At 34.6% G+C, this 72089-nt stretch overlaps 2 protein-coding genes across 2 annotated transcripts; both read right to left on the reverse strand.

The window, feature by feature from the left end:
• Positions 1–34274: 34274 nt before the first annotated feature.
• LOC149577331 (ankyrin repeat-containing protein NPR4-like) lies at positions 34275–35543 on the reverse strand. Its single transcript, XM_089830900.1, has 2 exons — positions 35395–35543; positions 34275–35288 (listed from the first exon to the last, which is right to left on the reverse strand). The coding sequence occupies exon 2, from the start codon at positions 35286–35288 to the stop codon at positions 34413–34415; it is 876 nt and encodes a 291-aa protein (XP_089687026.1). The 5' UTR covers positions 35395–35543; the 3' UTR covers positions 34275–34412.
• Positions 35543–42842, reverse strand: LOC149577332 (uncharacterized). The gene is made up of 4 exons (XM_089830992.1): positions 42355–42842; positions 42127–42265; positions 35938–35976; positions 35543–35853 (listed from the first exon to the last, which is right to left on the reverse strand). The coding sequence occupies exons 1-4, from the start codon at positions 42355–42357 to the stop codon at positions 35543–35545; spliced, it is 492 nt and encodes a 163-aa protein (XP_089687118.1). The 5' UTR covers positions 42358–42842.
• Positions 42843–72089: the final 29247 nt, after the last annotated feature.

Here is a 72089-nt window from a genome sequence, read left to right on the forward strand (position 1 = left end):
CTCCTTGGTATGAGGTGGCCACGGACGATGGACGGTCTTCGCGATTGAGACAAGGGTGTCACTAGGGTTTACCCACCAATTTGAAGCTAATGAAACTAATGATTTGATGTCAAGATCCATGATTTCAAAGTTACGCTATGGTGCACCTATGAACTGAGGCACACTGCAAGTTTTGGCATCGAGTGAGATAGTTCTGTCGAATCCAAACAGAATGTGATCTCTCAAAAATGAGATAGGTTATTTTAGACCTTGACATCACCATCCTATAGCATTCAAAATTTCATCACATTCAACATTTCATAAATATCGCTCATGAGCTTCGAGTTACGACTCTTAGAAGATCAACCTCAAAATGCAGTTAAAGCACCTTGGAGACTCCTCAGTACAGGGTGGTCATGAATGATGGAGGGTCTTCATGGCTAGAACAAGAGTGTCACTAGCATTCACCCACCCATCTAGAGGTAATGGTTCCAACAATTCAATGCCAAGATCAGCGGTTTCAAAGTTATGTTGTGGTGCACCTATGAACTGAGGTACACTGTGAGTTTTGGCATCGAGTAAGATTGTTGTGCCGAATCTAAATAGAATGTGATATTTCAAAAATGAGATAGGTTATTTTAGGCCTCAACATCACCATCTTGTAGCATTTTATGTTTTATCGATAGCCCTCACGAGCTTCGAGTTATGACCCTCAAAATATCGACCTCAAAACATACTTAGAGCACCTTGGAGACTCCTTAGTACAGGGTGGCTGTGAACGATGGAGGGTCTCTATGGCTGAGACAAGGGTGTCACTAGAGTTTACCCACCCATCCAAAGCTAATGGTACTGACAATTCAATGCCAAGATCAGTGGTTTCAAAGTTATGTTGTGGTGTACTTATGAACTAAGGCACATTGCAAGTTTTGGCATCGAGAAAGATGGTTGTGCCAAATCCAAATGGAATGTGATCTCTCAAAAATGAGATAGGTTATTTTAGACCTCAAAATTAACAACTTCTAGAATTCAACATTTCATCGATAGCCTTAATGAGCTTCAAGTTACAACCCTTAGAATATTAACCTCAAAACGCACTTAGAGCACCTTGGAGACTCATAAGTATGGGCCGGCCGCAAATGATGGAGGGTCACCACAGCTAGGACAAGGGTGTCACTAGGGTTCACCCACCCATCCAGAGCTAATGGCACTAATGATTCAATGCCAAGATCAATGGTTTCAAATTTACGCTGTGGTGCACCTATGAACTGAGGCACATTGTGAGTTTTGGCATTGAGTGAGATCGCTATGCTGAATGCAAATAGAATGTGATCTCTCAAAAATGAGATAGGTTATTTTAGGCCTTAACATCATTACCATATAGAATTTGACATTTCATTGATAGCCCTCACGAGCTCCAAGTTACGACCCTTGAAAGATTGACCTCAAAATGCACATAGAGCACCTTGGAGACTCCTCAGTATGGGGTGGATATGGATGATGGATGGTCTCCATGACTAGGACAAGGGTGTCACTAGGGTTCACCCACCCATCTAGAGCTAATGGCACTGCCAATTTCATGCCAAGATTAGTAGTTTAAAAGTTACGTTGTGGTGCACCTATGAACTGAGGCACGCTATGAGTTTTGGCATTGAGCAAGATCGATGTGTTGAATCTAAATAGAATGTGGTCTCTCAAAAATGAGATAATTTTAGGCCTCAGCATCATTGTCTTGTGGAATTTTACATTTCATCAATAGCTCTCACAAGCTTTGAGTTATGACCCTCGGAAGATCGACCTTGAAATGCACTTAGAGCACCTTGGAGACTCCTCGGTACAAGGCTACTGCGAATGATGGATGGTCTCTGTGGCTGAAATAAGGGTGTCACTAGGGTTAGTATTAAAAGAAAAAACATTATTTTTTACCTCTCTCAAGTTTTTGGCATTTGGCACAATGCAAGTTTGGTGTTAATATGTATTAAAATCATCATTTTTAAGGTCCCACCACATAAATTGTATTAAGTAAAATCATCTTAGTTTCTTACATTAAATAAAAAAGTTTTCATTTACAATACATCAAGTGTTTCACCATTATTACATCAATACACAACTACCACAAATTGTAGTGTCAAAAATTTTAGTGTCAATAAAAGTATTGTCAAAAATCGTAGTGTCAAAAATAGAAAAGATTTTTCTTCATTTTGCTCCTTATTTAGCTTTTTATCTTCATGCATGGCTACTCTTTATGATGTACCTACATTAAAATATCATAAAAAATATTAGTAACTTATTGTATTAAACAAGATAATTATCAGTTCACTAAATTAGTATGAAGAAAATAACATAATAAGTAAATAGACCTAGTTGAGTGTTCCAATAGGGTCCTCTCTCTATTTTAGGGTCCCCAATAGGGCTTCATGATCAACATTAGTAGTAGTAAAAAGTTCTTTTAATTTTGGTCTTCCTTGATGCTTCAACAACTTTACATTTGTTGCTATAATAAGATGTGAATATATGAGAATTATTTTGTGCTTTCGATAGTCTTTGAATGTAGGAATTTCATTCCTTCTAAGCATGTATGTCCATAGCCATGTTCCAGTGCCAACAACTAAACTAGTAGGATATGTGAATCCATCATCATCTATGATCAGTTGTGCACGCTTTTGTTTACCTCTTATATAGCATGCTAACCAATAATTAGATTTCTCATCACTCCCCTATGGTGCAACTAGTGCAAAGACATGTCTTGATTGAAGAAGATCTAATAGATAGTTATGCTCAAGTGAACTTTCCATGTCATCATTTATGATAGAGGGTATGATAGACAATGGAGTAAGATAATGTGAAGCCCATGTGTCCACCCACTCACTCAACTCACAGTGATCCCAATCACACTGAAAACAACTAGGACAAAAGCAAGCTAGTCTTCTTGTCCAAATGGTCCATGTACTAGAATCAGAGCTCTGGAATGAAAGCATTTTTGATGAGTCTCTCACTGTAGCACAATCTGATCAATCACCTATGGACCCTTCCACAACCAACCAAAAGAACTTGCATAATACTGAATCAAGAGTCCCCCCTATGATAATGCTAAACTAAACCAATCAATAATGCTACTAGCATCAAGAAGCCTTGCTCTTGAAATCTTCAATTGCTCCTTAACTAGAGCTCTCTTCACACATGCCCTTGGTCCATCATGTTTCCCTTTCCTATGGCCAGACTCAAAAAAACTCTAACTATGAGGCACCCCCTCTCTATAAGCATCCTACACAACCAATAAAACATGCAAGCATTCTTGAATTGACCTATACAATTATTTGACCAAATGATATGTCTATCCATAGAAATTGCATGCTCTTGTGAGAAATCAAAATAATTCTGGAAACAATTTTGCACAAACTCATGAGAGTGAGATCTATCATCACTCATAAAAATGATACTCTCTAATAATCTTCTGATTATCTTTTTCACTATCAAGGGCATGTCTATATGTTATGTGGACAAAAATGGTAATCTAAATGAAGTTGTAATATTGAGATTGTGTCTCATTTTGAGGTTTCAATGTGTAGTTCTCAGCAAAGTCAACAACTGATATAATAGTGCCAATGGGAAAAGTCTCCTTACACATTCTAAATTATTGATCCAACCACTGAGACTTGTGACTATGTCTTGCAAAATTTTAGAAAATATTTGTCTTGAAATCTGAAAAAAAAACTAGCCACACTAATTTATTTTGCAACCAATTCACATCTATAGCCCTCACCCCCACTCTTCAATGTGTATTTCATTGTTTCATATACCTTTTTTAAAACTTTTTTCTTTCCAATATCTTGTTTGCACCCTTCATAGAAACATGTATCAAACTTGGATAAGCCACCACATTCTGAACACTTCTCATTTAAGCAAGAATTTCTATAAAAGAAACAACCATCAACTCTATGACATAAAAAATTGATCTAGCAAGTCTTTTGATAATTTTGGAAGCCCACTAGCACCACAATTCTCCAACATTTCTTTACTATGCAAAGTAGAATAGATGGCGCATAATAGTTCATGGTGCATAGATAACTTAACATGATATTTGCAACAACATGTATTTCAAAATTTAAGTGGCACACAATAAAATGGATTCAAAGATTCAAAATCCCTTTGTATATGTGAAGACTTAAATGACTCTCTCTAAATTGTTTAAAAAACATAGTTTGACTTACCTCCAAATAATGTTTAGGATGTGGTGTGCAATCTCTAATGCCAATCCTCAACTTTAACATGTCTTTAGCATTGGGTGATACTCTTGAGCTAGAGAGCCAAAATTGTGTAACTTCTTCCTTCACATCATTGGATAGCTTCTTATCAAAACGTGGAAGTCTCCCACCAAAAGCCCATATTTCATTTTGAAGAGGATCATCAATTCTCTCTCATTTACTAAGTGCTCTTTTAAAAGTAGTATGATTTAAGTTCAATTCAATACAATTTTCTCTCATATATCTACCCTTTCTCAAATGATGACTTATCAAAGAGGTTGTAGTAACCCTTCGAGCAGCTCTCTTATCCTTCTCCCTACTATTTTTCCCAATGCTATTGAGAGCACTAAAAAGATTCTTCATAATAATAGTATTTCTTTCCAATTTTTTATTGACATGAATCTTCAATTTGGAATGCATAGGTCTCATCTTTTGCATCTTTTATAACTGCATAAAAAGTTGACATTGCTCCACCACTATCTTGTTACCAAAAAATATCTTATGTAGTCTTGAAGCCCATAACCAAATGGTTCTTTCTGTTTTTTCTCTTCCAAATTAGTAATAATTATTTCATCAATTTCAATTATCCATTTTGGTGTTCTAGAACCTTCATGTCGATTATAATTAGGAGATATGTAAGCTTCTTGTGCATTGTCATGTTTGGCATGGTCAATCATACAATTTACATTATGACCTAGTAGCATTTCATCCTCCAAATTTTCATTCTCTAAATTTTCAATCGCAGCATTATCATTATCAATGGGTACATTTTCATTCCCCAACTACACATATTCATTATCTAACTCTATGATTTCACCTTCAACCAATTCATCATCCACTTGACTCACATTTAACATACCTTGTCTTTTCTTTCGGTGATTTACCTTCTCTGTTTCCTTATATGCCATAATGTCTTCATTAGATACCTTCCTTTTTAGAATTTAGCCTTTCAATGACTACTGCTCCCCATTCAGATGACTATATCGAACACCTAATGATATATTATCAAACCTTTGTCGATCATTTCGGCCCCAAAATGTTAGTTTCTCAAAACCCTTAAAAATGGCCCACAAAAAGATATGTTGTCAGGTCTGCAGTGATAGGAAATATTTTGGGAAAATCATGCCATTTTAATTGGGTATTCGATCTAAGATCGTATACCTAATAATAAATCGAATATTCGATTTCATATCGGATATCTGATATTGATGCCAATATTTTGGAGGGAATTATGGGCAACATCTGATGATTAATATTATATAGGATTATTATTATGTATTATATATTACTATGACCTATGATTATGACCTATTATTATTACTAATATATGTGATTATTATTATTATTATCTATAAATATAATATATATATATATATGAAATTATTATATTATATTATTATTATTGTTACTATTATTATTAAATATAATAATGTAATATATGTTATTATTACTGCTATAATCTATAAATATAATATATATATATATATATATATATTAATACATATATGATTATTATATTATATTATTATTAAATATAATAACATAATATATGTTATTATTATTATTATTAAATATAACAACATCTATTATTATTGTTGTTATTATTATTATGACCTATGATCCATTTGGTTGGTTCTCCAATGCATCGAGAGGGGTCATAGGTTAACCTATGACCTCTCTTGATGGATTTCATGACAACGTATGTCCCTAGGGGTCCTAGGGCCCCTAGGGACACATTTGGTTGGTTCCAATGCATCGAGAGGAGTCATAGGTTAACCTATGACCCCTCTCAATGCATTTCATGACAACATAAATCACTAGGGACCCTAGGGGCCCTAGGGATGCATGTGGTTGGTTCTAATACATTGAGAGGGGTCATAGGTTTTAACCTATGACCCCTCAAAATGTATTTTATGACCATGTATGTCCCTAGGGGCCCTAGGACCCCTAGGGACACATTTGGTTGGTTACAATACATCAAGAGGGGTCACTGGTTAACCTATGACCCCTATCAATGCATTTCATTACAACCTATGTCCCTAGGGGTCCTAGGGACCCTATAAGGACACATCTGGTTCGTTCCAATGTGTCGAGAGGGGTCATAGGTTAACCTATAACCCCTCTTGATGTGTTTCATGACAATGTATGTCCCTAGGGGTCCTAGGACCTCTAGAGATGCATGTCATTGGTTCCAATATGTCGCTCAATCTATTTCATGACAATGTATGTCCCTAGGGGCCCTAGGACTTCTAGGGACACATTTGGTTGGTTCTAATGTGTCAAGAGGGGTCATTGGTTAACCTATGACCCCTATCAATGCATTTTATGACAACCTATATCCCTAGTGGTCCTATAGCCCCTAGGGATGCATTTGGTTAATTCCAATGTGTCGAGAGGGGTCATAGGTTAACCTATGACCCATCTCAATGTATTTCATGACAACGTATATTCCTAGGGGCCCTAGGACCACTAGGGATGCATATGGTTGGTTCCAATGCATTGAGAGGGGTCATAGGTTAACCTATGACCCCTCTCGATGTATTTCATGACAACATATGTCCCTAGGGTCCCTAGGATCCCTAGCGATGCATGTCGTTGGTTCCAATATATCGAGAAGGGTCATAGGTTAACCTATGAACCCTCTTGACCCTATTTCATGACAATGTATGTCCCTAGGGCCCTAGGACTCCTAGGGACACATTTTTTTGGTTCCAATGCATTGAGAGGGGTCATTGGTTAACCTATGACCCCTATTGATGCATTTCATGACAACCTATGTCCCTAGGGGTCCTAGGGCCCCTAGGGACGCATTTGGTTGGTTCCAATGTGCTGAGAGGGGTCATAGGTTAACCTATGACCCCTCTCGATGCATTTCATGACAACGTATGTCCTTAGGGGCCCTATGACATGTAGAGATGCATTTGGTTAGTTCTAATGTATCGACACATTTCATGACAATGTATGTCCCTATGACCCCTAGGGATGTATTTGGTTGGTTCTAATGCGTCGAGATGGGTCATAGGTTAACCTATGACCCCTCTCGACGCATATCATGACAACATATTGTTGTGGTTCCACAACGCATGCCCCATTTGATTAGGAAATGGGGACGCCCCTGGTTTTTTAGATTCACATTAATTCTAAGGCCCTAAGTCCATGTCCGAATGTTGAAGAGTCAGAAAAGTAAAAAAGTGAAAAATCAAAAAATCAAAAAAATTAAAAAAATCAAAAAATTGATAAAAAAATAAAAATTAATAAAATAAAAATTGCACACCCATGTACCTCACATGCTATGTAGGGACGCACGAACCTTGGTGATGCACCAGTGCACACCTACGCAAGTGTGCACCACTGCACCCCAACAGTGGACGGGGCTATATAAACCCTGACCCCCCCTCATTTTCCTCACCTTGCATTTGGTTTTAGTGATCTCCTTGCCTTCTTGTGCCCTTCACACTTCACACTCTCTATGGTTTTTCTTTGGCTCTGCACCTACACTAAGGTGCACAAAACACATAAAATGCATGAACCCAAAGCCACGTGCACCTTGCCACTACACACCATGTCACACACACCTCACTACTACACACCACACAATGTGAACCTTGCTATCGTGCACCACATAATCATGCACCACACCGCACCCACCTTGCTACCTTCACAAAACCCCTAGTGTAAACTCCAACACCTTGGCATGCAAGAACAAAGAGGGTGCACTGTTGCACACCCACTTTGGTGTGCAACTGTGTACCCCATGTCTAAACACATAATGCAAAACCCTTACAAATTGAAATAATACCAAAATGAGGTTCACACCTTATGTTTTCTTTTAAAGTTTCCATTTTAAAAAGAAAAAAGGATAGGTGTTTTCATACGCTTAATTTTTTCGATTCTACTAAATGTTATCTTGTCGTAATTTTGTAGTTTTAATTGTGAACTAATGGATGTTTTTCTTTAATCATGAAAATATAATGGCATCTTCATCTAGTGAGAAAATGGCACCCAAGCCCATGGTTTTCAAGTTCCAAGGGGTCCCGTCCAAGTCAAGATTCCAAGATGACTATGCAGAAATTAAGGATACTAATTTAGGACACATAGACTTGGGAGAATTTTTGAGAATCTACAACAAGCCTACATAGAGATTAGTTTTTTTATCTTCTTTGATTCTATCAAGGTTAGTGAGCACAACTTCACACCCAACATCAGTACAATCAATGAAGTTAATCATGACACTGGCACAACACTTTGTTCCGAAGGAAAGGGTAGTAAAAAGTGTGATAGAAGAAGTTTTGCTTGACCTCTGACCTAACAACATTGAAAGGGTCTTTCATCTCTTGAGGGAGGATCAGTTCATAAGACTCTCTTATGAGGCAGTCAAAAGGTGGTATAGGGAGCACTTGAAAGAGGCAACATAAATCATTCAATCATCTTACCTCATTGAGAAGACTTCTCTAGGGAGGATAACAGGAAAGGTGGACATGAAAAGGGGATACATGAAGGAGGATATTGGCTATTCTATTATTCTTCTGAGTAGGGTCATGGGTCTACCAGCACTTGGACACATGAATGTTTTCATGGTGAATTTTATTGAGGCTATCAATACAGCAAAGATGCCACTTGACTAGGCCACAACATTGAGTGAGAACTTGTGTGAACAATTGGGGGTAGTCAAGGACAAGAAGAAGTTTTATATAACCTCATACATGGTATATTTGCTAGTGGAAAGGGCCACAAATTATCCTAGACTCTACAAAAGAGGCAACAGGTAGGATCCCAATGCATGGCCTTACATTGTCTACTCTCAACTGGTGAGGAAGAAGCTCTCAATACAAAGCAAAGAGTATAGAATAGTAAATGATGTGTTCATATTTGCAATCATTTGATTCATAGAGGGAGACTATGTGAAGAGGTTATCTGATGATGCAATAGTGCAAATAATAGCTCTTGGGGCCTACTACATCTAGTTTAAGACATTCACATATCTACAAGTAGCTGGTGCCACTGTTAACCAGAAGAAGCTCCCTAGATATCTAAGTGATAAATTGGTGTTATTAGAGATTGAATGGTAGATTGAATCTACATATGATAGGATAATTAAATAATGAAGACCATGTTGGACATGGCCCCTGGTCATAGGACCATATCAACTGAAGCGAAAGCAAGATATTTTGTATTTCAAATGGGAGTGGGAACATTATCCCCTTGAGGTTTACAACTCTCCCTGACCATATTTTGATAACATTGGCAAAGTTGAAAGTCGAGCTGATAGGGAATTCCACCATGAAGAGGCCATTGAAGACTACTAGATGAATGCAAAAAATGACTATGATGTTCATATTAGGGACTATTGTAGGCTGACTTTGTATTTGGTAGAGAAGGCTCTCAAAATAAGCATTTCAGAGGAGATCCTGCAACAAGATTTTGGAGAGCTACTAGACCCTCTGTTCAACTCAGAAAAAATCAAGGAAAGGCCCATAATGAATGCCGAGGTTGACAGGAAGGAGGGCAATGATATTAATCATTAGGCAAGGCATGTGATTAGGATGACAAAGGATTGGATCAAGAAACCCTTTCAGTTTGATCAAATACCTGAAACTGTGATATTTCATGCGCAAGCCCACCTAGAGAAAGGTAGAAGAAAGAAAGTTACAATTCCTACCTTTGTGGCCTAGTCTCCTATCAAGCCAAAAATAGTATACCAACTTGATAGCCCAGTTGGATACTATCACCCTCCAGAGAGGAAAGGAAAGGGGAAAAGAAAGAGGACCTCTCCTCAATAGGCTAAAATAGAAGAAGCTCAAGTGCAACCACCTCCCCAATAGTAGGAAGAAAATGTACAAGGGTTAGAGGATACTAAACCTGCACAAGAAATTCAATAGGTCTCCATTCTTCCTCCATAAATAGAGCCAACATCCCCTTCTACCTCCACAAAACATAAAGGGATTAAGATTTGTATGAAGAAGAGGAAAAGGGTGACTAAAAGAATGGTTCCCTACCCATATGTCCCTAAAACTATGCTAGAGGGAGAAGAAGAGGAAGAAGAGGAAGATGAAGAGGAAGATGTGCCTTTACAGGGAAGAGCATGGCTAGCTAGAGCCATAGAAAAATAGAGGAGAAGAAGTCCCACAATAACATCACCATCTTCCCCAAAGGAACCCTTGGAAGTCTCTTCTTTAGAAGATGAGGTACAACAATGGGTGGATGTGTAGAGTGAAGAGGGTGATGACATATTTAAAATGTTAGATTTTGATTTCATGCCTATGGGGACAAAATTGGTTAGGGACAAGATCAAGGATACCCCTACAAGTGAACCTAAATAAGAAGACTAGATGCAAATGCTGCTAGAGTCACAGGGTCCTAATCTTACTCCCCCATCTCCACCACAAGTCACAATGGTAGATAAAGGCTTAGTTACTCTTGCACCCAAAAGTTTAGAAGAAGAATAGGTTCAGAAGGAACCTTCACAAGAGGAGGTGCCATGAAAAATGGTGATCAATGAAGTGTCAAATGAGGGACAAATGATAGAATATTCTCAACTAGCCTCCCAAGACACTAAGGTGCAAACTGCAGGGTCTATAGAGATAGAGGCCACAGAAAAAAAGACCTCAAAAAGGGAAACAACTTTGAGCAGGAGTGATAAGGGAAAAGAGGTAGCAGAACATACTCCTTTATCCTTGAGAGGCAAGTCTTTAGCTGAGCATATTTTGAGATGACTTAGGAAAGAAATGATGAGGAGCATGAAGCCACAATTCTGTGCTAATGAGGAAGATATTTTTGAGTTGGCTAAGATCTTAAACAAACTTGAGTTTCCATTACATGAAGCAAGACCATTGGCATTTTTCAACAATACACAGGATCAAGATATGTTCACACAAGTGGTTGTTCCTCTTGATGATACAACTGTAGAAAGCCTCAATCTTCAAGATTATCAAATAAAAGAGTTTATGCTTGGAAAGCCCACATAGGATACAACTAGATTAATGGTAACCATGGGGATCAAAGAATTTTTTAGGAACATGGAACAGGAAGAGGTCAAACTTCAAACACTTTGAAGGAAAAATCAAATCCTAAGAGGATATCTAACTGAAGTTGTTGGTCCTCTAGATCTCGAGCAGCTCGAGGAGACGTTGAACACTATACTCAGAGAAGGGGGAGCTATGCATGTAGATCCATTTTTTGAAGCCTATCAATGGTGGTGGGAAATTTTTGAAGAGAATGAAATTGTGACAATCCTGGGGAACTTGAACTTACTGAATGCTACACACGAGAATGTGAATAAAATGGTGGTAATTTTGAAGCAGGATTTCAGCATAATAGATGAAGTAAGGGCATGGAGTAAGGACTTAAAATTTTTGCAAACAATAAAGGGGCAAAGGTACAAGATTTTGGTAGATGTATATATAGTAGAGGAATTAGATTTGCTTGGTGAATGGATAGAAAAGATTGCTAACAGTAATAAAGTAATGGAAACATTACATGCAGAGATCCATAAGCTCAAGTCCAAGCCTAAGAGCGAATTTTGGAAGCAGAGATGCATTACAACAATGCATGTTTAGATATTTTTGAAGATGAGGAATGAGAGTAGTTCTTGCCTATAGAGGAAGTAGTGGAGAGTTTTAAGAACATTTTTGAGTACATTGCTAATGATGAAGACATATGGCAGGCTTTCAGAACTAAAGAAGCCTTATTAGAATTGGATACCAAACTCGAGGATTTTGTTGAGACTCAAATTGAGGTAGAAAATTACAAACAAAAAGTCAAGGATAAATATGAGGCTCTATATTTATTGGATGTGGCCAAAATTATTGAGATTATAAAGAAATTCAAGGGAAAACATCCAGACATAGCTTTAGGATCAAGGGGAACAAAACCTAGAAACCAAAATTTCAATTTTGACACTCAGTAAAATTTTGAGATTTTTGGCCGTGCTGAGGTCCATAGGTGTGCAAGTCCGCAGGTGCACATTTCTAGAGGTGCACCGACAATTAATTGCTAGTTCTAAAATAGAGCTTTCCATGCATCAAAAATGCATTTTGATGGTAGTTTAACTATGATAGGCACCTAGTGAAGGATCAACTTCCATTTTTAGCACTTCCAAACAATTCCACTTCCACTAAAGGCTTTCTCATTCTTTTGCCTCTCATAATTTTTTGTTTTTTAACATGTAAAGGCTCATGCATCCAATTAATGAATAAAAAAAGGATGGAGTCTTACTTAGCACTAGTAAGATTGTTAGTTTGTATAAAATTAGTTTGTTTTACTAAATAAAAAGCATTTTATTGCATGAAGATATCTCTTACTCTCAACACAAATTGAGAAGATGATTTCGTATAAATACTCCATTGTAATATGTGATTGGGGCCACCATTATTTTGAAATAAATTTATTCTTTTGGTGCTCGCATTTGGAGTGTAGTGATTCTTGCCTAAATGTGTCATATTTTTGTGAATTTTGTTCATAGAATTATGATTGAGCCAAAGGTTTATTGCTTTGTTTCTAGTTCTGTGATCTTTTAGTTTTGATGTTTGCTACAATTTTGATGAATTTTGCCGATGTATCTAGCTCAAGAAGAAGTCATCGAATTGCGTCTGCATAACTCTCTATCTCACATGAGCGCACTTTTTGTGGCCTTGTGATTGGATGAAGGGTGAAATATCATATGATTAGTAAGTTTCTCACTGACGATTGCATCAGTGGAATTGAGGAAGCATTGCTCCTACTTTAATTAGTTACCCACCAATTTCTTTGAAAGCTTAAATCATAGATGTGTTGTTTTCTATAGCTTATATCTGTTAGAATTTTATTTTCATGTTATTTGCTTTAAAGTTCTTTGTTATTTTTTTTATTAATCCCATTGTTAGAATAGGACTTGATACTAATTGCATTGTTAGATTGCATTCATAAAAAACATAAAAAAAATTGTGTGTTTTATTTTGAAGTGGAGTGTAGATTCTTCATCTCATCCAAGATCAAAATGAACTAGCAAAGGCCTCCTTGTGAACAATCACATTTATCTTCAACTGAATGGATTCTAGTAGGTCGCAAGATCACCCAGAACCTTGGAGTTGATCCTCAGATTAGCTTTTCAAGAGAGGAGTTCACAAGAATTCCTGCCATTTAGCATCCTGCATAATGACAACTCAACACGTATATCCCTAGGGGCCTAGGACCCTTAAGGACACATTTGGTTGGTCCTAATGCATTGAGAGGGGACATAGGTTAACTTATGACCCCTCTCGATGCATTTCATGACAACGTATGTCTTTAGGGGCCCTAGGAACCCTAGGGATGCATTTGGTTGGTTCCAATGCATCAAGAGGGAACATAGGTTAACCTGTGACCCCTCTCAATGCATTTCATGACAATGTATGTCCCTAGGGGACCTAGGAACCCTAGGGATGCATTTTCTTGGTTTCAATGCGTCGAGAGGGGTCATTGGTTAACCTATGACCCCTATCAATGCATTTCATGACAACCTATGTCCCTAGGGGTCCTAGGGCCCCTAAGGATGCATTTGGTTGGTTCTAATGTGTCAAGAGGGATCATAAGTTAACCTATGACCCATCTCAATGCATTTCATGACAACGTATGGTTGGTTCTAATGCATTGATAGGGTTCATAGGTCAATCGATGACCACTATCAACACATTTCATGACAACGTATGTCCCTAGGGGCCCTAGGACCCCTAGGGATGCATTTGGTTGGTTCTAATGCATCGAGAGGGGTCATAGGTTGACCTATGACCCCTCTTGAAGAATTTCATGATAGAGGACCCCTAGGGATGTATTTGGTTGGTCTTAATGCATTGAGAGGGGTCATAGGTTAACCTATCACCCCTCTCAATGCATTCATTACAATGTATGTCCCTAAGGGCCCTAGCACCCCTAGGGATGCATTTGGTTTGTTTCAATGTGTTGAGAACTCTCAACACATTTCCTAATAATGTATGTCCCTAGGGGCCCTAGGACCACTAGGGATGCATTTGGTTGATTCTAATGCATCGAGAGGGGTCATAGGTTAACCTATGACCCCTATGGATGCATTTCATGACAACGTATGTCCCTAGGGCCCCTAGGGACACATTTGGTTGGTTTCAATGCATCGAGAGGGGTCATGGGTTAACCTATGACCCCTTCTAATGCATTTCATGACAATGTATGACCCTTGGGCCCCTAGGGACACATTTGGTTGGTTCTAATGCATCAAGAGGGGTCATAGGTTAACCTATGACCCTTCTTGATGCATTTCATGACAACGTATGTCCCTAGGGGCCCTAGGACCCCTAGCAATGCATTTGATTGGTTCTAATGCATCGAGAGGGGTCATAGGTTAACCTATGACCCCTCTAAATGCATTTCATGACAACGTATGTCCCTAGGGGATCTAGGACCCCTAATGACACATTTGGTTGGTCCTAATGTGTCAAGACGGATCATAGGTTAACCTATGACCCCTCTCAATGCATTTCATGACAACGTATGTCCTAAAAGGCCTCTAGGGAGGCATTTGGTGTGTTCTAATGCATCAAGAGGGGTCATAGGTTAACCTATGACCCCTATTAATGCATTTCATGACAAGGTATTTCCCTAGGGCCCCTAGGGATGCATTTGGTTGGTTCCAATGCATTGAGAGGGGTCATAGGTTAACCTATGACCCCTCTCGATGCATTTCATGATAGCATATGCCCCTAGGGACCCTATGACCCCTAAGAAAGGATGTGGTTGGTTCTAATGCATCGAGAGAGGTCATAGGTTAACCTATGATCCCTCGCAATGTATTTCATGACAACGTATGTCTCTAGGGGCCCTAGGGCCCCTAGAGATGCATTTGGTTGGTTCTAATGTGTCAAGAGGGGTCATAGGTTAACCTATGACCCCTATTGTCATGTTTCATGACAATGTATGTCCCTAGGGGCCCTAGGACCCCTAGGGATGCAATTATCTGGTTCTAATGCATCGAGAGGGGTCATTGGTTAACTTATGACCTCTCTAAATGTATTTCTTGACAACATATGTCCCTAGGGGCCCTAGGACCCCTAGGGACACATTTGGTTGGTCCTAATGCATCATGAGGGATAATATGTTAACCTATGACCCTTCTAGATACATTTCATGACAACATATGTACCTAGAGGCCCAAGGCCCCTAGGGACACATTTAGTTGGTTTTAATGCATTGAGAGGGGTCATAGGTTAACCTATGATGCCTATCACCACATTTCATGTCAGCATATGTCCGTAGGGGCCCTAGGACCCCTAAGGATGCATTTGGTTGGTTCTAATGCACTAAGAACCTATGACCTCTCTCAAAGATTTTAATGACAACATATGTCCCTAGGGGCCCTAGGACCCGTAGGGACACATTTGGTTGGGTCCAATGTGTCAGGAGGGGTTATAGTTTAACCTATGACCACTATCGACACATTTCATGACAACATATGTCCCTAGGGGCCCATTTGGAATGTGTCAAAAGGGGTCATAGGTTAACCTATGAACCCTTTTGATGCATTTTATGACAATATTATATTAAATAATAATATAATACTGTATATTTTAATATAATAATAATATATTATTAGATTATATAACTATAATAATCATATATGTTACTAGATTGTAGATTTAATAATAATAATAACCATATTTATTATTATATATAATAATAATCATATGATATTAATATATATATTTAATAATAATATTTATCATATATATTACTATATTATATTTAGTTATAATAATAATAATTATATTTATAACTTTATTATATTTAATAATAATAATCATAATCATATGTAATAACAATATTAATGTCCACACTTTCCCCAAATATATTTCCTTTTAGAACCCTCTATAGTTTCCCTCTCAAATTTCCCTCCATATTTGCAATTGGAAAACTCATAGTAATTGGATACCCGATTTGAGTTCAGGTATCTGATTATGCTCAGTATTTACCAAGCCGATTTGGTCAACCAAAAAACTATGTTTGAGAAGGGTTTCACTAACACTTAGACTTTGGGTAGCGATTTGACAATGTTATTTTCATCAAAATTGAATTAAACAAAAAGGGTTTTTTTATAACACTCTTGAGATTCCATCGATATAATTACTGTCAAATTCTGAATTTTATAAGTATTTATTAGTTAATTTTCAATGAAGATGATTGTAAAGTATTGATTGACATACTAATTGAAAAATAGCTATAACATTCAAATGGTATAACATTTTTTAAATCTAAAAGTTTTGTCACATTCTATGCTTCACCTAGTATAAAGAAAAAAAATTGGTAAAGTTTTCAATGAGTTAAGGTGGTCAGATACAGAAGTTTTTTTCGAAAAAGTTTTAGTAAAAAAATCATATTTCATTATTTATTTGGAATAAAAATAATCAAAAATATGCATCACATCTGCGCATGAGTCTACTTTTTATATCTATAATTATATTAAAAAATATTATCATTTGATTTTGATTAAGGTGGTCAAACATACACTTACTTTTTATTTTCACCCTGAAATTGTTGTAGTATTGCATTAAAATCCAAACTTTTGACCAATCAAACATTTTTTTCAATAGATAAGGCCTAGTAGTTTAGAAACTAAATTCAATTTCCTAAAGATTATTTTCTTAACACTTTTTGATATAAAGTCCAGAACCACTTTAAAATCATGTGTCAAGTTAACATAACCATGATTTGTTGGCTTTTCACTGCCACTTAAGGCCATAGTTTGGTTGACCATGATCCTATACATACCTTGTACTGAATGTTTTAATAGAGTTCTAACAAGGTTTATCCTCTAATAAGGAATATTTATATTAGTACATCATCTTGAGGGTACCATCCCCACTGCAATTTTCCCTTTGATCAAGGGTTTCCCTAGTTAACATATGTAGTGTTAATTGTGTATGAGTATCTTGTTATGGTTTTAGTTTATATTACTCATATAGTTAAGTTTTTTTAAGGTTGATAATTGTGATATTAGTTGGATAATTGATTCACCCCCCTCCCCCCTCTCAGTTATATCAGTGGACTATATATTCTAATAATTAAAATGAAATACTTATCTCTAATGTAGTTCTCTATGCCAATAGGCCCACAAAGGTTTGCATGAGCCAACTCCAAGACTTCTTCAAAATGACAGTTCTTGCTTTTGAAACTTGTCTTTCCCATCTTTCCAATTTGACAATTTTTGCAATCGCCCATTTCAAGTTTCCTCAAACTAGGAATACCTCTTACTCTTTTGATTTTGCTTATCTTGATTAGGTTATCAAAATTTACATGGCACAACCTTTTATGCCATAACCAACTTTCTTCTACTTGAGCAATAAAAAATGAACTTTCACTTAGATCTAGGTAGAATAGATTACCTTTTGTTTGATTACCAGACCCAACTAGATTTTCTTTTCCATCTAGCAACTTGGCCTTCCCATTCATGAATTCTACCTTGAATCCAATGTTTTTCAACTATGCCACACTTAGTAGATTATGCTTCATTCCTTCAACCCAATAAGAATTGTCACATCTAAGTTCATTAGTTATTGAAATACAACCTTTTCCTTTAATACAACAAGGCTCACTATTTCCAAATTTGAAACTCTCACCAACATAGTGCTATGGTAGAGCTTCAATGACTTCAAGATCAATGTCTAACTATTTTCTTCTTCACTTTCAGATTGTTTTCCTTTAGATTTTGTAACTTTCTTCTCAAGTGAGAGCTTAGCTTCAACTACAAACTCAATGCTTTTGGAGTTAGGAACATAGTTGTCATAGTTATCCAATTCAAAAGGTGTCAATATTTCCATTAGTGCATTTAAAGTTATGTCATTCTTGGGATCACATATCATTTCCTGAATAGTTGATACTCTAATTTCATAGGTAGGAAGAAGAGTTCTTAGTACCTTGCTAACCATTGTGACATCATCAATTTTCCCTCTAGAGGCTTTGATTGCACTGACACTTGCTTTGATTCTTTCATTATATTTTTCAATGTTTTCATCGTCTCTCATCTTCATTTGATCAAACTGACCTCTTAAGCTTTCTACCTTAGTTATCCTCACATTATCATCACCTCAATAGATATCTTTCAGCTTGACCCACATTTCATGAGCAGATTCACAATATCTGACTTCATCAAATTCAGTATAATTAAGAGTACATACAATGTAAATCATCATATTGTTATGACTCTTTGTTCTAGCAATCTCTTCCATAGTCAAAGTTCTAGTAGGAGCCTTGTACTTGGTGTTCAAATATTTTAGACTTGAGTCACTACCAGTAGCCAAAAGTAGCTTCATAAGTTCCTGTCATCTCGTGAAGTTGTCATTGTTCAACTTGGGAATCTCTCTCGTGTAAGACATCTTGATCTTTAGCTTAGGTCCTTGAAACCTTCTCTGCAAGCACCAAAAGCTTTGATACCAATTGTTGGAAATATAAGAGTAACTGAGAGGGGAGAGGTGAATTAGTAACTACAAAAACAAACCTCAGATCCCTTAGATGTCAATATTAATCAAAACATAAACTCTAATGAAATTGAATTACTATTGTCACTCGGTTAACACACAGGCACTTAGTTAAAACTAACAATTTGTTGGAACTTGGCAAGCACTGTAATATCAATTGTAACTTGGTAAATATTGAATATGTAAATCTTAAGATGTTAAGTGTGATTAACCTTAATAAACTTAGTTTATTACACATGAAAGAAATAGGATGAACATAAGAGACACAAAGATTTGATGTGCAAACCCAATTTGGGAAAACCACTAGTTGCAACTAGTTACTATTTTTTCACTCTTTTGAAGTGAGCCCTATTAGGATCCAACCTTGCTAAAGGTTATAAAATACACTATTAGGTGTGACCCTATTAGATGATTTAATCACCTTGTTAGGAGTGACCTTGTTAGAGGTCTTTAGACACTTCAATCTATAAATGTCACCTTGTTAGAGGATTTACAAATAATTGTTAGGCTAACTCTATTAAGAGATTTGATTCACTGCTACAATGGTTAGAGAGTAAAAATGAAATGACCTAATTGGTGATGCAACTATATTTACTTATTTAGATCTCAATTTTGACTTGAATACTTAATCCTTCCTAATCAGATTAATCCTTGTAGTCCAACAAGGATATTTTTCTTATCCTTCCAATTTGCTTCCTCTAAGCATTTTCTTATCTTCCACACATTCAATCCTCAACTTAACCTTATACTTATATCATATACATTGTTAGGTTGGCTTCAATACAACTTAAAACAATTAATAAATTCATCTCCTCAGTCAGCTAGAACCAACAAAAAAATCCATTAAACTCAATATGCCTAAACAAGAAAATTCTTTGTTAGTCAACCTAGCTTGGTAGAAACTAACTCAGAAATGATTTTCCTGTGTTAACCAAGTGAACTTGGTTTACATTGCAACTCCATAAACTTTCTTTGGTAACTAAGTGACCTTGGTTAACATTGGTTCCATCCAACTTTCCTTTGTTAATAAAGTGAGCTTGGTTAACATTGAACCTCTATGAACTTGTCGTTGGTGCCTAAGCGAACTCGGTACACAATGTCTTCTAAACTTGGTAAACACTGGAATGCTCAACAGAATAGGAAACTATCTTCATCACCTAAGTGAGCTCAACAGACACTGACTAGTAAAGATATGACATTTTGTGTAACATCAAAGATAATATACAATTGAACAATTGTTTTCAACAATTAAGTCATAAGATAAGTTGATGTGTCATAGATTAAACCAAATTATCACTACATATTTGTGTGGTTTTATAGCCCATTGTTCACTAACTCAAATTCTAAAAAAATTAGGAAATAGAAAAATGTTAAAAAAAGGGAAGTCAAAATGAGTTAGTTAAAAGTTAAATCATGGTATAAGTTTCAATTAATAAATTCTTCACAAATATATATTCTTTCCCTTCCCCTCTCCATTTTCTTATAGCTATCCTTGGTGTCCAAGTTCTAGTACTAAATGGTCTTTTTATTGGAGGGTTTTGAAATTTTAAATTGCATGCAATGAGTATGGTTAGTAGTTTAAGCATTATTTCCATGAAAATGGTCAGAAAGGAGGTAAATATTTCTTGAATTGGTGTTTTTCTTTCTCAAAGGATGATCTTGATCAATTGGTATTATGGTTTTGATTGATTATTGTTCTAATTTTGATCTATTGTTGTTCCCATGTATTCTATATGTGTGTGTATTTTGGTGAGGATTCTCAAGGATTTGAGGTAGAGGGGCGTAGATCATTTTGAAATGTGAAAATGTGAGGAGTTTCATTAAATTAATTTGTAAAACATCAAAATTTAATAAACAGACTCTGAATAATAAATCTTAACATAATTATATAAATGTAAGACTCTTTAACTTTGAGTTGATAAAACCTTTTCAAAGTTTTTCTTATGTACTATGATGAAAAAATGAAATACATGTAATAATAATAATAAAGATTCTTTCATTGAAAATTTTATTTAACTCTTTGTGTGATGTCCATGGACAATCAGTGCCTCACCAATCCAGAAAATTGTGGCTTCAATTTTAATCTTCTACCTTAACTTTGTGACATTAAGACATTGATTTCAAGAGACACTAGATTATTAAGATCATGTAGTGAATGTGGTTGCACTACCTTTAATATCAATAAATGATGTAGTTTAGCTCATCTATAAAGAAAAATCCATGTGTTCATGAGGTGTAGAGGGACTATAAGGGTGCAAAGAAGCTCATCAGATACATTTCACACATCGCACAGAATAGAGACAACTAGCATAGTGGTAAACATATTCTTGTGTTCCTTAATAGAAGAAATTAACCCATTGACCAATGTTTCATGAGTAGTGATTCAAAATTAATCCATCTCTTATAAGAATAAATGGAACAATTAGCACTCATTTCTTAAAGGTCACCCATCCCAGTACTACTCCAACCTGAGTGCACTTAACTACAAAGATTCTTCCATGGTTAAACCCAAAGCTTGAAACCAAATTTGAAAAACCTTCACCAAGTGTTGTGCCTTATGATCCATTCATTAGAAAGCCCCTTAAGCTCATCAATTGATAAGCAAGAGATAATTTCCACAACTCAAATTGCGATATTGCTATCAGGATTTAACTATGTGATTTTTGAGTCAAACTCATTGACCCGTGTTTCATGAGTAGTGATTCAACATGAATCCATCTCTCATGAGAATAAATGGAACATTTAGCACTCATTGGATCTAGGTGATACTAGCAGGGGTGAAGCATTGGGACTTCCCCAGAGGTCACCCATCCCAATACTACTCCAACTTAATCTCGCTTAACTACAAATTTTCCTCCATGGTTAAACACAAAACTTGCAAAAAAATTTGAAAAACCTTCACCAAGTATTTTGCCTTATGAACCATTCATTAAAAAGCCCCTTAAGCTCATCAATTGATAAGTAGGAGATAATATCCATAGCAAGTAAAATTGTGATATTGCTATCATGATTTAACTGCGTAATTTTTGAGTCAAACTAATTGACCCATGTTTCATGAGTAGTGATTCAACATGAATCCATCTCTCATGAGAATAAATGGAACAATTAGCACTCATTGGATCTAGGTGATTCTCATAGGGGTAAAGCACCAAGACATCTTGGGAGGTCACCCATCCAGGTACTACTCCAAATTGAGCGTGCTTAACTATGGAGTTTCCTCTATTGTTAAATCCAAAGCTTGCAAAGACTTCACAAACTATTGTGTGTTATGAACCATTCATTAGAAAGCCCCTTAAGTAAATCAATTGATAAGTAGGACATAATTTCTAGAGCAAGTCAAACTGTTATATTGCTATCAGAATTTAACTTTGTGATTTTTGAGTCAAACTCATTGACCCATGTTTCATGAGTAGCGATTCAACATGAATTCATCTCTCATTAGAATAAATGGAAAACTTTGCACTCTTTGGATCCAGGTGATGCTCATAGGGGTGAAGCATCAGGACTTCCCAGGAGGTTACCCATCCAATTACTACTCCAACTTGAGTGTTCTTAACTATGAAGTTTCCTCCGTGGTTAAACCCAAATCTTGCAAACCAATTTAAATAACCTTCACCAATTGTTTTGCCTTATGAACCATTCATTAGAAACCCCCTTAATATCATCAATTGATAAGTAGGAGATACTTCCCACACCAAGTCAAATTGTGATATTGCTATTAGGGTTTAACTATGTGACTTTTGAGTCAAACTCATTAACCCATGTTTCATGAGTAGTAATTCAACATGAATCCATCTCTCATAAGAATAAATGGAACACTTAACACTCATTGGATCCATGTGATGCTCACAGGGGTGAAGCATTGGGACTTCCAGAGAGGTCACCTATCCCAGTACTATTCCAAACTAAGTGCGCTTAACTATGAAGTTTCCTCCATGGTTAAACCCAAAGCTTGCAACACCATTTGAAACAAATTAACCAAGTGTTGTGCCTTATGAACCATTCATTAGAAAGCCCCTTAAGCTCATCAATTGATAAGTAGGAGAATTTCCATAGCAAGTAAATTTTTGATATTGCTATTAGGATTTAACTATGTGTTTTTTGAGTCAAACTCATTGACCCATGTTTCATGAGTAGTGAATCAAAATGAATCCATCTCTCATGATAATAAATGGAACGCTTAGCACTCATTGGATCTAGGTGATTCTCATGAGGGTGAAGCACTAGGATTTCTTGGGAGGTCACCCATCCCAATACTACTCCAACCTGAGTGCACTTAACTACGGAGTTTCCTCCATGGTTAAACCCAAAGCTTGAAAAATCATTTGCAAAAACTTCACCAAGTGTTGTGCCTTATGAATAATTCATTAGAAATCCCCTTAAGCTCATCAATTGATAAGTAGGAGATAATTTCCACAGCAAGTCAAACAGTGATATTGCTATCAGTATTTTACTGTATGATTTTTTATTCAAACTCATTGAGATATGTTTCATGAGTAGTGATTCAACATGAATCCATCTCTCATGAGAATAAATGGAACACTTAGCAGTCACTCGATCTAGGTGATGCTCACAGGGGTGAAGCACTAGGACTTCTTAGGAGGTCACCCATTTTAGTACTAGTCCAACCTGAGCATGCTTAACTATAAAGTTTCCTCCATGGTTAAACCAAAAGCTTTCAACCCAATTTGAAAAACCTTCACCAAGTGTTTTTCCTTATGAAACATTCATTAGAAATCTCCTTAAGCTCATCAAATTATAAGTATGAGATAATTTCCACATCAAGTCAAATTGTGATATTGCTATTAGGATTTAACTGTGTGATTTTTGAGTTAAACTCATTGACCCATGTTTCATGTTTAGTTATTCAACATGAATCCATCTCTCATGAGAATAAATGGAAAACTTAGCACTCTTTGGATCTAGGTGATGCTCACAAGGGTGAAGCACCAGGACTTCTGAGGAGGTCACCCATCCAATTACTACTCCAACTGGAGTGTGCTTAACTATGAATTTTCCTCCATGCTTAAAACCAAATCTTGCAACCCCATTTAGAAAACCTTCACCAAGTGTTGTGCCTTATGAACCATTCATTAGAAATCCCCTTAAGCTCACCAATTGATAAGTAGGAGATACTTTCCACACCAAGTCAAATTGTGATATTGCTATCAAGATTTAACTATGTGATTTTTGAGTCAAACTCATTCAGCCATGTTTCATGAGTAGTGATTCAACATGAATCCATCTCTCATAAGAATAAATGGAACACTTAACACTCATTGGATCCATGTGATGCTCACAGAGGTGAAGTACTGGGACTTCCAGAGAGGTCACCCATCCTAGTACTACTCCAAGCTAAGTGTGCTTAACTACGGAGTTTCCTCCATGGTTAAACCCAAAGCTTGCAACCCCATTTGCAAAAAATTAACCAAGTTTTGTGCCTTATAAAACATTCATTATAAATCCCCTTAAGCTCATCAATTGATAAGTAGGAGATAATTTCCATAGCAAGTAAAATTGTGATATTGCTATTAGGATTTAACTATGTGATTTTTGAGTCAAACTCATTGACCCATGTTTCATGAATAGTGAATCAACATGAATCCATCCCTCATGAGGATAAATGGAACACTTACCACTCATTGGATCTAGGTGATTCTTACGAGGGTGAAGCACTAGGACTTCCTAGGAGGTCACCCATCCTAGTACTGCTCCAACCTGAGTGCACTTAACTACAAAGTTTCCTCCATGGTTAAACCCAAAGCTTGAAACCTCATTTTGAAAACCTTCACCAAGTTTTGTGCCTTATGAACCATTCATTAGAAAGCCCCTTAAGCTCATAAATTGATAAGTAGGAGATAATTTCCACAGTAATTCAAACTGTGATATTGCTATCAGTATTTTACTGCGTGATTTTTGAGTCAATCTCATTGAGATATGTTTCATGAGTAGTGATTCAACATGAATCCATCTCTCATGAGAATAAATGGAACACTTAGCACTCATTCGATCTAGGTGATGCTCACAGGGGTGAAGCACCAGGACTTGTTGGGAGGTCACTCATCCTAGTACTACTCCAACCTGAGCATGCTTAACTACGAAGTTTCCTCCATGGTTAAACCCAAAGCTTGAAACCCCATTTGAAAAACCTTCACCAAGTGTTGTACCTTATGAACCATTCATTAGAAATCCCATTAAGCTCATCAATTGATAAGTAGGAGATAATTTCCACAAGAAGTCAAATTGTGATATTGCTATTAGGATTTAACTATGTGATTTTTGAGTCAAAATCATTGACCCATGTTTCATGTGTAGTTATTCAACATGAATCCATCTCTCATGAGAATAAATGGAACACTTAGCACTCATTGGATCTAGGTGATGCTCAATAGTTTGATTTTCTAGTGATGCACAGTTAAGGACATATTCCAAACATTGTCCTAATGATGTGGTTAAGTGCGTAGAGTCTAAGTCGATTGCGTTCAAAAATTGTACCTAACATATAGAGAGCAATTCAGAGATGGATTATTGGGAAATAAGTTAGGACTGATGTTTGATTGCTATGTGCAGTCAAATAGTGACAAAGGATAGTCGTGTGGTGGCGTCAGCAAGTACACAAGCCCTGGTATCATACGTATGAATTTTTTTATAGACAGTGAGCCGAGAGTGCTATTGTAATTATAATTAATTGGGAAAACCTCAAGGCCGAATCAAGGAATTATTATGAAGATATGGTATAAAAGGAAAGTTGTTTTCCTTGTTTGTAAAGTATCAATCATTGTATGAATTATGCAGTGTTAAAAGGAGTAGAATGCTTACTAAATATGAGTAAGTGATTCAAGGGATTATTGGATGTGAGATTTGTGAGATATGGTTATAAGATCTAAAGGAGTAGAAGTTTGGTTGACAAGATAGCGATAGAGGAAGGAAGTACATTTCAATTCTATTATTCTGCAAGGAATAAGACAAAGATCATTTGGATAGTGGGTTCATTGGTCTTAAGCTTGAAGCTATTTGGGCAGTGGGTCTAGCTATCTTCTACAACTCCTAATAGGGTTGGCATAACTCTTAATAGGGTTGGCACAAATCCTAACAAGGTTGGAATCTCCTAACAGGGATTCAAAGTCTCCTAATAGGGACTCATATATACTGAATGTTGTAATTGACTTCTAACAGGGTTTATCCTCTGATAAGGAATATTTATATTAGCACATCATCTGGTGGGTACAATCCCCACTGAGGTTTTCCCTCTGATCAAGGGTTTCCCTAGTTAACATATCTAGTGTTAATTGTGTGTCAGTATCTTGTTATTTTTTTAGTTTATATTACTCATATGGTTAAGTTTGTTTAAGGTTGATAATTATGATATTAGTTGAATAACTGATACACCCCGCCCCCCTCTCAATTATATCAGTGAACTATATATTCTAATAATTAAAATGAAATACTTATCTCTAGTGTAGCTCTCTATGCCAATAGGTCCACAAAGGTTTGTATGAACTAACTCCAAGAATTCTTCAGAATGATAGTTCTTGCTTTTGAAACTCGTCTTTCTCATCTTTCCAATTTGAAAATTTTTAGAGTTGCCCATTTCAGGTTTCCTAAAACTAGGAATACCTCTTACTCTTTTGATTTTTCTTATCTTGATTAGGTTATCAAAATTTACATGGCACGACCTTTTATACCATAAACATCTTTCTTCTACTTGAGCAATGAAACATGAACTTTCACTTAGATCTAGGTAGAATAGATTACCTTTTTTTTTATTACTAGACCCAAGTAGATTTTCTTTTCCATCTAGTAACTTTGCCTTCCCATTAATGAATTCCACCTTGAATCTAATATTTTTCAATTGTGCCACACTTAGTAGATTATGCTTGATTCCTTCAACCCAATAAGCATTGTCACATCTAAGTTCATTGGTTAATAAAATACGACCTTTTTCTTTTATACAACAAGGTTCACTATTTCCAATTCTGACACTCCCACCATCATAGTGTTCCATTTGTTCAAACTTTGTTTTATCACCAATCATATTATGAGCACAAGCACTATCAATAATCCATGTATCATTTTTACTAACATGAGAAATAAGTGTCATCTTATCATCTGATTCATTTTTTACAACAATATAAACCACTTCATCAAATTCACTGCGATCAAAATCATTAGCCATGAAACATGACTTCTTACCTTTATCCTTGTAGTCCTTGTAGTTTTTGAAATCCTTCTTGGTTTTTTTCTTGCTACTCTTCTTTTCTTCTTATCCTTCTCTGTTTGGACACCTTGTAGCAATGTGACAAACTTCTTCACAAGAAAAAATATTAGAGGAATTTTACCTTTGTACTTTCCTTTTCCTTTAGGACATCTTCTTGAGCAGGGCTTCAATGAATTCAAGATCAATCTTTGAACTATCTTCTTCTTCACTTTTAGATTGTTTTCCTTTAGATTTTTTAACTTTATTCTCAAGTGAGAGCTTAGCTTTAAATTCAAACTCAATGCTTCTAGAGTTAGGAACATAGTTATCATAGTTATCCAATTCAGAAGGTGTCAATTTTCACACTAGTGCATCTAAAGTTATGTCATTCTTGAGATACATCTCATTTCCTCAATAAATGATACTCTAATTGCATAGATAGGAAGAAAAGTTCTTGGTACCTTGCTAACCACTATGACATCATCAATTTTCCCTCTAAAGGCTTTGATTGCACTATCACTTGCTTTGATTCTTTCACTATATTTTGCAATGTTTTCATCCTCTCTCATCTTCATCTGATCAAACTGACCTTCTAAGCTTTCTACCTTGGCTCTCCTCACATTATCATCACCTCCATAGATATCTTTCAGCTTGACCCACATTTCATGAGTAGATTCACAATTTTTGACCTCATCAAATTTAGTATAATTAAGAGTAGATGCAATGCAAAACATCATAATGTTATGATTTTTCTTTTCAGCAATCTCTTCTACAGTCGAAGTTCTAGTAGGAGCCTTGCACTTAGCATTCAAATATTTTAGACCTAAGTCACTACTGGTTACCAAATGTAGCCTCATAAGTTCTTGCCATGCCTCGAAGTTATGTTTGTTCAATTTGGAAATCTCTACCTTGTAAGACATCTTGATCTTTAACTTAGGTCCTTGAAACCTTCTCTATAAGCACCAAAAGCTTTGATATTAATTGTTGGAAATATAAGAGGAGTAACTGAGAGGGGAGGGGTGAATTAATTACCAAAAAAATAAACCTTAGATCCCTTAGATGTTAATATTAATCAAAACATAAAATTTGATGAAATTGAATTACTATTGTCACTCGGTTAACACATAGGCACTTGGTTAACACTAACAATTTGTTGGAACTCGACAAGCACTGTAATCAATTATAACTTGGTAAATATTGAATATGTAGATCTTAAGATGTTAAGTGTGATTAACTTTAATGAACTTAGTTGTATACACATGAAAGAAATAGGATAAACACAAGAGACACAAAGATTTAATGTGGAAACCAAATTTGGGAAATCCACCAATTGCAACTAGTTATTATTTTTTCACTCTTCTAAAGTGAGCCCTATTAGGAGTCAACCCTATTAAAGGTTATAAAATACATTGTTAGGTGTGACCCTGTTAGAGGATTTAATCACCTTGTTAGGAGTGACCTTGTTAGAGCTCTTTAGACACTTCAATCTAAAAATGCCACCTTGTTAGAGGATTTGCGAATATTTGTTAGGCTAACACTATTAAGAGATTTGATTCACTACTACAATGGTTAGAGAGTAACAATGAGCTGACCTGATTGTTGATGCGACTATCTTTGTTGATTTAGATCTCAATTCTAGCTTGAATACTTGATCCTTCCTAATCAAATTAATCTTTGCAGCTCAACAAGTATATTTTTCTTATCCTTCCAATTCGCTTCCTCTAAGCATCTTCTTATCTTCCACACATTCAATCCTCAACTTGACCTTATACTTATATCATATACATTATCAAGTTGGCTTGAATACAACTTAAAACAATTAATATTCATCTCCTCAATCAGCTAGAACCAATAGACAAATCCACTAAACTCAATATGCCAAAACAAGAAAATCCTTTTTTAGTCAACCCATCTTGGTAGACACTAACTCAGAAATGATTTTCTTGTGTTAACCTAGTGAACTCGGTTAACACTGCAACTTTGTAAACTTCCTTTGTTAACTGAGTGAGCTCAGTTAACATTGGTTCCATCCACCTTTCCTTTGTTAATTGAGTGAGCTCGATTAACACTAAACTTCTGTGAACTTCTCTTTGGTGCCCGAGTGAACTTGGTAGAGAATGTCTTCTGAACTTGGTAAACACTAGAATGCTCAACAGACATAGGAAATTGTCTTCATCGCCTGAGTGAGCTCAATAGACATTGACTAGTAAAGATATGACATTTTGTGTAACTCCAAAGATAATATACAATTGAACAATTATTTACAATAGTTAAGTCATAACATAAGTTGATGTGTCACAAACTCAACCAAATTATCACTACATATTCTCGTGGTTTTATAGCCCATTGTTCACTAACTCAAATTCTAAGAAACATTAGGAAATAGAAAAATGTTAAAATAAGGGAAGTCAAAATGTGTTAGTTAAAAGTTAAATTATGGTATAAGTGTTAATTAATAAATTCTTCACAAATATATATTCTTTCCCTTCCCCTCTCCATTTTCCTATAGCTATCCCTGGTGTCCAAGTTCTAGTACTAAATGGTCTTTTTATTAGAGGGTTTTGAAATTGTAAACTGCTTGCAATGAGTATGGTCAGTAGTTTAAGCATTATTTCCCTGAGAGAGGTGAGAAAGGAGGTAAATATTTCTTCAATTGGTTTTTTTTCTCAAAGGATGATCTTGATCAATTGGTATTGTGATTTTGATTGATTATTGTTCTAATTTTGATCTATTATTGTTCCCATGTATTCTATATTTGTGTGTGTTTCAGTCAAGATTCTCAAGGATTTGAGGTAGAGGGGCGTAGATCATTTTGCAATTTGCAAATGTGAGGAGTTTCATCAAATTCATATGTTCTTCTGTCTTTCTTCAATGACACTTTTAATGGAAATATTTTTCTTATGTTCAAACACTCGCCTAGATTTTCAAGTATGTAGTACAAAGTTCTTGCCATGAGGAGAAGTGAATTTCATCAATAAGTGACATTTTTTAGCCAAGATCTTATGTTTTGGTTTTGATTCAAATTCCAATAATAATGAACTAACCGAAGTGTTCTAGACTAATTTATTGGTGCCTAAAATTTATCAATTCTAATACACATTTTCAACTAAAAGGAAGAAAGAAAGATAAGAGGGAGAAAACCATTCATGAGTTAGCAAAATTTTATTTTTACTATGACAGTAGGAAGTTCAAAAGGAGAAAAAGACAATGATACAAGATACATTAGTGAACTAAAGAGGGTTAGCTTGGTGAAGTGACCTATTGAGAAGAAAGAGATTTGGTGCGGGGTTCCAGAACTGAGATGAGTTTGTATAAGCTCAAACATGTGGAAAGGGATGATAAATAGTTCTAGGTGGACGTAGATTGTGGGAACAGATCAGGTCACGATAAGGTGGAATAGAGTGGAATGTCTTAGTGGAAAGAAATTATTTGTAGATTTTAAGGCCATACAAATACGATTTTATATGTTAGAAGATTTTTCAAGACAATAAAATTTTATTACTTATTGCAATTTTGTGTAGTTGTAAATAAAGATTCTCTATTCTATTTAAGTCAAATAGAAAAATAAAAATACTAATCTTATCTATATTTGCATGTATTTTTGAAATCAAAAGAAAGATAAAAGCATAATAAAATATAACTAAAAAAAAGGTTGTCTATAATTCTACTACAAGAATTTAAACAGAAATTACTTATATGAACATGCACTCATTAAAGATTGTTTAATTTAAATAATTTTTTAATAATAATTTTATATATAATAGATACTTATATAAAATAAAAAATTAAATACTTATATAAAATAAAAATACTTATATAAAAATAAAAATAAAAATAGAAGTAAATAATTACTATATTTATAAATCTAATTTAATTAAAAAATTTAAAATATCATAAGTAAAATTTATATTTTAAAAAGATGTATATGCAAAATTTATATTTGTAATGGCAACATTTTCATAATTATTAATGTTTTCTTTTCAAATTTTCATCTATTAAATTTGAATATGCTTATTAATTATCTATATTACATTTTAAATAAATATTATAATATTTTCTTTTATTCTTATTTTAATATCATATTTTTGTTTGGCTTACTTTGTAAAAAAATGTAACTTAAAATTTTGTTAATTTTTTTTTTTTTTTTGTTGATAGTATGTTAATATGCTATCTATGTTTCCATGTATTTTTGAAATCAAAAGAAGGATAAAGCATAAGAAAAAATGAACTAAAAATATTTGTCTATAATTCTATTACAAGAATTTAAAAGGAAATTACTAATATGAACATGCACTCATTAAAGATTGTTTAATTTAAATAATTTATTTTATAATAAGTTTTTATATAATAAAATTTGAAATTCAATTATACACATATTTTCATATAAGAATCTTGTCAATACTTAAAATATGAAATATTAAAAATAACAAGTATATTCGAAAATATAAAATTAACATTTAAAATTATATCTAAAAATTTATTCATAGCCACTTTAAATATTGAAATACAAATATTACATCTTATTGAAATTAAAAGATAACATTAATAGGTAACAATTTTTAATTAAATCAATTTCAATCCAACATTTTTATTTCAATACAATATAAAAAATTCAATTTTTTATTTAAAAAAAATTATTACCACGGGTGATTGATTTGACAGAAGATGTTTGTAAAATTAGAAGTTGTCTAAACTGTGTATAGTTACTGTGAGGGCAGGGCAGGGCAGGGTAGAATTGGAACAGCTTTCCACAGCACAAATAAGTTGCACTATAGCCGGTGCCTTATGCTCAAACGCTGTAAGGCGTATGGTATGAAGGTACCATTGGTTGCATGTTGTGTTTCATCTACGCATTTATGCCACTTGCTTTCAACATTTATGACAAGAAAAATGCATGGTTGTGAATACTCTTTATTTTATCCAACAATTCCAAGTTTCAAAATGACAAAACGATAAGAATCAATCTACGCTCCAAATCGTTTCCATGGTAGTCATTTCGATTTGCACAAATTCTCACCCTTGGATGTTAACTTTAGCTTCTCCCTTTCATATAAGGGAACGCCTACGGCGTAATTATTGTCAAGGTTGCTACTAGCACATTCTACACTGGTTTGTGGTTGGGTTTTTCAGTCAAATTTTCCCTGTTTTAACTGCTTTTCGTTTTAAGTTTCTAGTAGTGTTGGTTCATGAACCTATTTCAGTCGTCTTTAGACTTCGTGTTAATTTTTCTGGGTTAAGATTTCAGATCCTATCCTATTTTTGTTAATCAAAACATAGCAAATTCTAAATTTAAAATGCAGTCACTCTCAATCTGATCGTACCAATCTGAGCACAATCGCTCTTTTTGTCCCTTGAATGTAGTAAATTTGTACAAGATGTGCACATCAACTGGCCCATTAATTTGACATGCAAAATTAAAGTAGTACCACATGAGACCCGTGGCTATCCAGCTAACCAAACCTCATGAGATATGAGTAGAATTAAAGATAAAAAAATGTTCACTACATGCTTTCCATGTGGTATCTCAACATCATTTAAATGATGCCATATTGTACCCTTCCTTCTCTTGGTGGGAAGCTCACTCTTAACCATTGCAATATTGATTTCCCAAGCGTACCTTCATGAGTCTATTCTTGACGGTAGATTTCAAGAAAAGTGAGTATTTGATCATCTTACAAAACATGAAGTGGTGAGTTTTGCATGATTATTATGATATATATTAATAACATGTATTTGATGATTAATCGACATTAAATATTGTGGAGTTCAGCAAAATCATTAATAAAGATTTTGATTTAAATATTATCTTAACTATAAATAGGCTTTTTAACATTTTATTATTGTTTAGTTAATTTTTTATTCATTGTAGATCTAACAAAAGGTTAATCACTATATTTTATAAAATTAATTTTTTGTGTATCTTTATATTTGTTTCTAAGCAAGGTGATAATAAGGAGGTTGCACAGTCATAAAATAGTGACCAAGTATTTCTTTCAAGAATATTTTGTGTTTCACATAGGACAGATAGTTTAACTTCATTTAACAAAATGTTATTAGACAAATTATATGGATGTTGTTTCAAACATCAATTTATTTGCGATGTTTACTTTGAAAAATTTACATACATGGCTGATACACAGATAGTTATTGATCCTCCTCCTCCTTGTGCCTATTCGTACTTCTATGCTCATGTAGTCTATGTCAATATAGCATGGAATGAGCGGTGTATCAAATCAATATAACAAGTCATAAAGGTTATGTATGAGCCGCCTCACATAGCCATTGTCATTAAGTTTAGATCATCACTCATGAGTGGTGTGTATTTTCAACTCCTAGATCATAGATAGTCACATTAGTAAGTAGGCAATAAGTGCTACAAAACCCAAAAACACCACTTGTAGCTAAATTAATATTTTAAAATGATGGAGCATAACTTAGGATAACAAAGTTTTTTTGGCAAAAAGATGTCATCAAAAAAGGTTTTTTCACATACTTTATAGTGGTGTATGTTTTTATTAAAAAGAAATTTTCGTTGGTGAATCTTATTGTTTAACAAAGTCTATATTCCAACTTTGGATGTTCAAGCTCAAATAATTTGTCGTAATCACTATTTTTAAAGATTATTGAAGAATGTGAAAGACATTAAGGAGCTCTACAATAATGTTCATGCACATTTTTTAAGAATAAGCTCCATGTATATTATGAAATTTTCATCCATGTCAAATTATCACTAATTACTTAGAAAACTGACTCATGGAGAGGTTATGCCTTTTTGAAAAGGCTTTACTTGTAACATTGGCCATATTATAGAGCATCTATAATTATGTTGAGTTATTTATCTTTGTAGATTTAAATTAATATCATCTTTAATAATTAGATTTTCACTTCATCTTTGTTTGATCATTCAAAAAAGTGAAAACGATAAATAATTGAGAGATGACTCATAAAACATCTTAGATGGATTGATTCCATACCATATTTATAAAATGTCATTCCCTCATTTGACACATACAGTATTAATTACTTAGAATTATAATGGGTATCATGTCCTATGCATTATTGCTTTGCATATAGATGATGACTTGTTCAAGTCTATATTGAATTTGAGTATTCTCTTTCTAAACTAAATTTAAGAATTATTTTAAAATATTGATAATCAACCTTTCTAAGATCATATTTTTAATGATTGTAATATGCATCTTCCTATTCAAACACTTTTTTTCTTGTAGTACTTTTAAACTTTCAAAGACAATACGTTTGCTTCAATAAAATTCAGTTATTCTTCATAAACAGTTGTTGCAAATAATATCTCATTGATTTCTTATACACAATGATTCCTTCCATTCACGTTTGTAATCCTAGTAATATGTTAACACTATGAACACATCATAATAAATATAATTATTTTCTAACACTGTAAACTAGATTACTTTAATCAATCTTAGGGTAAAAGTGAGATGTAGAAACGTAGCAGTCTTAGAACTATAACTAATTAGATGAAACAGAGAGAGAGAAGCCAGGTTTGAACAAGGAAGTTCGCTAAACCGGTAAAGGAGACGAGGAGCCATCTTCACGATCCAGCCCACTGAACTCGGCACGCCCAGCACCGATCAAATCAGGGGAAGTTTCATCGCCTGAACGGAATAGCTCCAGAAGTGCACACCGCTCTGCTCTAGACCATATGCATTCAACAATGTCATCTAAAAAATTAGTTGCACCGCAGAGGTGGTGGAATCGGGCACGCGCCACGGAAAATTCTGCCAATCGGCGGAAACCAATGTACAGGCCACACAAAGAAATGGCAACTAGACTTCCTAACACAACCCAAGAGAAGGTCTTCACCTTACGTGCCAGCACCGTGTAAATCGCAGCCATAAACCCCAAAGCAATTAAGCCAAAGCTGCAGGAAATCATTAAACTGTTGCCGGTCATGAATATCATTCTGTCCCCTGGGGAGTGCACTGGAATCATCTGCCAATTTATACAAACAAAGAGAGATAAAAAGAAGGCTATGCAGTCGAAGAAAAGAAAGAGCTTGAACGAGGTAAAGGGTATGAGAAGAGGGCTCCCTATCTCCTCCATTTGCGTGTTCTCCATTTGGAAACCGCCTGGCATTGAGAAGGCGGCGGCAAATGTCATTGTGGCCAACAACGCCGCTACCACTTGCTCTGCATTGCGTTTGTCTTTGTAGGCGTTCTCAACCACTTGCCTCGCTTTCACGAGCTTTCCATGGCTCACCTGGGGTGCACAGTACATGAATGGTCTGGGCCCCCATCTGTGATATGCCAGTTTTTCCATAATCCTGAATGATTCGTGGTACTTCGTGACTTCTCTTGCAATCTCGAATGGTGTTTTCCCATCACCGTTCTGTGCAAGCTTGTTCACCCCACGAACTTTCAGCAACAAGTGCACCATCTACAACGTAAAACAGGAGAAAAGAAAGAAAATAGAGACAATCAGTTCACTGGAAACTTACAAAAGTAATGTTTGTATTAAATTTTAAGATACAAAATAATGTTACGCGCTCAAATTTGCTCCTTGCTGCAATATGCAAAGGCGTGTCACCTCCTCGAACAATTTGTGGGTCATGCTTTGTGCCTTTATCGGAACTTGACGATTCTGTGAGACTCCTGTCCTCTTTGGGATGTTCATGATATCCGTCACAAATTTCAGGCTGATTGACGAATTTTGACAAGTCTACTTTTTTCGAAAGTTAAAAATTGAACAAGTTCAACCTGGTTAAGCTTCACAATATAATGCAGGGCGTTTGGTGTGCGAGTTATTAATAACTCTACAATTTCTTTGAATCCTAAAGTTACTGCCAATTTTAGTGGACTTTTTCCTTCCCTATTAGCACAATCAATCAAATTGGCATCAAAGTCGACGAACTGTTTCACCAGAGACGCCTCATTCTTCCTCACAGATAAATGCAAAGCCGTGTCGCCTGTCTGGTCCGTCGTTCTTATTATTTGGATCAAATCTACATGTACAATCACACAGTTACGCAAGAGAAACAGGCAAAACATAGCCGCTTAATTTGGGAAAGCAGAAAGAAGCAAATAACCTTGGACTTGTAGCTTTGCCGCTAACTCTCGTAACAAATCTGCATTTTATAAATCGACGGGGTTAAAAAGTAAAACAATTGAAGAATACATAGCTTCTAACTTCTTATGTTTTATTTTTACAAAGACGAAAAATGAATGAAGAGAAAAAACCTGGGTCTCCTGTTGTTACTGCCCAATGGAAACATGTTCTTGTGAGAAATATTAAATTAAAATTTAAAACTCACAATCTAATCTTAAAAAATTGTTCGGCACAAACTATTATCGAGTGGCAGTTTTGCTCAGTAACCAAAGAAACCAAGTGGTAGGAGAGTTTACCAAGTGAGCTCGGTAAATGAAAAGCAACTCGGTAAACACTAGATACCGAGTGAGGATGGTAGATGAATAATCAACTCGGTAAACGAAGAACTAGGTAGACACTGCAATGTGTGATTACCGAGTGAACTTGGTAAGCAATGCGATTACCGAGTGAACTCGGTAGCCACTGGAGAAGGAACTCGGTAGATGAAGATACCGAGTGAACTCGTTGGACGTTGCAGAGATAAAACTTTTAACAAGACTTAACTGAGTGATGATTTATAACGTGAACAACTTTCACCATTAAAACCAGAAATCCAGAACTTGAAGCTTTCAAATAAACTTTCAAAATGCAATGAATAGAAGGACAACAATGGATTCAAGTATGCCTGCTTCCTTTCTATTCAACTCTTATTCAAACTATTACAAATTTGGGAGCATTTGGCTTCAACCAGAAAACCCTAAAATAACCCTAAAACTTTAAACTGATAAAACTTCAAACTTGCAGCTCTAATGGCTGCATACAATAAAGCCTGGGGCAATCACTACTTCAACAGGACGAATGAAAACAATACACTATGAACTATGAACTTACAGAATGACAGGTAGAACCATGTGCAACTGCAGGCATGACAATGATTCCTTCTGTCTCTGCAACAACTGATCTACTGATCACATTTTTCTTTCTGCCTTCTCTACTCTGCAACTTCTGAGCTCTTCAACTTCTTCTCCTTCTAATGGGTCGAATGAAACTAATCATTCCTTTTGTTATACTTGCAAAATATTTTCCCCCTCATTTCTGAATTCAAAAATTTTCACCTACCATGCAATAAATTCATTTGATCGTTCTGCAATCCGTCAGGGGTGGTAGGTGGGCGTTTGGCTCCAGGGGCAAACGACCCTTTGCATTTAATATTCTAACACTCCCCCTTTGTCCCGAGCCAAAAAAACAAGGATCACTACTAATCCTCATCACTACTAATCCTCATCAACTACACCAAGACACTCTCTTAGGTGTACAAAACTTCCAATGCCTAATGGCTTAGTAAATATGTCTGCTAGCTGCTGCTCAAACTTACAAAAATTTATTTTGATATCCCCATTCTCCACCAACTCTCTGATGAAGTGATATCAGATCTCTATATGTTTGCTTCTCCCATGGAAGACTGGATTCTTGGTCAATGCAATTGATGAGATGTTGTCACAATAAATTGTGGTTCTATCCTCTTGCCTTTCATTCAAATTTATCAAGATCCTCCTTAACCAAATAGCTTGACATGCTGCTACATTTGCTGCTATGTATTCAGCTTCTACTGTAGATTGAGCAACAATAGGTTGCTTCTTGGATGCCCATAAAATTGCACCCAATCTCATATGAAACATGTATCTGAAAGTGTTCTTTCTATCATCTATACTTGTAGCCCAATCACTATCCGTGTAACCAACCAACTTGAAATCATCATTTGCAGTATACAAAATTCGAAATCCCTTGGTACCTTTCACATACCTTAGGATCATCTTTCCGACTTGCCAATGGGAATCCTTTGGTGTTTCCATAAATCTGAAAATCAAACTTACTGCATGCATTAGGTCTGGCCGAGTTGCAGTCAAATACATCAAACTTCCAACCATACCCTTGTATAGTGTTGGATCCACTCTCTTGCTAGAGTCTTCCTTGCTCAACTTTAGACCTGTTGTTGTTGGTGTGAGGGCTGTTTTACTATTCTACATTTTGAATCTCTCCAAGATCTGCCTTGCATACTTTTCTTGAAAGATGAAGATGCCATCATGCATTTGTTTTACTTCTATGCCTAGAAAGTACTTCAAGAGAACAAGGTCTATCATCTCAAATTCATTTTTCATGGCCTCTTTGAACTCACCAATTAGAGCCTTTTCATTTCTAGTAAAAATCAAATCATCTACATATAAGACAACAATCAAAACATTTCCATTTGATGCCTTGATGTAGAGAGTAGGCTCACCATTGCTTTTGCTAAAGCCATTGCTCATTAAATATGAGTCAGTCATGATGTACCATGCCCATGGAGCTTGCTTGAGCCCATAAAGAGCTCTCTTCAACCTATATACTTTATTCTCTTCACCTACTACTTCATAACCAGGTGGCTGCTCCACATATACTTCTTCCTTCAATATACCATTAAGGAAGACAAACTTCACATCCATTTGAAATACCTTCTATTTGTGTTGAGCTGCAATTGCTATGACAGCACGCACAGTTTCCATTCTTGCAACAGGGGCATAGGTCTCATCATAATCTCTTCCATACTACTATTTGTAGCCCTTGACTACCAGCCTTGCCTTATGCCTATCAATCTTGCCTTCAGCATTGCATTTGGTCTTGTAGACCCATTTCACTCCAATCACTTGCTTCTTGGGAGGCAATTCAATTAACTCTCATGTCTCATTCCTTTCTATAGCATTTATCTCCTCATCCATGGCCTTACACCATTTCTTCTCTTTAATAGCTTCTTCAAAATATATTGGATCACTATGAGAAAATAATGCAAAATTAACACTCTCATCATAATCTTCATATCTTTCATCTTGGTATATCTCCCTAAGACTCTTGGTCTTTCTTAGTAATAGGGAGGAGAGTGTGGGATTAGAATCTTCACTGCTGCCACTTGGCATTGACACTCGGTCATGCCTAGAGGAGCTCGATAATGACTGAGGCTGCTTGTTTTTTCTTCTATCTGCTCCTTCTTGTTGTTCATTAGCATCCTCTTCATTCATAAATGAAATTTTACTTGATGTGCTCTGTGACTCATCAATTGAACCATACCAAGACTGATTGTCAAAAAATTCCACATCTCTTGAAAGAGTCATCTTGTTCTTCAATGGGTCATACAATCTGTATGCCTTAGATTCTAAGCTATACCCTGTGAAGATGCACTTTACACCTTTGTCATCTCATTTCTTCCTTTTCTCTTTAGGCACATGTGCATATGCAACACATCCAAACACCCTAAGGTGTTCAACTGTCCATTTTCTTCGTGACCATGCTTCCATTGGAATCTTGTCATGAACTGCCTTTGTAGGACACCTATTGATTAGGTAAACTATTGTTGCTATAGCCTCTCCCCAAAATTCAGTTGGGAGACCTTTATCTTTCATCATGCTCCTTGCCATTTCAACAATGGTTCTGTTCTTTCTTTTAGCCACTCCATTCTGATATGGTGTATAGCTGGCTGTGAGCTCTTTCTTTATGCCATGTTTCCTACAAAAATTTACAAAAGAATTGGAGGTATACTCCCCTCCTCTATCTGATCTTAGGACCTTGATATATTGTACACATTATCTTTCAGCCTGGGCTTTAAATTCTACAAAATTTTCAAATGCTTCAGATTTATTCTTTAAGAAATACACCCATGTCCTACAACTGAAATCATCAATGAATGTCATGAAATAAGTTCTCCCCCTAATAGAAGTAACTTGCATAGGACTGACTAGGTCAGTATGCACTAACTCTAATGGATATCTAGCCCTCTTAGAATTTCCAGAATTAAAGGGAAGCCTATGTTGCTTACCCAAAATACAAGCCTCACACTTGTCACATGAATTTTCTATACATGGAAAACTTTCTACCATTCTTTTATTTGATAACAAATTTAAACCAGCATAGCCAAGATGACCGTACTTGAGGTGCCATAACCGTGAGGGGTCTTCAATCACACTCCTTAGAGCTAATTGTGTGGGAGGTGCAACACCAATTTGAGATGAGAAACATGTCTCTATCCTCAAGGGAAACATTATGTTCTTGGTCATTTGAACTGCTGCAAGTAAATTCTTGCTCCCATCCTTTTCTTGAATGATACACCTGTCATTCTCCATCAACACTTTGTATCCATTTTGAATGAGTTGACCAATACTCATCAAATTGTGCTTCATACCAGGGGCGAAATACACATTTTTTATTTCCTTCTTCTCACCTTTCTTGGTGCGGACCATAATAGATCATTTGCCAACAACTGGTAGGGTCCCATTGTTACCCATCTTAATTTCTGATTTGAAACTCTTGTCAACGAATGAAAACAAGGTTTCATTACCACTCATGTGGTTGCTACATCCACTGTCGAGGTACCAAACCTCAGGGCTTCCTTCTTCACCAAGATTATACATGATGAAGGTAGCGGCATTATTTCCACTTCCCATGTTCACATCAACCACATTTGCTTGTCCTAACTGATCATTTTGCTTCTTCTAGCATTCACTTGCATAATGCCCATATTTATGATAGTAGTAACATTCTACATTACTCTTATTTGAGTTGTAGTTTTTCTTACCTCCTCTTGAGGTATTTTGAAAGCTACTTGCTCCATCTGCTCTTCCTGAACTTTCTGCTGCAGCATTCCTTTGTCCTCTATTACCTCAGCCTCTACCTCTAGAGTTTCTGCCTGAGCCATTTCTTCCTCTCCCCCTTCCTCTTGGATTTGACTAAGCTTTGAATGCTTGCTCTTGGGAAGATGAAGAAGTAGATCTGTTGATCCTATGCTCATGGGTTTGAAATGTACCCATCAACTCATCCATTGTCAAAACAATGAGGTCTTTTGCCTCTTCTATGGTCATGACCAAATTATCATATTTATGAGGTAAACTCTTCAATATCTTCTCCACTATCCTCTTCTCTTGATAGTCTTCTCCATTTGACTTCAATTGGTTAATCACATTGGAGGTCCTTGAACTGAAGTCTGCAACTGATTCATTTTCCTTCATCTAAAGGTTCTCAAACTCCCTCCTTATATTTTGCAGCTTTACTATACGGACTTTATCAGTCCCCTTGAAGTTCGTCTCAAGGATATCCCAAGCTTCCTTTGCATAATTTGCTGCTGCAATCTTGAGAAAAATAGTTTCTGTCATTGTTGCTTCAATCAAACTTAATGCCTCACCATCCTTCCTCCTTAACTCTTTCAAATGAGTCTTTTGTGCATTTGTGAGAGCAACATACTGAGTTGGGTCTGTCACATCATTGAACCCATTAACCACAAAATCCTATAAATCATTATGGTTTTAATCTTCTTTGCCCATGTATCATAATTCTATCCATTGAAGGGTAGTGGCTACTGCCATATCTTTCTTGCATCTCCTGCCATGATAAATATCCCAGAAAATAAATACCCTAACTCACTATGGATGTGGGGCCTCAAAGCTCTGATACCATGTGAGAAATATTAAATTAAAATTTAAAACTCACAACCTAACCCTAAAAAATTGCTCGGCACAAACTATTACTGAGTGGCAGTTTTTCTTGGTAACCAAAGAAACCAAGTGGCAGGAGAGTTTACTAAGTGAGCTCGGTAAATGAAAGGCAACTCAGTAAACACTAGATACCGAGTGAGGTCGGTAGATGAATAATCAACTTGGTAAACAAAGAACTCAGTAGACACTGTAGGGTGTGATTACCGAGTGAACTCGGTAAGCAATGCGATTACCGAGTGAACTCGGAAGCCACTGGAGAAGGAGCTTGGTAGATGAAGATACTGAGTGAACTCGATGGACACTGCACAGATAAAACTTTTAACAAGACTTAACTGAGTGATGATTTATAACGTGAACAACTTTCACCATTAAAACTAGAAATCCAGAACTTGAAGCTTTCAAATAAACTTTCCAAATGCAACAAATAGAAGAAGGACAACAATGGATTCAAGTATGCCTGCTTGCTTTCTATTCAACTCTGATTCAAACTATTACAAATTTGGGAGCATTTAGCTTCAACCAAAAAACCCTAAAATAACCCTAAAACTTTAAACTGATAAAACTTCAAACTTTAAACTTCAAACTTGCAGCTCTAATGGCTGCATACAATAAAGCCTAGAGCAATCACTGCTTCAACAGAACGAATGAAAACAATACACTATGAACTATGAACTTACAGAATGACAGGTAGAACCATGTGCAACTGCAGGCATGACAATGATTCCTTCTGTCTCTACAGCGACTGATCTGCTGATCACATTTTTCTCTCTGCCTTCTCTGCTCTGCAACTTCTGAGCTCTTCAACTTCTTCTCCTTCTACTGGGTCGAATGAAACTAATCATTCCTTTTGTTATACTTGCAAAATGTTTTCCCCTTCATTTCTGAATTAAAAAATTTTCACTTACCATGCAATAAATTCATTTGATCATTTTGCAATCTGTCAGGAGTCATAGGTGGGCGTTCGGCTCCAAGGGCAAACGGCCCTTTGCATTTAATATTCCAACAGTTCTTCCTTGACACGTCGATAACAAGCTTGGTGGATCCGCAAGTATGAGCAAGTCTTTCGCAGCTTTTGTATCGCCATTTTGACAAGCCACAGAGAAGCTCATTTCGCCAGATTTATTCTCCATATTAAGGAAAACTTTTCCTTAATTTCCGCTTAAGCCCGTTTCTAAGAAGAAGATGACCTTGGACTGGTATCTTTGCTGCTAGTCTCGTAACAAAGCTGCAGGTCATAAATCGACTAGTTGAGCTGAAACAGCAAGTTTAGAATAGCTTCTAATCAGAAAAACAAATATGAATGAAGAGACTGGATGCCCATGCCCATGCCTCCATGCTATACATTCCTTTCCTTTTTTCTATGCAATCGTGCCCTGATCTGTGTAGTGTCAGTTTATATTAATTATTATGTGAGAAGCCGAACTAATTTGGTAAAGGTAGAGGTTATAAGGTTATTATTAGTCCCTGTCTTATCTTATCTATAATGTTTTCTGTGGTCTATGATTAATTTTTAGTCTTTAACTTAAAAATATTTATTTTTAAATGAACTTTTAGACATTAATTTCTTAATTTTGATTGACTAATCTGCATTTTCCCAGAAGTAAAAATTATTTTTTGATACCAAAAATTACCAGAAATCAAATTCTGGAAACTTCCACATTGTCAGTCATGGCATGACTTCTACACACAGATCAACATAAAGCAGTTCAACAGAGCAACTTACAGCGGCAGAATGGAGTGCATTAAGGTTGGAAACAAGCTGTTGTTGATTCTGAAATTGGTGTTTTAGAATCTGCTAGCAGAATTATTTACTTGGCTTTTATGCACACATTTCATTAATGTCTGTCTCCACCACAATTGGGGTAGTTTTTTTCCTCGAGGCAATGTTATAAATGGTGGTAACGCTTGCTTTTCTAGAGGCCCAGCGAAAGGGCTTTCCACTACAACAATGCTGAATGTGATTTTACCCTTATTTTGTTCTCAACATACAAACGAATAATGTCCTTTGATAGAAAATTTTGGATATAAATGAATAATGTCCTTTGATGGAAAATTTTGGATACAACTGAGTCAAAGTATTCTCAATTGCAGAATTGTTTCATTCTACTAAAATGTGGGCTAGGAATGGAAACTCAAACTGTCACAAACACATATATCATACTATTACGACCAATATTCAAAAAATTAGTAAGGTAATGTTACCATCAATTGAGAAGCTCACACGCATGTGTCTGTGTGTGGAGCCTTTAATACATAAATAATTCACAGCAACATAAATATCTATGAATGTTGTTTTCATTTAATTCATTGAAACTTTCGGCACTGTCACCTCCCTACAAAAGGTTAGTTGACTGGAAGTGATCTATAGAGCGCCACTCTTCAATGTCCTCTTCTATTCCCGAAAGATCAACTGCGGTACATTCTATAGGTAACTAACTACCAATTAACTTGTAATTGTCGCCTTCTAATTTTGCGTCTAACTTATCTGAAATCATTTTGAATTCAGAAAAGTGTGGAAATGGCATATAGAGCTTCGACAATTAGACACCTTGGCAACATTGTAAAAGACTGGCGTTGTTGTGGGAATTGTAGGTAGAGACTGAGGTAAAAAGCCTACCAATTAAATCTAAAATATTTGGTCATATTGAAGGACTATAACCCCTAGGTCGGTTAGTTGCTCAAGTTTTAGAGTAAAGAGAACGAGAATGCAATTTATTCATCGGTTTGCAAGGATAATACTTGTGCACATGATCTCACAATACCTTTTTCTCTGAACAGAGAGCGGCAGTGACCTTAGTGGATCATTCACCATCTCCCCTGTTCAGTCTAAATTTGTAGTTGAAATAGATAGCGAGAGTTAGAGGAAATCATATCTCATCCTGTGTTGCAATTTGCAGGTAGATATGGAAATGAAGAGGTTGGCTAGAAATTAAAACATATGATCTTATCCAAGTGTCAATCGGAGCAGAATGATCCCCAGGTCAGTTAATATGCTCAAACATCAGGAAAACATATGAAATTCGCTTTTTCTTTTGGACAGGTATCTTCCCAGGCATTATCTTGCGTCTCCTTTTGCTTTGACAGATGGCTGAAAATAGCAGCAGCAGAGAGTATTATGAATCCCATGTCCTTTCCCCAACTCAAATATGCTAATGTCTATGCTGACATCAAAATGACAACAGTTTTAAAATGATTTTTTATTTAATTATTAAAAGCTGTAAATTGCTGTTTTCATGTCAGCATAGACATTAGCCTCAAATATCTGCAATACCTAGATATGAGTGGATCCAATACTTCGATCCTCCTTCATTAAATCAAGGGCTCCCAATGCTTCTTCTGCTTATGATCTGGATCAAAGTCTCCAATGAATGAGAAAACATCTGCAATACCTAGATATGAGTGGATCCAGCGCTTCAATCCTCCTTCATTAGATCAAGGGCTCCCAATGCATCTTCTACTTATGATCTGGATCAAAGTCTCCAACGAATGAGAAAACATCTGCAATACCTAGATATGAGTGGATCCAGGGCTTTGATCCTCCTTCATTAGATCAAGGGCTCCCAATGCTTCTTTTGCTTACGATTCGGATCAAAGTTCAACGAATGAGAAAACATCTTTCTAATTCCAACATGTCCATAGATTTTAAATTGTTTTTTTAATGCAGTGAAGGTAGTAGTAAGAAAAATGTAATAATGATTTAGAAATTAAATATTTATATTTGTTTGATTTTTTTTAAAAATATTTTGAATGAGAACTATAAAATATAATTTAATTATATATATGAAAAAATCAACAATTAAACATACTATACTGTTTTTATTTTTTTTATTAGTAAGAGGCTGAAGCCAAAATTAATTATTATGTTTATTATTATCTGTTAAACATGAGTAGATTCAAACCCAAGACCTCTTCAATAAGAGGCTCACAATTTATCATTGTGTTGTAGGTTTTTGCCTAAACACATTATACTATTATTGTATTCCTAAAACATGATTTCATTGTTATTATTATGCAAATGCAAAAATTTTATCTTTGGAGAATAATAATAAGTAAATAAACTGATATAAGAAATTTTAGAAAAGAAAGCACATAGGTAATTTTAATAGATTATTGGACAAAGGTGAAGTTATTATGCTAGTCACTTTCAAACATTAAACTAAAATTAACACTTGCACCCTTGTAAATCAAATTTTAACACTATGGCATGACAAATATCACGAACCATACCTTTTGAACCTTGTAGAGGCAGGGACTTAAGCTCTCCTAGAGCCCTTGTTTTTTCCTTCCAAAAATATATATGAAAACATAAACATATTTTTATTCTAAAAAAAATCAAATAAAAATTAGTATGTTTATTAAAATTCTATAATTTAATAACATTCAACCTTCATTCTTTTATCTTTTATTACTTTATTTCTAACCAACATTTTAGGTTTTTTTTTTTTTTTTTGTCATGCTCAAACCATATGGCCCACCTAGTATTTGATATATATATAGATAATATGTACATATCACATCAATTAAAAAGACTTGCAAATAATAAATTATTTAATTAAAAATGATATATTAAATATACAAGTAATATAGTAGCCCTCTAACTAAAAAGTATAAAATTACAAAATATGGTTATTAGAGAGCAGATTTGCACAATCGATCTAATTCTTAGAGTGCTTTTGGATTTGATTGTGTTGTTGTTTTTACATCAACATTTTAGATTAGACTCTATCATCCATCGTCAGGATGAAGAAAGATAGAGAGCATGAATGATGGATCACAAAGTGTGATCCAAAACATTGATGTAAAAACAACAACACAATCAAATCTAGAAGCACTCTAAGAATAGTTCATATATTTATCTTAAATCCATAATTTACCCTATCTTAATTTTCAACTATTAAATAGGTCATTCATGAATATTTCTATATAAAGTTTGAAAATTATAATAGATGCCCAAAAAACATCATCAATGTTGTAAATAGATTTAGTAATAAAATTATTTTCAAAATTAAAGATTAGAGATATAGAATTTCATTTAAAAAATTTATTGCCAAATAGTGGGAGATCGTCTAATTATAGATTTTAATATTATCTAGTTATATATTTCAAAATTCTATTGATATTTAAATTACAATTGAATTAATTGTCAATATATAACATATAATTTTTATTTTAAGAGTTATAAAATTTTATATTAACTTATAAAAATCTTATAAAATTTAGTACTAAATTATTTAAAATATTTTAATTTAAAAATATTTAATAATTAAAATATAATAATACAAAATATTTTAATTTAAAAGTTATTGTAAATATTTAAAATAATTAAAACATAATAATAGGAAAAAAAAATTAACTTAAAAAGTATAATATAAACATTAAAAATAAATCAAACATTTTAAATTAAATTTATTTTAAATATTTTTTTTGACACCTACATAACATGTTTTTAAAATTATTATTTTTTAATCAAATATTTGACTTGAATAACATCACTCAATCATTTTAAAAAACCTATGCGATGACTGATACTAACTGCAAGGAGAATCTGACATAAGTGACGAAAAAACTAACCCACCGATGTTATGATATGTATAGTGGCATGGGGCATGGGGCATCCAACTACGACAAATTTCATGGCTAGATAGCCATTGCTAGCATGGGCATCTCGCATTGACTATCTAGCCATGAAATTTGTTGTGGTTGGATGCCCATGCCCTCATGCCATACATTCTTTTTTTTTTCTATGCAATTGTACCTTGATCTGTGTACTTTCAAGTTTATATTTATGTATTATGTTAGAAGTCGATTGATGACTAATTTGGGAAAGGTTATAAGATTATTTTTAAAAAAATGTTTAGTGATTATTTTTCTAAACAATTGTTTAATTGAATTCTTTTTAAAATTTAAGTAGGTTTTAATGTAACCATAGCATTTCATAATGTATTATTTATTTATTTATTTATAATAAGATTGTTGTATTTAATAATTTTACTTAAAATGTGTATTTTTAAAGATTAATCATATTATTTAAAGTTTTTCCTTTCAATAATATATATGAAAACATAAACATATTTTTATTCTTTAAAAAATCAAATAATTATTAATGAAACAATTTAATCATACCAACATTGTAAATATTTTGTTTCAATCATATGATATTTTTGAAAGACTTGAAAAATACTATCGAATACATATAAGATATATAACTATTCAAATTCAATATGGATTGATGTAGTCCAAACCCCATTCAAAAATCTACTTAGAAAATAATAACACAACATAGATTTTCAAAACACCAGATTCTTCATTCAACTTCTCCAACTCTATTCTACTTGACAATGAAAGAAAATGCCTACTTATTACAATTCTGAAAATATCATATTTGGAAATTTTTTGGAAAAAGTAGAATTTTTCTAGTTGTAGTAATTTATAAAATCCATCCCATGAATCTTGATTTTTCCCAAGAAAAGCCCCCAACCAAGGCAAGATGAATTGCCAACTAATCTACAAAATTAAGAGTATGATTTCAGATTTAGTAGAAAAAACAACTTTCTAAAAAATTGGAAAAACCACAAAAACTTAATTTTGGAGGTCAAGATGAAATTTCGAGCTCTCGGTAAAATGTTGAAATGGCCACCTATTGGGCTAAGTTCCATTGGCGATCCAAATAACTCCTCCTCATACAACTACATATAAAATTTCAGCCAAAACCCATATTTGAGTCAAAAGTTATGACTCCCGGAAGTTAATACATCATGGACAAAATATGTCAAGATTGGTTAGAAGTGTTATGGAATTTTTAAAAATTGTTTCTCATGAACATTATTGTTATATTGTAAGACCTATAGAGAAATAAATTAGTTATTTTTTCTAGTCTTTTTTAGGGGAGGGCATAGCGGGGGGAGCAATGACTATTGAAAAAATCGACCAACATGCAATGAAACATGCAATTTTTTAATTAATAGTATAAATTATTAAATATATGAAATATTTTTTTTAAAAAGTTTTTTTTAAAAAATGATCAGATAAATGAAAAAACAAAAAAATAACTCAATGGATGTTATGGTTATCTTTATATAGAGTTAATATATAAAAGCATGAATATAGGAAACTGTAATTCATGTAAATGACATTTTTCTTTTTCTTTTTATGCATAAATAACTTATCTAAAATAATTATTAATCATAATTATGATCTTGAAATAGAATTAAATTTACAAAAATAATTTTAGTTTTATGATTTGATGATAAAAATACAATGACAATATATGAAAGTGGTTGAGAAGCAAATTATTTTGTGCAAATATTTAATTGTTTCTATTTTTTTTAGAAAATGATTGTTGTTATAAGTAAATATTGCTATAAATAATTTAAATTTTCAAATATATGATGTACTCAATTCTATTTCATGTAGATATATAACAACATACATAAATTTTTGTAGTTTTGGTGTACAAATTTATAATAAATTTATAAATATGACGAAGAAATTATGTTTAATTTTAAGAATAAAAAAATTATAATCAAATTAAAAATTTAATATTATTATATAAGCACATGATTTCATTCACAAATTTCTAGATATAAATGTTTCTATATATACTAAGGCATGCATATGTAACAATGTAATGATATAAATACAAACCAACATGGTGGCTCTTGAGGTGGCCCACCCTTAGGAGCTACTTAACCACTAGGGAATGCTCCTTACATAGTGGCTAGATTTTGGCTCTGTTGAACGTACTCCACCCATGGTCAGGGGTATAGTTCTTCTACTTGCCATTCTCAAATACCTCAACTTCGTCACTATCATGACAACCTTGGCTTCTCTGTTACGACATAGCTCTCGGTAGTCTCAGAGTCTTGGTCCTATTACTCTTGTTGCTTTTGGTGATTTTGTGTGGCTTGAGGCCACTTCCTCCAAATGGTCCTTTCCTTGCTTGGCCCTAGCCATTTAGCCTCATAGGATTGAGGAGTGTTGGTAAACAAATATGTCACTATGAGATCATTTATGAAGTTGACTTTATTTTCCCTCTAAACGGTGACAAGTATGCCAACAATTGGATATATTCTAATCGATCACTATCAGATTACAATCTTCCTCTACATTTGAGAGGGGCAACTCCCTCATATGATGGGAGCGGCTTAAACATCACACACTAAGCTTAATTCCTAGACCAAAAGTGTTAAATAGTCAAAGTTGACTTATTTTTCCCAAGCTTAATTCTTCCCTTAGTGTGTGATGTTTAAGGGTGGCCCATATGATGGGTATTTTTGGAAATTTTGAGTACTTCTCACTAGAAAACACGAAAGGAGAGAAAAAAAAATACTTAAAGAAGATAGGAATATGAACTTCAATAAGAGACATATAACTACTAATTGGGATCCATAAAAGACTGGTTTACAAAGGGTTTTAGGAATCCAAATGTCATGACTATGAAAGCAGTACAACAAATCACAACATACAAAGTGATAAGCGATAAAGTATATCCAAATCAAGATACTACGGAATGAACATATTTCTTTGCACCAAGTTAGGTGCTACACTTAAATGCATAAGAACAACCACTAATTCAACCTATGATAAATCAATGATTGCAATTAGAAGAACATTTCAGACATATGAACAAAGTATTCTCCATTATCTTCTTAAGAGTATACAAACTCAAAGAACATTCATTCATCATATGAAACTAAATTTATTCAATGTTTTGTCAAGAATTCCTCCTAATTTTCGCCTTTACTAAAAAGTGTCTCATTCCCTACTATATTGAAAAATCAAATATAGAATCTAGAAGAAGCTACTCTTTCAGGTTTGTAACTAACCCAACAGTTAGAGTTTGAAATTTTTATATGCTTTTGCAACTAACCCTACCTTTTACAAAAAATTATGACCCAAAGTCTAACTTTCAATACTAATGAGTGACAGGTTATTTGAAGTTCATATCATCAAAAAGAGACCAAGTCCTCGACGTCACTAATGTAATCTATATGTCTCTTTCCCGGTCCTTGAGCCATTTTCTCACAAGCACTTAATCTTTTTTGTAATCTCATTAAAATGAACCTTTCTTCATGTTTTGATGGCCTTTTAAATGCATTTGAAAGTTCAAGCATTGCTGCTGTCAAAGTTCTAGGATTGGCTCCTTGAGTTACACTTGCTTGAATGGATTTTAAAGCCTCTTCACTGTATCCATTTTCAACAAATTTTACAAGAGTTTGATTCAAAGAGATCAACCTCTTTCTCAAGAATTATGATCAATGATAGACACACTTCTCTTCTTTATCAGCATCTTTTGGATGCATTATGAATTCTCTGATGTTAACCATATAGGCGGACTTCTCTGCTGACAAACTGCCATGAAAGGTTTCATGAATCCATTCTACAAATTATACTCGAGATAATTATTGTTTTAAATGTAATCATCCCGATCTTCGTCAATATCCTTAGATTTGGACATCTTATTCCAAGCCCATCATCTTGTGACAAAATAGGTCAGAGTGGCTGGTGAATAGATGTGTACCGTGCTTTTGTTCTGGCCTACAAAACATTTCAACATGTCATTTATACCTTTAAGGTTTGCATGCTTAACAACATGGAGTACCCAATACGGAAAATAGATTAAGCTCTTTTTCGTTCTATTTAATTCTCTCGATTTGTGTCATTTCACGTTGAGAATTCATAACTTAGATGAGCTTTTCCTTGTTGCTGCACTAGAAGAGAAATATGGTGGTGGAATCGGGCTTCACTTTGCCTAATTGCATTTTAATTGAAGTGATTTCATTGCTCCTTTGGTATTGCCTTGATCTAATTGTCTCTTGTGCCTGTGAGATGACCAACACTTTGAGGTATTCGGTCAAACAAATCGATGCATTATATATGATCCAAGTCTAAATACTTAGAGTCTTGAATTTCATCAAGAAATTTGTTCGTGCGGTCTCTGTACATATTTTCGGCAACTGCATCAGCTGGATCATTTCTAACTAAGATGACAAAGAGCAAGCATGTACGCTTTAGTGATATCGGTATGGCTCAGTCAGGGAGATTGGTATATATTACAATTTAATTTCACAAGAAAATGTGCTGATATAACCGTTGCAAATATAAATGGGATCTTAATAATGATATTTGGGAAATCCTCAAGATAGCCACCATTGAAGCGTGTCATGTCTTTAGAATAGTCTCAGAAAGAAATTTGTGTGCCTCTTCATGAAGATCAAACCTCTTCACGTGCCTCCATATGGGAAACTTATCAAATGATTGGTGGACTACTTCTCATGCGGCATTTTGTCAAATATTTTCCGTTGAAGCAATGGGAACTTTCATCTTATTGGCACTTGGTATTTTCCTTGAAATATTTTTCGAGCCTTCATTATATCATTTCCATCTTCATTTCTTTCACCCCTTTTATCCCTATGTTAACCATACTCTCCATTAGAGCTTTTGTCGAGTTTTTTGTATGCACTTTTAGCTGTGTACAGGCTAAGAATATTGCATAGCATATTCTTTGTGAGACTCTAAGTGTTCTTCGTAGAATAGCTTCATGCTTGAAAGCCTCCATTTGGAAGACAATGCTCCAACGTGAGGTTCAATGAGACCACACCACTAAACGGTATTTTGGCAAACATGGGATATGTTTTTGATATGGGAAGATAATCTTGTTATTTATCTGTGAACTAGCTGCCTTCAAATCTTTGTCGTCTTGAATAATTATTGCACACTCTGGTTTCTTTCAAAATACTAGTTTCCTTATACTTTGCTTTACTCCATGTTCTATATGGATGCACACCAAAACACATCTTCTATGGCATTACCATGAATACTTCATGTAATTGATCTATGCTAATGAAACTTGCATGACTGTCATTTTTTTTAGTATCTTCACTTTGCATCTCAGAGGTAGCAATACAAATTTGGGGTTAGGGTTTGGATTCTTGAAATTTGAAAAAGGTTAGGATCAGTGCAAAAGTTTTAGCCAAAATTTAAATCTCAACTCAAACTTGTTCGAAAGTTAAGGTATGGGGAGAGATAGTGAAAAGCTTGACCATTTACTCTAATTCCCCAATTGCAACTTTCCAACCTTAACTTTTCCAAAAAGTTGTGGTTCCTAGAGAGAGAGGGAATGTTGACGAAGGTGGAAAAGTTGACTATTAACCATTAGCCTCTTTTAGTTAAGGTCTTAACCTTTTAATTAAGATGTTAACCGTTTTAAAGTTAATATTTTATTTTGCATTTTGAATTTTAAAGTTTTGTATAATTTAAAATTAAAACACTAACTTGAAAATACCATAACTTTTGACTCATAACTTTGAGTTGAAAAATTGAAAGTGCAACACAAAGCTAATAGTGAGCTAGAGTAATTGGAATCACGAAACTACCAAAAACTTGGTAAATACAAAACCAAATTAGCTTGAATTTGAATGTTCATTTTCCCATTTTTGACTTACAAATTTGAAATTTGGGCAAGGTAAATACCATGACAACAACTGGCTCTAATTGGGGACAAGGATTGCAAAGGATATAGAATGAACTCAACAAACTGGAAAACTAGTGCATTATCATAATGCCATAGAATCAACAGGGAGATAACATAGGAATTGATAGAAGAAACAAGAGAAAAGCCAAAAATTAGACCAACACAAAAAAAAAGTTCAAACTAAAATATGTACATGGTAGGGAACCCCTACCTCTGATACCTCAAGCTTTAGATAAGTCATGGAAACTCATTAGCTAGCTGAGAAAAGTAAATGTCACAGTGAACTAACAAATGGAAACTCCCAAGTTCTTGTAAACTCAAAAGTAGGCTTTCTTCATGGATTCCAAATTTTATATTCCTAATATGACTCATTTCTCTAGAAAAGGGAATGTATCCAAATAACCATGCCTCATCAAAAATCTCTTACTTTAGAATCAAATCTACTTTTTGTCACATGTCATCAATGACTTCGTTTTGAAAGAGTTGCAAAACTCAATTCTCTAGTTTCTGAATACAATTTAGATCATTTGCTCCATTTAGAAAGCCCTCTTCTTTAATTTCTTATGATTGATCATCATGAAGCCCTTGCCTCTTTTTGATACATGATAGAATTTATTTTCAAGTGTCATGATTTTGGTTGAAAAGCTTGAGCAATATTATAGATCCAAAGGTACATCATCTTTGTATATAACTTGCATTTGTTGGCATGCATGATCATGTGTACCTACAATGAGATCTCTCTCTTGTGTGGTAGAATAATTGAACAAGACCTCATAATGATAAGCATTGCTTAAAATATGGTATTCATGTATAGGAAATACCTTTGAAAGACTATCACTCTCAAGACCTTCATTTTCACATTTTGATGGTGGGTCAAGTAGGGAAGGGTTCTCTTTTACATCATCTTCATATTCTTCTCTCTCTTGATTTAAACATTCTACATGAAATCTTGAGCCCTTTGCAAATTCATATGAGGTCTCTGTATCACAATATGTTCAATGTGAATAGTGTAAAATAACATGATCATTTCCAATTTGTATAGTACCTTGAGGTGTGAATGTCTCTTTGGATGTATGTATCTTTGTTAACGATGAACCATAATCATGACGAGGAACCTAATAAGGCATACTAGTGCAAAGAGAATCACTTCCTAAAGCATCATAAAACTGATCAATATGGAATCCTGCATAGCTTTGGACATTAGTACAAACCTCCTTAAATTTATCAATGCTAACACTTTCCTAATCATATTCCTTGAGATGGTCTTCAATGGATTTACTCATAGACATAGAATAGATGCTTTACAAAATTTCCCCATTCCCTATATTAGCATTATTCAAATCTTGATATTTATTTCAATGCTAGGATCTATAATTTGAAACAACTACAATCAGAAACTCTCTTCTAATTCATTATGATAAATTACTTCACTAATCTAGTCTTCAAATTTCACAAGATCATCACAAGTTTCATTGCATGGTTACATGTTAGAGGAAGACATACATGAGTTGATCAACCTTGAGTTTTATCAACATTTGTGTCCTCTTCAATGACTAGTAATGGAGGATTGTAAAAATCTTCCTCACATAGGAAGTCATCATTTGAAGCATCAATATACCAACTTGGAATAGTAACCACATATGATTCATCTTTTGAAACTCTCTCTTCATCATTCTTTTCAAATTGTGGGTGCAAGCATGTATGTATAGATTTTGATGCCTCTTCATTGAGATCCTTGTTTTCAGATTCATGAATGACTTCTATTACCTTCTCAATATATTTGCAATGCTTATGAAAAGGTTTAATAGAAACTTCTTTTCCCATTTCACTCACTTCTTCTTGATCATTGTCTATGCATGCATCTTGTGATAAATCTCTTTCAAGATTTTTCTCACGAGGTATTCCATCAGCAAGAAAATAATTTTCCCCTTTATATGCTTGTTCAAATTTCTTAATTTTTTGAAACCATGAGGGATTTAGTTAAGTAGGATCAAGTTTTCAATTCTTGTAGAAGTTTTTCAAAAATTGAATTTGATCAAGATCACTAGAAGTGTGATTATTCTAAGTAATAGGTGCTAATTCCGAGATACTTTCTTGATTACCATACTCCAACCTAGATTCACATTAAACATGATTTTGAACAAATTCTTCTTGATATGTAAAAGTTAATTTATTTCTAACAAAGATTCATACACGTATGCAAGAAAAATTAATTGTCTTTTCCTTCTAATTCATCAATCTCTCACAAAGTTTGAAGAAAAGATGGATGAAACTTAGTTAGATCACATTGTGCATCACCATAAAAACTCTTCTAGAAATACACATGTATGGGTTCATTAGGAGATTTCTTCTTTGGAAAATATTCCTCATCATTGTCACCATCAAGGAAAGACAAGATTGGACTATGATGAACAAGGAGAGTCATCCAAACAAGCAACTTAAAACAATAAAAGACCTACATGTAATCATTGTGGAAAGAGAGGGCATACTTTAAAAAAATGTTGTAGAAATGGACAAAAAAAGTTTAATGGAAATTGTTATAGTTGTAATGAGCATGGACATAGAGCAAGTGAATGCACTGAGAAAACTAAGTTTGAGGGAAAATGTTTCACATGCAAAAAGCAAGGTCATAAATCTTCAGAGTGTAGAACCAAGAATTGGAATCCTATTGAACAACTTGCTAAAGCAATCTTTGGATGGGATTACAACACTTGGTGTAGATGTCATCTATATGGAGAGTTTGGACACATTGGACCCAATTGCATGAGGACTCACTTTAGAAAGAGGAATCCTACCAAAAGATGTTATGTATGCAAAGAACTTGGTCATTTAGCAAAGAACTACATGAATAGATGTAAAGTTGAAGATGAAAAGAAATTAAAAGATGATAATATTAGGACTCAAATGAAGCAGCAATGGGTAAGGAAGTCTTTGGAGAATTCAAGTTCAAAATTAGTGAGGTAATTGACACCCAAGTCAATGAATTGGGTGATTCAATTATCTCTGCATAAACATGCAAGGAGATCACTGGAGCTGTGATAAAATTCATATCCTATGTGCTAGTTCCAATCACCCAAGAAAGAAAGTCTAGATTAGCATACCAAATGCACTTGGATAGATGAATGTCTTAAACCAGACTGAGTTGTTAGCTCTAACTAAGTTGTTCCTTAGGCCTAATTGAGTTGTTACAGCTAACCGAGTTACCTCTTAGACCTAACCAATCATATGTAGACTCGACCAAGACACCGAGCCACCCAAGCATGGTATAAGTTAGTATTCGGCCAACCTCAAGGGTTAAACTAAGCATGTTTTACCTATCCAAATATGAAGCATTAAATGAAGCCCTAAAGCTTAAATGTTGATAAAAGGAAGAAATTGAAGCTTTGTTTTGACTGTGATTTTAGAATTTTCTTAGACCTTAGCGTTCTTCAAGGCCCTAAAGAGATTTTAGTGGAAACTATTATAGGAGAATCTCAGGCCAAGACACCATCTTCAAATTCTTCATCAACCAAGCAGTATGGCAGCGTATTCTAGTTCAAAGGTCAAAAAGGGTTTAGAAATGCTGGTAAATATTTCTAACTACATTCCTCAGAAATTCAAGCTTTACCCAAAAATTGTCGAGGAGAAAGATCCACACGGAGATCACTCATTAATTCCTCCTAAGGTACTTCTTATTCATGACATTAGATCATTTTATCACTATTCTATACAATAATTACGTAATTTCAAGCTAGATCAGGTCTATGAAGCATTCTGTGCAAGTGATTAGTTGAAGCCAGAACACAAGCATCTAGAGGTCAAGCGTTTGACCCACATCATCCACATGCCAAGAAACTTTATGATAAATGGATCAGGCTTATACTAAGTTGAGTTCATGAGATGTCTTTTTGGCTAGAGCAGACCTATCCAATCACTGGAAAGATGATTCATAGGATAATTAGGTATCCAATGATGGAGAATTTCAAGACTACTAAAATCCTAAGATGGACAGAATCGGAAAAGCTAACCCTAGTTGAATGGGATGGAAGAGGTATGAAGATGAACAATGTGACTAACATGGAAACCAAGTTTGGAATCCACCTATGATTCAAGCTGTGCAAATAGTGTGATGTGTTAGGTAGTGGACTTGGCATACAAGGCTCTCAAGAAGAATCTATCCTTTGACCTTGCTTAGCTTCAATGCACCCAGCTAAGAAAGCTAGAGAGTATACAATCTTCCAAGAATAATCCATGTAAGTTTGGTTCACTTCTAGTTTTTTTGTTCTTTTAAGTTCAAAAATGATTTCCTTCCAAGGGAAATGTTTTTTGGAAGGACACCCCTATATTGTATCAAATAAATGAATTCATAAATGAGATGGCTGAGAAATTTGAAAGCATCATGGATGCATATTTTGAAAACTTCAAGGAGAAGACATAGAGAAGGCTTAGGATCCCTAAATAGTTAGTAGATGATTATAAGAAGGATATATGCTTCCTAGTTGATTGTGATAGAGTTCATAAATGTTAGTGTAGTTTTTTATTTTTCCTATTTTGCTAGGTTTTTCCTACACTTTTAATAATCTCGCTTAGGTTAATAAAGCATGTCTTATTAGGTGAATGGTTGTGAGGTGTCACCTTCCTACATGTGAGCATCCATTAGCTATCTTGAGAAGATACTTCGCTATCTTTAGTCCGATAGATGGTTGCTCCTCATTGGTTGGTGTTGCCACCTCCTCCCTCTTCCTAGCCTATATAAGCATGCTACCTGGCTTGTATTTGCATCTCTTGTTTTTGCATCCTCTTAATGCTATTTTGATTCCAGCATTTGCATTACTCTCTTGGAGACTAACTCTATGATGCTATTTTGATTTTGTATCATTTGCATTCATAGTTTAGATATTTATTCTTTGCACTAGTTTTCTAGGTTAATCTTTTCAGATTCTAACATGGTATCAGAGCTTTTCTATGTGCAAGAGCAGATTTTAGTTTCACTATTTGGCACACAAGATTCAATGAGGGGTCATATGTTGAAAAATGAATTAATTAGTTTAAGTCCAGGAAATTTCAACACAATCCAAAATTTCTTCACCAAATTGAAATCACTAAGGCTATAGTTAAAACAGTGTGGAATTGAAAAGAAAGATGAACAACTGATTCTCAGTATTCTCTCTAAGCTAAGTTCAGAATATTCTGTGTTTGTCTCTACCTTCTATGCTACTAAGGGCGCACTTGGTACTCAATTCACCATGCCATCTTTAGATGATTTTGCTGTCAATCTCGCTCGAGAACAGGACAAGCTAATCTAGATGGGCATTCTTAAGTCCTCTAAGTCACATGCCTTGGCTGCCAACCAAGGCACAAAAGAACAACAAGGACAAAGTAGTAACAACAATAGTAAGGACAAGAAACAAAATAATAGCGAGGAGAAGAAGGATCAGATGCTGGTTTCTTCAAAAGCAACAATTGATACACCATCTTCCAAGGGTGATAAGCCTAAGAAAGAAAAGGTCAAATGTGCCTATTGTAAAAGACTTGGTCATGATGAACATAAATGTTTGCAGAAAAAACTTGATCACTTGACATACATTCTTGAGAAGAATAATGTCAGTGTTCTTGAGTCTATCAAACAAAGCTCTAATGAAGGGTCTAACAAAGAAAAATAAAATAGCAAGGGGAAAGGAAAGGGCAAGGCTCTTTTTGTAGTTGCTTCCTCACCATCCACTTGGGTTCTTGATTTGGGTACTTCACACCACATGGCTTCATCTAAGGAAGAAATTGCATCCTTGGAGCCATGTACTATGCCTTCTATGTTGATGGGTGATAACACTCCTATTGAGGTGTGTGGGACAGGGTCTATTGATGTGGGGGATGGTACATTCCATGATGTTCCTTGTGTAACCTCATTGTCAACTAATCTCCTATCGATACACTAGATCACTCACACAGGTTTAGGCAAGCAAGTTGAGTTCACTCCTAATTCAGTGGAGATACGTGAGTTGCACAATGATTCTACAGTTGCAGTTGGGAGAGTAGATCATCAGTCACGACTCTATCTATTTTCTCACTTTGTTCTTGATCCTCCTTCATCTGTTTTTCTCACTCACTCTAATGATGTGAGCAGATTATGGCATGAGCGGTTTGGCCATCTTAACTTCCACTACTTGCATCAGCTTAACCAATAGAGCATGGTCATAGGGTTGCCTTCTACTTTGACATTGGAGTCACTTGGAATACATGATAGATCTTCTAATGGGTTAGATTCACTTGAGAAGTCTTCTACCTCCACTCCTGATGTAGAGAGTGATTCAGAGGACTCACCTCCTTCCTCTCCTAGTCATCATTCACAGGTTGATGATTCTCCTCTAGATTCTCCAACTTCTGGTCCACTTTGGGCTAGAGAGACCTTGCAATTTGTAGGTGATTGGGTTGGGGATCCATCAGACACCAAGTAGACTCGTTCACAATTCCAGGATGCTCTACATATCTTCATTGCTGCTGCCTCAAATCTATAGTCCTTTCACGAGGCTTCTGGTATTTCTAAGTGGGATACAACTATGCAACAAAAGTATAGTTCCTTGATGAGGAACCACACATGGTATCTTGTCCCTTTTTCTAAGGGAAGAAATTTTTTTCGATGTAAGTGGATCTACCAGACAAAATTTTCAAGCTTTGCTGGGGGTATGGGATGCTTCATCTTTTGGGGAGGCAACTTCCTCTCACTTGGAGTCCTAATTTTCTTTGGGGAGTCTCTTTTCTCTCTCTTTTGGGAGAATTTTATGTACATGGGTACCTCATCAGGCTTGACTTGTCGAGACCCATTTCTACATCCACCTAAGCTTCGCTTATGGGGGGGTGTTAGTGTAGTTTTTTATTTTTCCTATTTTGCTAAGTTTTTCCTGCACTTTTAATAATCTTTCTTAGGTTAATAAAGCATGTCTTATTAGGTGAATGGTTGTGAGGTGTCACCTTCCTACATGTGAGGATCCATTAGCTATCTTGGGAAGATACTTTGCTATCTTTAGTCCGATAGATGGTTGCTCCTCATTGGTTGGTGTTGCCACCTCCTCCCTCTTCCTAGCCTATATAAGCATGCTACTTGGCTTGTATTTGCATCTCTTATTTTTGCATCCTCTTAATGCTATTTTGCTTCCAGCATTTGCATTACTCTCTTGGAGACTAACTCTATGATGCTATTTTGATTTTGTATCATTTGCATTTATAGTTTAGATATTTATTCTTTGCACTAGTTTTCTGGGTTGTTAATCTTTTCAGATTCTAACAATATACAGGCAGTCGGACCTAGGCTTGCATGGGTAAAACCTCTGGCATATGAGGTGAATATTAATGAAACAAAGGATATTATTGAGGCTCTCATCAATGATAATGTGGACCCAAAAGCTACCTATTTTGGAACATATGAGGAGGCAAAGACAAGAATCTCACTTGAAATATAGAGCTCCCAAATTCTGAAGAGAGGAAAGAAGATGCTAGAGAGAATTGGAAAGAAACTTAGAAAACCAGAATCACCTCTTATGATCACTAGAGGAAAGGTTGATGACGAAGATGAAGATAACACTCCAATCATCTCACTAAAGAAGCCACCACCTAACTTTGAGAAGAGATTGAAAGCATTAAAGGAAGGAAGTAGAATGGAAGACTTGAGATACTTTAAGTATGAAATAAGAAGCAAGGATGAAAACAAGAAGATTGAAGAGCCAATGGCTGAGAAAATAGAAAAAATGAAAAAAGACCCCTCGAAACTTAAAGGGAAAGCTCCTGAAGCCCTAGTAAACATCGTCTCTCTCCATTGGTCTAATGCATCAAAAATAGAGAAGGATATTAAAGAGCATAATCTTAGAAGTCTCATGCCTAATCTCTCTGACAAAGAAATTGAGGAGGCAATGTCCAAAAATGAAAACAAACATACTCCTAGATTTAAATCCTTCCAAATTTTGTATAATAAGAAAGAAGATGTTGTGCAGTCCACAAAAAATACATGGAAGAGAGGGAGACCTACTAGAAGTTTAGTCAGTAGAAGATTTTGATCTTGAGAAGATAGCTGCAGAGGTAATGGCACCACTTCCTGTCGCTCCACCTAAAGAAGCAACTGAGCAACAATCTATTGAGTTGAACCTAGTTCAACCAAGAAGTGAAGTGAAGACTATTTCACCTTCACTAAACTTTGTCCCAGAGGAAAAAAAGAAAAATATCCCCACAGCTTCAACCAAGCAATAGGCTCTGATAGTCTCAACTGAGCAACAAAAGGTGAAGGACTCGATTGACAAGGACAAAGAGATAATTTTTTTCTTCAGTTATCAAGAGCAAAGGAAAAGGAAACATAATTGATGGTATTGATCTTGATGAGGGTATTGTAATCCCAAATTGGGATCAATCCAATCTATCTACTAAAGAAATTAACATTTTGGGAGAGCTATGGAGGAAAAGAGAAAACCAACAATGCTAAGGGCTAAAAGAGATAGAAGCGGAGTCTTGAAAGACATCAAAGAAGTATTTGTAGATTCTCTATCTATAGAGAGAAACTGACCAAGATCGACATGGACTTCAAGAATAGTGCAAATTAGTTGGCACTTAATCCAAGCTCTAGTTCCAATCATTTTGCAAAACCATATTTTGACAAATCTTTTGGCAGAACTGCTAAGGGAAGAGGCCAAAATAAGGGGAAAAATTGTTGATATTCAAAGTACGATACTTCCCCACATGGATATTATGTAGAAGAGAATCAATCATGCAAGGACACTAGTCATGGATAAAAATTTGTCAGTTGTAGATCACATGTATGAGTTATCAGTAGAGATTCAGATTGATCTACACATTTTGAAGGTACTACAAGATAATTGGGACAAGACCTTGGCTATAATTTTGGAGGTACACCATGATTTTCTTTCTCATTTTTGCATAACCTTGCAAATATTTCATCATTTGTACCAAAAACAAGAGGGAAAGTATAATTTGTGAAAGTTTAGTTAGTATATAAAAGGGAAAGTATATAGAGAAAGTATATATATATATATATATATATATATATATATATATATATATATATATATATATATATATATATATAAAGGGAAATACGTATATTAGGGAAAATATGTACTAAGCAGAAAGACAAAAATGATTTAAAAAAACCTAAAACAAAGTTTTCAGTTCAAACCAAGTTGTAGAGTCCTAAGTGCAAATCGAGCTACAAAATAGAGCATACTCAAAGAGGGAGTTTGATTGAAGAAGTTTTGATTTCAGATCTTGTGCATGATAACTATTTTTGTCACTAATGCGAAAAAGAGAGATTTTTAATCTTATGTCTATGTTAGAGTAATTAAATATTTCCTAATTAACTCTAGTTGTTTAAGCTAAACTTTAGGCATATAATAATAAATTCTTTTATTAATTATTATTATGCAACCTAGGTTAGACCTTTTTAGAGTTTTGATCTCCTTTATAAGGATGATCTCTCTTTGTAAATTTATTCATTCACTTTTGATAATAGCAATCTCTTTTTTCCTCATCAAGAGTGTCTCATCTATGGATTCGGCAATTCCTGCCTCTCTAGCATTTTCCTTCTCTCTTCTGTAACAAGTGTTTGCATATAGCTGATTCTTGGGAGTAGGGTGTTTTTTAGTGGTGAATATTCACAATTTTGTAAATTTTAAATTTTTTTTTCTAGTAATTTGGCTAATAATTTAAGATTTAATGCAACCTAAATCACCACATTTCTATTAAATTTAGTTCTACAATATTTAAAATTGCTCATTAATTTATTTTATTAAAAAATTTAAACTCAAAGATTTTCCATAATATTCAATACATGATTAGATTTGATTCACCTAGATATTATATATTATCAAAGAAATTAAAATTAATTCACCAATAATTATCATAATTATTAGTTACTTTCGAGATATATTACCAATATTTAGTTTTTACTGTTGATTTAAAAATGTAACTATCCTCATAATTTCTATGAGATAAAACATGTTCAATTTTGATTTATAATATTCCATGATGATTAGTGAACTTCCTCTTATTATTGAGATTTGCCAATAATTTGTACTCAAAAATTATGATTCCAAAATAATCATCAATGTAAATATTATTTAAAATTAAAAAATTGAGAGATTCACTGATAAAAATAATTTGATTTTTCAAAATAATGAAATATTCGTCAATAATTTATATCTTTTTTCAAGAGGGGGGTTTCTTAAAGTTTACCCTGCTTGGGAGCTATGGGGTTGATCTTTCATCAATTTCAACATGGTATCAAAGCTTCAGATCTTCATGCCCCTATTATATTCATGAGAGATTTGGCATCAGATCTAGCATCGATTTTTAGATCTGACCTTTCAACATTTTTTTAATGGATCTAAGAGGTCACTAAATTTTGAAGCACTTTGAGCAAAAACGAACATCACCGTTGAGCTCAAAGCACTCAAAAACCTCTATTTTCATATAATATATGTCATGTTTGAACACTGTTGAAATTTGAAGCAAATTTTTTTTTGCACCCGAAGCATATTGACCTAGCACATACTTCAAGGTAGAAATAATTTTGATTAATTTTTATCAAAAAATTTATAGAACAATTTAGTGCATGCAATTGAAGGGAGGCAATTTTTACAAAGCGGGGGGACATTGTTTTGGTATTTCCTTGAGCACGTCGTACCCTGTACACGATCTTGGGAGGTGTATTTTTTTAAACTTTTGCTTGAAGCAGCTTCCTTGGTTTGGTTATTTGATGGAGCCCATGCATTTTATTTTCGAAGGATTGGGCTCTTCCATACCCTACCAGCTCTCATTTCCTTTTGCAGCTCCTGCTCACCAAGGTTAACTTCTCCCACGCTTTGGAACCACCGAACACAGTTTTTGGGAGCATGGATTGGGACGCTTTATTTTGGACAGAGCAAATCTATTTGCCCTTTTATTGATTTCCCTGCACGTTGATTATGGGAGTTATATGTTTTTGCTCCAATTGGTTTTGAAGTCACCATAGTTCATTACACTTTCTTGGTAGGATCCAACAGCGAAGTATGAAACAACAATTCGGGCACCACCTGTTTTAGACTTCATCTTCCTTCCCTTGCGAATAATTAGAAGATGAATCTTGAGGGTGCACGTCCTTTATCAAGAGTGCTTTGCACATGAAGCAGCTCCTCAAGAAATTACACCCACTCATTAAATTATTAAAATCGATGATAAAACCAATATTATTTTCTCTTTTCTTACTTAGAACATAAAAGTCCAGAGAATAGATTGATGAACTCTTCACTCAAATGCATTGAATTTAGGTTTTATATTTCAATATGCAATGCAATGTGCATATTATGTTGTCTAGCCAGAATGAATGGAATAAAAAATGCAATCTTAAAAACCTATGTCAAATCACTTCTGACTGCCTCATGAATCCGGGAAGTGACTTTAAAAAAGTGCAGGCCCGAGGACTGATGATATTGAAAAATGGCCTAGTTATAGAGTGTGATCTTATTATATATGTCTTCATCATTTTTCGCTCTTAGAATTAGATGAATGTCTGCATCATACATTTGGAGAAAATTGGGAACATTAACTCTTATTATTGTTTTATTGTTTTCGTCATGTTTAGAAAGTCCACTTTCCATGGTGGAAATAAAACTTCTTCATGTGCAAGAAAGAACAATGTTTATATTTTCTATATTATAATCTATACAAGTTTTGATATTGAGAAGCAGCCAAAAAGGGGTCTGACCCATAACAAACCAAAACACCCAACTCCATTCTTAAAATTTACCATAGTTCATTACACTTTCTTGGTAGGATCCAACAGCGAAGTATGAAACAACAATTCGGGCACCACCTGTTTTAGACTTCATCTTCCTTCCCTTGCGAATAATTAGAAGATGAATCTTGAGGGTGCACGTCCTTTATCAAGAGTGCTTTGCACATGAAGCAGCTCCTCAAGAAATTACAATGGGTAGGCTCTGTTTGGATGAATTTAGAATGAATGACACAAATAACATTTGATTTAGACTCGAATTCGAATCATCTTCGAATTTCCAATGAAATGACTATCATTTTTGGAGTTTCTAGAGCGAATATGGTATCTTAGATTTGATATAATAAATATTTGAATGTTGGCAATTTTTTTGTAATGTTAAAGATCTGATTTAAATTATGTAATAATAATTTTGTCCACTAATTTATAGAATGTTTCTCAATGAAGACTCACTTGATTCGCACTTGGTCTATCTTGGTTTCCCTTGGTTCGATCTTGGTTCGGTCGATACAAATTAGCTTGCCTTTTTTACACCCTGTTCAAACCAACAACTAAACCAAACTCAAACCCTAGCCTAGTTCTAACTAGATTGGTACCAAGGTCCTAGGCAGGCAAATTAAACTTCCTGGTTATTTTATATATATTTTATATAGGATATTGTTAAAGGTATAGACTACATTGAGTTTGGATGATGAATACTTTGGTAAGGAGAAACACCTTTGGGATGGACCTTGCTATGATGTCTTTGGGATGTCACCTATAAGCTAAGTTACTCAATTGGGTGTGCGGTTGTGTGTTTTTTTTTTTTTTTTTGGAGATTTTTGGATGAGCAATGGTTTTGAGGCCAATTCATTATAATATTGAAAACAATGAATTCATTTATATTACATTTCTACATTGCAATTACAAGTTCATGCATTATGTATTTTTTATTAGTCTTTTATAGATAATTAGAAAAGTTTTTGTGGTTTCAACCATGTAATATATATTTCTCTTGACCTTGCATATGTCACTATATCGTTCATCAAAGCCTAGAGGAATCTCTATACATCCTCCATCCTTTGGTCAATATCTTCAAAACTTCTTGAAAAATAATAAATGATGCCACACAAAATGTCAAAGATACAACAAGAGTGTTATATTTGTAATGTAAAGATAAAATTCAGAAAATGACTGCAAAAAATCTTTCTATCCATGTCACTTAATAGTCAAAAGTCAAAACTAGTAAACACTATATTCTATTAATTCTATGTTTAGATTAGTAGATATTATACATCTTTTCTTATTCATTTTTTTTCAATGCTCTAAAGATGTTTTTGAGCATCCTTTTGGGACAAAAGGTGCATTTCTTATTTGCCAAAACTTATTCCTCAAGAATTGTAGCATATTATTGGAAATAGCCTCACAATAAATTAAAAACCTTTCCCATAAAAAATGGTACACTGGATATCTTTGTCACCATTTCTTCTAAGATTTCTACACAAATTTTGTATCTTTTCTTGGTTGAGTTGTTGCTTGTAAAAGATTTTGATAATTTATTTTCTCTCCAACCAATTTATCGCTCTTATTATGGGTGTGGTATAGGCACTAGGTACAATGGCAATGCATTTTCTCCCTTGGGTATGGGTACAAAAACTTTAAAAAATAATAATATAACACTATGATAATCAATATTTTATAATATTCATATTGCATAAGATTCCTGACTTAGGGGTATTGGTCTTAGTTTTAAATGTATCTAACACATAGGATGGCATAGGACTACCTTGACCCCTAGACATGGTCTCCTGACCTTTTTCTTCACTACTCATATCCTCTTTTTCCTATTCCCAATAGTTTCTCCTGGTGGCTTTTCTTTTAGGTCTAGCACAACCTTTTTCTCTTGGTATGCTATGTAGCTTCTCAACTCATCAATTTCTCTTGGCTTTGCAGGATAGTAGGCTTGTTGTCTCTTAGTCTTTTGCTAGACCTATGGATTTCCTTCTTGGTTGTAGCCCCTATACTTTCCAAATCAAGGACCTCTATCTTTTCCATTTTAATATACTTTTCACTGACATAGGGTTCCTTATCATCAAGGGTTATTTCGAAAGGAGAAGAAATTTGGGGAGTAGCATCTAGTAAATTACATTTTTGGAGGTCTTTTGGTAACAATCTGAAGTTGAGACAATCATCAGTCATTAATACTAGGCAACCAAAGGCCCACTATTTTAGGGACTAAATCTAGATTTTTAGATTATCTTTCCAATGGTGTAGATGGTTTTAAATCTTAAGTGCTAGGTCAAAAGTTATAACCCCACCAAGTTGGGGTAAACAAGCTCCTAGTTTTTGAACTTTTTTATTATTATTTTGTTATTTTATTATAGCTAGATATTCAATTTGAATTCTTATGAAAATAAAATCTTGTAAAGAGGGAGATGATGTTGTTGCTGAGAATTTATGGGCTTGAAGACATTGATGGTGCAAGTCTTCTAGATAAAACTTTGTTGCGAGGAAGACATAAACTAAATCCTATAGGCTGAGGCAAGGAAAATCCAAATGCTAAGGATTCAAGTGAGAAGAAGGGGAGTTCAAGAAGTGCCTCGATTGTTGTGTCATACTTCCCTCTTGGATCCAATCTCTCTTTCCTCTAATCAATTCACTTGGTTTGAAGAGTTTTGAGTATGGTTCACCAATTCATGGAACACAATGTGAGGAATAGATGATAAATGGTGTAACTTCCTAGAAATATGTGGGCATCAATCAATTCCACATTACAAAATTTCTTCACACTTGATCCTATTGAATTATTACTTTTTATCTCAAATATTGAGAAAACTTACAGGTGGCTGAAGTAGTTGTTTCACATTATCCTATTTCTTTGCCATGTGGTTTGACTAGGTTGGATTACAAGGTTTCTTATTACTTTACTATGTTGAGATATTGACTCCTCATTCCCTTTAGTTGTTTGTTGTCCACCTATATAATATAGACTGATTTATCTCAAAGGGTGTTAGACTCTGTTGTGTAGGTTTGAGTCATGTCTTGGCTAAGGTATTTTAGTTGTGTAGGTTTCTATCTCTTTGTTAGCTTGTAGTTTAATTCTATTGTTTCTTTAGACATGAAGATTTAGACAATTCTTTCAATCTCTTATTTCTCACTTGGGTTGCTTAGGTTTGTTTTTTGGTCTCTTGGGACTCTTTCTAATGTAATCCTTTGTTTCAAGAATATATATATATATATATATATATATATATATATATATATATATATATATATATATATATATATATGCCTTTGGTGTTAAAAAAGAGAAAAATAATTCATAGTAATTTCTATAAGGCTTTGATTCAATGAGCTTGGTGTCATGTGCACAATGCCTTTGATATGTAAATTCACGTTCTGAAATAATATCATAACATTTTGATTAAAGTGTTGAAGATTAATTTTATTACTTCAATTGTTTGGAATGGATTTATCAGCCATATGAAAGTACCTCCATTTTTCTTCTAAAAGTAGTAACATGAAGGCTACAACTTTACTTAAATAGAGGTTAGGGAAAAATGAAATCTCTTAAACTAGTCACCTGAGATAAGAGCTCTATCCAAAATAACTGGTATGAGATGAGTGTTATAAAAATTGGATATTTGAGAATGATATTTTAACTATAAATATTTGGAAAATTTGTAATATATATATTCTAGATATTAGAGTTGGCTAGAAGATAAGAGATCTACAAAAGAAGGAATTATATACTTGTCTACCTTTCCTTCTCCTTTTACCCTCATATGTATCCCTATATTCATTACCCTCTCTTCTTCTCACCCTACCTCTATCTCTTTACAAACACAAGATACCTCACATCCATATAATCATATCTTAGAGTTCTTTCACTCCTTCCACATTTTAGTCCCATCCTTCTATAGGTATTTTACCACATTAGTATCTCCCATGTAATCTATTTCTCTCCTTCAATGACTTTCTTTCTTCTATCCCTCTATCATACCCCACCAAGGAACCCTGAAAATGAGGAGAAAACATATAGCTAAAATGAATGATTTTTCTTGAAACAACTAATGTTTTTCTTCATAAAAGGTTCATTTAATTTACATAACATAGAAATTTAACAAAAAAATAGACCATGTAAGAAAAGATCAATACCAAGAATTGAAACGAATTACGAAGATCCAATAATAAGACTATTCTAGGAGGAGTTATGAAAGGCAATAAGAGATGCTAATCCTCATAGATGAAAATCCTTAATTAGAGATGTTAACTATGCCATATAAATTTTTGGTCATTAGATTGTCTCAGTGTAGAGAGGTGGAGATTTTCATTCCCGTGCAAAGATTCAAATTAGTGCAGACCTGTGAATGAAAAAGAAGAGGCAAAAATCTAGAAATCTTTGCCAAATTTCAAGATCATTTTATTGAGTACTTCTCCATAGGTGAGTTACCCCAATTAAAAACTAAGATGAAATGGCTTGTTACTGTTGCCACTTCTGTGATTAATGAAATTGCAGTAGAAGGAGTCATTTTGTCTGATGAAATTTTTCCATCACAGAGTGAAGTGTGCTTGAGTTCACCCATCATTGAAGAACCAATTTTAGGTTACTCCAATGAATCCTTAGAGAAGACTAGGTTTAATCAAATTGAGTTCAATATTGACCAAGTACAAGATTTAGATTCAATCCTATGCCATCCTCCTATTCCTCCCTTTCAATATGTCAATTCAAAGTTTCCTACAGGGATCGATGCTCTTCATTTTGAGGAGGAGGAATTTCTCCATCAAGTCAATTGGGTAGAAAGTTTTCCCCCTCCAGCACCTCATTCTGTTTATATTGCTCCTTCTTGTTCACTGCACTTTCAAAATTTAGAGAAAATTATGTCTCTTGAAGAAGATGAAACTAATTTTAAATAGTCACAATTACCTACAGATTCTTTTGATTACTCTTAGTCCTTCTCCTTAGAACAAGCACCCTCTTATAAGAAGGTAGAGAAGAAAATATCAAAGTCCAGGGGACATAAACCTAATAGTGCTAAGGTTCTTGAGGAAATAGTTGCAGGGATTCAAACCACATTGGATGGTGAATTCTCAATCTATAGGAGATCAGCTAGGAGCAAGAAACCAACATGGAGAACAAAAGGTTCTCCATGTCATCAATGAAGATCACCTCTTGGAACATCAATGGCTTAAATGCCTCTAGAAAAAGGTATAGAAATAAGCAAAAACTTGATTCTATTAAGGTAGATATCTACATTATTCAAGAGACCAAAATGTCTAGTGACAAGTATGCTAAAATAATTAAGAAATGGTTTTCTTGGAAGTCTCTACATATGCAAGGTACAGGTGCTTTGGGAGGTCTCCTTACTCTCTAGAATCCTAAGATTGTTTGTGGTGCATTGATTGGGTAGGATCATAAGTGGCAATTAGTGAAGATGGTGTATTTCAATCTCACATTCTAGTTAATAAATGTCTATGACCAATCCCCCATCTTGGAAAAGAGGAACCTGTGTAAAAGAGGAACTATGAAGATCAATGATTCATAGTTGGTGGGGATTTTAATGCAATTCTATCTGATGATGATAAGAAGGGAGGATTTTCTCCTCATCCAAGAACTAGTCAAGACTTTATGAATTTTACAACAAAGAATTAACTTTTAGATGTTATCCCACACAATGGATCTTTCACATGGACAAATAGGCGAGCTGGATTTTTGCAAATTGCTGAGAGGCTTAATAGGTTCTTCATACCTCAAAGCTGGAAACTCCTTCATTTCTCTTTTAATTTTGAAATTTTACCAGTATCTAAATTTGATCACTTTCCTTTTCTCCTAAATGTTGAGTGGAAAGTCTCTCCTCAGTATCATGCATTTGGTTCCTCCTTTAAGTTTGAGAGTATCTGATTTAGACACCTACGCTTTGAGGCCTTCCTAAATAATGGTGGACTTCTACTCCATTTTGTAGAGGAAATAAAATGTTCCAATTTTCCCAAAAGCTTAAATTCATTAAGCTCTAGCTTCAGGATTGGAATGACAAGGTTTTCAAAAACATCTTTGAGAAAATATTTGGTGATTGGTAAGCTACTTGCTGACATTAACCAACACATCATCCAACATGGGTTGGATTCAGCCATGTTCGATAAGCAAAGATCTCTACAAGTTGAGTGGAATGAGCTTTGCAATCGGGAAGAAGTATACTGGAGACAAAAATCAAGAGAGTTGTGGCTCAAGGAAGGCGATTAAAACACTAAATTATTTAATGCCTTAGTAAAACATAGAAAAGTTTCTTTTGTTATTTCTTCCATAAGATGTTCTTATTATAGCTACCTTATTGAAGATGCACATGGCATATAAAATGAAGGAGTTAAATTCTTCAAAAATTTGCTTGCTCCCCAAAATTTAGACTCTAACTTGAATGTTGTAGCTAATCATCTCCTTGCCTAAATTCCAAGATTAGTTTTAGATGGTGACAAAAAACTATTGCTAGCTTTGTTTACTCTTGAAGAAATATGTAAAGTGGTCTTCTCTTTTCCTCCAGACAAAGCTCCAAGGCTTGACAGTTTTACAACCTTATTTTTTCAAAGATGTTGGGATGTCATGTATGTTGACCTCCTAGCTACCATGGAGGAATAAAAAAGAAATGATTTTATGCTAAAATGTTTTAATACTACAAACATTTCTCTCATCCCAAAATTTATGGCTCCAATTACATTTGCAAACTTTAGACCCATTGCCATGTGCAACATGGTTTACAAGATTATCACCAAAGCTATTTACTTAAGGCTTCAACATCTTATTCCCTTTATTATTTCTCATGAAGAAGGAGATTTTGTTCTGAGAAAAGATACAATGGAAGGGGCCTTAGTCACCCACAAGGTTCTTCATTCCATTCATCATTAAATTAGATATGATGAAGGCCTATGATAGGGTGTGCTGAGATTTTTTGTTTAAAGTTCTCTCCAAATTTGGATTTGCAAAAAAATGGTGCAAATGGATCAAAGCTTGTGTCTTAGGGTCTTGGTTTTTGGTTCTTACCAATGGTCTTCCAATAGGTTTCTTCTCTTCTTCTCAAGGGGTTAGGTAGGATGACCCATTATCTCCATTCCTCTTTATTATTATGGCAGATGGATTTAGTAGGATCATTTTGAGAGAGCTTGAAAATGGTCTCTGGCATGGGGCTCACATCTCAGATACTTCCTTGTTAGTAACCCACTCCTTTTTGTAGATGATACTCTTTTGTTTGGTAAATCATCTATCATAGAAGCTAAGAAAATCAAGATGTCCTTGGAGTTGTATAATTCAGCATCTAGCCAAAAGATCAATGTAAATAAATCAACTATCTTTTTCTTCAACACCATATTCCTCATATCAAATAAGATTGTTAAGATTTTGGGTTTCTCGGTTGACAAACTCCCCTCCAGTTACCTAGGGATTCCCTTCTTTG

This window comes from Cupressus sempervirens, chromosome 1, assembly GCF_028749045.1.
Source record: "Cupressus sempervirens isolate cs-2001-9-10 chromosome 1, ASM2874904v1, whole genome shotgun sequence".
NCBI lineage: Eukaryota > Viridiplantae > Streptophyta > Pinopsida > Cupressales > Cupressaceae > Cupressus > Cupressus sempervirens.

Coding starts and splice junctions, on each gene's coding strand:
- LOC149577331 (XM_089830900.1), bottom strand. CDS start 35,288: ATGGTGCACTTGTTGCTGAAAGTTCGTGGGGTGAACAAGCTTGCACAG.
- LOC149577332 (XM_089830992.1), bottom strand. Junction 35,977..42,126: donor ATGGTTCTACCTGTCATTCT/GTAAGTTCATAG, acceptor TATAAAATGCAG/ATTTGTTACGAGAGTTAGCG. Junction 35,854..35,937: donor GGCAAAGCTACAAGTCCAAG/GTTATTTGCTTC, acceptor TTGTACATGTAG/ATTTGATCCAAATAATAAGA.